We start from the raw sequence: 72,089 nt of genomic DNA on the forward strand, positions 1-72,089 counted from the left end.
CATGTTACTACTGCAGTACAGGATAGGTTGTGCTAACTCTTTGTATCTCCCTCAGGCTAACAGTGATGTTTGTGGCGGTCTTGCGTTCCACAGAGCAAAGTGTCACATTCCAGAAGGGTGAGGTTGTTAAATCAGTTCACTGGGAAAGCGAGGGTGAGGCGTGGGCATAGGGTCTCTCACAGAGTGAAACCCTGTACACAAACTCTACAGCATGGCTTCAGTACAACCATGCTTGACTGCTATGTACATTTGTACAAAACGTCCTAAACTTCCCCAAGCCAAAGACTTCCTGTAAAGTTATCAGCGTATGATTCCATGTCACCTAGAAGTGTCTAGTCTTAAACTTACCAATCAAGAAACACTTTCCTTCTCCACCCCATTACTCTTTCCCACGTAAGTTATCCAGCTGGAAAACAGCTCTGATTTTTCCTCTAAAGTGCAAAACATTGCCCCTTAGAATGCATTACATTAGCGGAATCAACCCTGCAGAATTGCATGGAAAACCAATTGGGGGAAAACCCAGCATCACATAGACATACTATTTCCCTAAAAAAATAAACTCGCATGTCTGTACATGAATCGGTGTACTCTCAAAGCAGCACCTCTTGATTGACAAGAACATGGAGTGCATTGAGTGCACAAAATATCAAGACGACTGCAGGGGCAACATTCCAGGTGAACTGTATAATTAACAATTTAAGAACTTTTTTTTACACTTACGTGTAAATGCTTTAGAGGCGGAATTAGAATTAGGTCTTAAGTTTGATTCCCAGAGGACACACAGACTGATAAAATATAGCCTTTAATGCATTATAAAGGGCTGTTTACATTGAATGCCTATTTGCATTCCACTGCTCGGCTTTTTCATTGTTTTTCCTACAGAAAACCTGCGCTAGATGGATGTTTGACCATTAATCTTACATCTTTTGCAGCCCTGCACCTGTCATGTTCTGTGTGAATCTCCCCCACAGGCCCCAAGTCATTTTCTATAAACTGAATTCCCATTCCACCAATGGTGTACGGAAACATGCACTGGTTATTGCATCGTATCTTACACTTAGTTTTAAAAGTTAAATATCGTTTAACCTTTGATACACTTTATGCTGATCAATTCTGTTGCACACTGTCTTGGGTACAAGAATGCATCTTGTAGGAATGCACCCTTAAACTCCTGCATTGGTGTCCAAACTTGGTCCTGGAGGGCCATTGCCCTGCAGAATTTAGCTCCAACCCTAATTAAACACACCTTAACTAGCTAATCAAGCTCTTACATACCAGGCCAGGGGTTGTGAACTTAGGTCCTGAAGAGCCACAGTCCTGCAGAGTTTAGCTCCAACCCTAATAAAAACTTATTAGCAGCTTCTAAGGAGAGGTCTTCACTTGGATCCGAAAACCTGAGGTCCGACCTGAGAGCCTAGCTTCTACAAGCCCCTCGGACACCCCTCAGTTCAGTATTTAGCAGCCTCGGATCTGGTAATTTAAAAAAAAAAGTGCTTTTCCTGAATGGTCCTGATAAGATCCGAATTCTTTTAAATGATCCCAGACTGACTGCGGGGCTGCAGGCTATGCACACGTCAATGCTGTTTATGTTCGGGTCCAGTGAGGGGTTAAAAATAGCCTAAATGCCGTCTGGGTCTCACTCAGGTCTAAGTTCATCGGTTCTGTCTCGGGTTGGGTTTTCTTTTAAAAAATGTATTAAAAGCATGTCCGGTTTGGGTAAGAAGTGATTCGGGTTGAGTACAGATTTTAGGACCCGAGAAGACCTCTACTTCCTAGTAACCCTTCAGAACTTAGCTTGTTCAGGTTTGTTTGATTAGGTTTGAAACAAAACTCGGCAGGGCTAAACTCTCAGAGACAGACGTTTGCAAACCCTGTACTAGGCACGCTAGAACCTCCAGGCAGGTGTGTTGAGGTAAGTTTGAGCTAAACTCTTCAGGACACCGGCACTCCAGAACTGAGTTTGGACACCCCTGCTCTTGTGCTACCAGCTAAAGTAAAAATATGCTTCGCATTTTTGCATTTTGGGTTTTCAAGCTTAAACTGCTTCCATACTATAAGAACATTTCTTTGGAATTTACATGCAGGTCATGAGGCATGATTGTTCATCTGTGTTAATTTCACATTCAATTGAAAGTGCTAGTAAATTCCTAGTCCTAGTAGATCAAGATTTATGCTTGAGTCCTTACCCAATATAGTGACTTGTGCTGGTTTCCTAATCACATGTCCTTGTGCTGAAGCACTAGGAAAATATGCCATCAAGCTAGTTTCCATCCAGCACTACCCAAGTAGACTTGGCTCCATTTACATGCTTGTGCTGTTTCGGACAAGTCCCGGGCTCTGGCGCAAGGCCCCACACCCGCATGCAAATGTGTGACGCCTTCCAGTGCTGGCAGACAGCAGATCAAACATTACCATGAGCCCAGGCATTGATCTTATTCTGTCAGCTGGCCCGGTATTAGCAGCTGGTGGTGGGGCGGGGAAGGTTGGGCGGTTAGGCGAGGTCAGGAATGCACTGACTGTAGTCACTCGATGGAAAACAATGATGCCTATTGGTCACTTACATTTACGGTGGACACGGTGACGACAAGTAATGACAGCAGTTTTGCAGTATCCAAATGAATAGCCTAGCCTTATATGCCGAAACGACTGCTTGTCAGTGACCTTATTTTTGTTTACCACCTTGTTGCCCTTTCACCAAGTTATGCTATGACGATCTCTCTAAGGCAATGCTCCCAGAAACTCCCAACTCATCATTCCAGAAAGTCAACGCTCATGCGAATGTGAGCCTTTATCAACTCGAGCTAGTATAAGCTCTTGAATGCTTCAACTTTAGGGTGACTTGAAGCAAAAAGATCCCTCGTGCACTAGGGAACACTTGAGGGTCATGATTGACTACGTAACTTATCACTGACTAGTCAATGCATCTTAGCCGTTCGACCATGGTGTTGTGTAGAATGCATTTTATCTCAGCCGTTACTGAATTCTGATAAGGTATTGCATGGGCAGAAGGTACTGGGTTCAATCCAGGACAAGCCCCCAAATAGATCACCTCCTAGAATTCACAAGGCCTCAGATTATGGGAAGCCTCTACATGTAATAAGTAGAAGGTTGCTGGTGTGGTTTTGCATCAGGATATATAAGTAAGAACACCTCATGGACAGTGTGCAGTATCACTGTACAAATCTTCTATTGAACTGTCGGCATATTGATGCACTACAAACGTAACCCAACTAATGCACCTTAAAAAGTCAAATGTAAGTCCTCAGGAACATTAGCATAACATTAACTTTTCACTGCATGTAAACACATCCTCGTGCTTAGTGCCAGATAGGTTAACAAGACTACAAAAATAGACCAAATTAACAAGAATGGCTGCACATATCAAATAATCGGAACTGCTAAATGCCGGCATGACTAAACATGGGCTCTGTTCGCCTCTTAACATTTAGTTATTAAATAAATAAAATATAGAGGTTGAGAGTTTGTTCCGTGATTCAATGGAAAGGCATGATTACTAGTGTGCCGTCCCTCCCACTAGACATTAGATACTCTGATGTTAGCTACCATTTAAGGTTTTCCTCACTATGCTTAACATCATTTCAACCTTGGGTTAAATAACGTTTCATGCTTCATTTTGAATTATTACCAAATTGTGATGTAAAGCATCACCAAGTAATGTCTGACGCAATTAGGGGGCAAGGTTTTGCTGGTTAGCATGGCCCATTACCCCCTGCTGGTAGATGCTGTAACTACACCATATGTTTGTATTGGTGGCCATTAAGATTTAGCCATGTGCAATGTAAAACTGACTATTAATTTCTCTATATCTGCTGCATTTGACAACACAACTGGATATATAGACATATATAGATATAGATATACTTTATTGTCAAACTGTAATTCTGAAATTTTTCTTGCATAACAGTATGTTTGTTGCACACTTTACAAACGCGATTCACAAACATAAACACAACAAATACAATATAAAAAAAAAAAAAAAAAAAAAAAAAAATCCTTTGTTTTCATTTTATATGGACCTTGCTCAGTTCTAGGACAGCCTGATGTACAAAGGAATGTTTTAATTTCACTCGATTAAATATTGGGACTTTAAACACCAGTAAACAGTTTGGGATTGTACAGTGTGTACATTCATCATCCAATCAGCATTGTGGTGCGTCATTTTGCTGTGGCACTAGAGTGATTAGTCACATGGCTGGCTGCAAAAACAAGAGCTCATGAGCAAAGACGCCAGATTTCGTATGCATACTTCTATGAGGCTCCACACCAGCCGAGCAGGTGCCATTGAGATGACTGGGAATGCAGACAGATAGGTTTCTCCAGGTATTATATATAAATCTCTTTGGATTTTACTGATAAATTACTTTTTTCTTATGTTATATTTAATTTCATGCTAAATATACTGTATTCTGTCAGTTTTGCATTGTTAAATTTTTGCTTCAGAAATTCTTTGCAGCTGTTTGACTGTCAACTAATGAGGAACTGAAAGGCACAGAAAAGACTTAATTTGCATGAACAAATAACATTTCCTTTGAAATCAAGCAATATACGAATGTTGACACTTAAACTTTTCCAGTATGTAAGCACTAGGTAGGATACTTTTAAAAATACATCTTGTTTTAATGCTAAACTTGACCAACTTTCGAGTCTTGAAGCGAAATAATTATCAAGCATTTTTGATATCGCGTTGACTTCTAGAGTCACTAACTATGCAACATAAGGACCGTATTGTACACTACAGCATTCTAGTTTAGGAGCAGGATTACCTTGTGTCTAGGAAACCAGCAATGTTTTAGACTTAGATTAATCCAGCTTTTTCCAAGAACACTTCATAGAGGTCATAAGCTGATTCCTTCGGCCACAATGTGGGAAGCTGTAAAAGTAAACAAGCTCATTGGCCCACATGTAAATGTTTTACCGGGAAGACACAATTGAACTCTCTGTGTTGAACTTGAACGGTACAGGGAAATAAGGAAGTAAGCAGTAAAGAACATTAGCAAGAAATGCCAGTCGCGGGGACTGCAGCTTAAAGAGTGACGGGAAATAATGGCATTCTTGTGAAATGCAGGCTTCTATTTTTAAACTCTGATTGGACGCAAGATGACCGAGCTTCCTACGTCACAGATGGAATCAGAAGGCGAGAATAACCTTCCATATCAATGATTAGATTACCGCAACCAGCCGAACGGCGGATACAGGTGAAATGTCAGTGTGCCACGCAGCCCCCGTGCATTGCTTCTCTCTAGAGGCTGTGTTCTGATTAAATTAGCCTAACGTGGGAAGTTGCTAATCCGAGCCAACCCAGGATTAAGCCTGCAGGACATCGAGAGTACATGGGAGAATGTGTGTTTGAGTGTGGGCCGCTGAGTGGGTGGTGGATAACGAGGGTTTGCGGAGAACAAATAAACCTTGTAGAACATGAGGGTAACAAAGACACTCCTGTAATTCCGTCTTGTCTTAATTCATCATGTGATGTCTTGTAGAAGATCAAATGAAATGTGTATTAATAACAAGCAATACACACTTAATTTGCTTTGGAATTTGGCTGATGTCTTGGGTGAATTCTGTTGTGCTCGCTCTCGGTTTCCATAAAGAAGTGCTTAGGTGAACTTTCTCATTTATAATGTCGTCAAGCACTAAGCGCTGCAGGTGGCTACTTATGCAAGACTATACAAATGCGATATGCCTGCAAAGCTAAGGCCTGGAACAAAAGATGCAATATTGTGGTTATATATCTAGAATGCCTGCATTAGTGGGCTCATGATTAGCTGAGGACTAACCACTTTAAATAATGAGAAAGCTGTTATTTGCATCATGTAGATCGTTTGCCCAGCGTTTGCCCCAGTGTAAAGGCAATTCAGAGAATTTCTAAACACATTATGAAGGTTAGAAATGGATTGAAGTGAACTATGTAGTACTATGTAGTTTTTCACCATTTTTGTGTTCAGGAATGTTTGGGCGGGCCGTTCGGCTAATCTTCAGTGTGTTTTACATTAAACAATACTTTTGGATAGAACTGTTTTTAGAGTATACACTGAAAAAAATTTGTTTTTTTAAGAGAAGTAACTGACTTTGTGCACTTCCCATTCATTCCTATGGTATCCGTAATAGGTGACTGAATTTTTGCACAAATCTGACTGAAATTCAGTGATGTTAAGGCTGTAATATGATTGGCTATTAAGGCACATGTGATCCAAATTGACCATTACGCTTTCTACAATAGTAGTATAATAAAGATCCTCTCATCTCCCAGTAGTAAGACAATCTTGTCCCACTGAGTATGGGCCATCCCCTAACACTATAATAATTAAAGCGCATTAGCATCAGTTGTTTGCCTGCCCAATCACAAGTTGCTGTCGTTACCGTTCGTTACTACAGCCTATAGTTTGCTAGCTATGCCTTTACAAAACAGCTTGGTCTCCTCATTTAATTTTTTTTGTATTTAGCAGTTGAGACAGTGGACAGCTTTCCCATGAGTGGGCATGGTTTCAGTGCCGAAAGCAGAAACGTCTCTAGCATGAAGCAAAAACGTTTCGATCACCCCCAGGTGGCTGGACCCAGTATAGGTCATGAACCCTGCCCTCTCCATGGAATCTAATGGGACATGAGACAAACAAAATAATTAAATTATACTTCAAATGATTTTTTCTAAAGGGTTTTTTGTCATTTAATGTAGTTTTTATCATGCTGACTTAAGTTCAAGTCTTCATTTTTTTAAATAAGTTTTAGTTATGTGTTTTAGTTAGTTATGGGATGCTATAAAAAAGGGAGTCTGATGTCACGATTGACACAATTTAATTGAAAGATTCTCTTAGCAAACTGAGGAACCAAATGACTTTTTCAGGATCTTGAGGAGACTGGAGTTGTATTTTCATTATTTTAACAAGCCCCTTGTACGGGACTCTTGTACGCTAATTAAAAAAGGGTCAGGGCGTGTGTTTGTGATTGATTCTGCGGGACTTTACACAAACTTTACAAGTATCGCTTCTTTCACTTCTTTCATGCAAACACAACTGCCGTCATCTTGCGTCTCTGTAATCAACTCTGACAGTAATGGAAAATTACCTCCGAAGATTGACTGAGGTAATAATATTACTATAATTTTGTTGTAGGCAGTGGTCGTATATAAAGGTATTTCAATTTTCTTTATGTCAATTTATTTATTTTGATTACAAGAAATGTTTCTTGAGCAGCAAATCAGCATATTACAATGATTTCTGAAGAATCATGTGACACTGAAGACTGGAGTAATGGCTGCTGAAAATTTACAATTGAAGTCAAAAGTTTACATATACCTTGCAGAATCTGCAAAATATTAATTATTTTACCAAAATAAGAGGGATTGTACTAAATGCTTGTTATTTTTTTATGAAGTACTGACCTAAATGAATCACACAAAAGACATTTACATATAGTCCACAAGAAAAAATAATAGTTGAATTTATGAAAAAACAAAAGTGTTCAGAAGTTTACATACGGTTGATTCGTAATAATGTGTTGTTAACTGAATCATCCACAGCTGTGTTTTTTTGTTTAGTAATAGTTGTTCATGAGTCTCTTGTTTGTCCTGAACAGTTAATCTGTCCACTTTTCTTCAGAAAAATGCTTCAGGTCCCAAAAATTCTTTGGTTTTTCAGCATTTTTGTGTATTTGAATGCTTTCCAACAATTACTGTATGATTTTGAAATCCATCTTTTCACAATGAGGACAACTGAGAGACTCATATGCAACTATTATAAAACATTCAAAGCTCACTGATGCTTCAGAGGGAAACACGATGCATTAAGAGCCGGGGGGTAAAAACTTTCTGATTTTGAAATCAAGGTAAATTGAACTTATTTTTTCTTCTGGGAAACATCTTCCATAGCTTCTTAAGGGCAGTACTAAATGAAAAAATATGATATTTAGGCAAAATAAGAAAAATGCAAACATCTTCATTCTGTTCAAAAGTTTTCACCCCCGGCTCGCAATGCCTCATTTTTCCCTCTTTAGCATCCGTGAGCATTTGAAGCTTCTGTAATAGTTCCATATGAGTCCCTCAGTTGTCCTCAGTGTGAAAAGATGGATCTGAAAATCAAACAGTCATTGTTGGAAAGGGTTCAAAAACACAAAAATGCTGAAAAACTAAAGAATTTGTGGGACCTGAAGGATTTTTCTGAAGAACAGCGGGCAGTTTAACTGTTCAGGACAAACGAGGGACTCATGAACAACTACCACTAAACAAAAAAGCACAGCTGTGGATCATTCAGGTAAAAACAAAGTAAGAATCAGGGTCATTTTTAATAATTCAACTGTTCATTTTTCTTCTGGGCTATATGTAAAGGTCTCTTATGTGAAATATCTGATTCCGGTTAGTATGTTATATTAAATTATACTAAAGCAGGAAACAGTCATTTTATATTATTACTGTAATATAAACTGTATAAACTGTATTATCAATCAAACAAATGCAGCATTAAAGACTTTTAAAAACACTTAATAAACTTACCCATCCCAAATTTTTGAATGGTAGTCAAAAATCGCCCACACTCTGTAGGAGTAAACACACCTGCAAAGTGTCGTCTTCTAGCTTGTCGCTTTTCACGTGAATTAGGTGGAGGTGTAAATGATTCCTGTGTAATTTCTGTATTCCCACAGTAGTTATTTATTTCCACTTCCTGTTGACAGACCTATGAGCCACGGCCCTACACGTTGACAGGCGTGTCCTAATGCTTCCCCCTATGTTTCAACAAAGGAATGGGGGTAAACAACAATCGGAAAGGGGCTGACGGATACAGACTGTTGAAAATTTCTCAAACATGAAAACGGGAACGGGAGTGACTTTGATAGTTTGGAATGCTGCTCACCCACACATGCACAGACGCCCACATATGTCCCACACATGTCTCACACATTTGAATACGCATAAAGACACTCATTGTACGTGACACTTCAAATCCTTCACATCCACCCTTTCCATTAAAAGACGTTCTTGGATGAATAAGGCTAATTGATTCAGTGAATGCTGTTTAATTGGCAAGAGCAAAAAACCTCTTCAACCTAATTCCCTTTAGGGTGGGAAAGCAGCTAAACCGTCTTACATCGTGTCAGCTTATTAGAAGCACTGTACAAAGACTTTATTATTCATCTACAATTTGTATCAGTTTCAGGTTTGCGGCCTCCACCTTCCCGCATCACCGCTTTGAAAAGGTGATGAGGGAAGGTGTTAAACTAAATGTTAATGGGAAGATATGTAGCATTTTAAGATGTTATGAATGTACTTAAAGGAAAATATAGTTGTCCTATATACTAGTTTTGCCCTAGGGTGGAGTTTACCACCTTAAACTGCTGTTTTGCTCAAAATACGTGCTTATATAACACGAATACTTCATAGCTTTAAAATATTGAAGTGTTTCGTCATTAGTTTTCATTTTAAACATCTCTGCTACTATACCGAAGTGGCGTCACAAACTTCCTGAGATTAGAATTCCACGTAAGTTTGTTGTTTACCGTCGACTTCTCTCGTATCCAAGCAATGTGTTTTCCTTGACTGGTTGCCCAGTTACTTCTGTATGACGTCAGGACATAGTTACGCCCCTCCTAAATCAAAGGCTTCTCCACGTTAACATCTTTTAAGGTGGCCCGCAACGTAAGAGTTTCGCAAAACATGCGTTTTTTTAACCAGATAAACCTTGTTTGAAATCTTGGATTTCATCTGAGTGAAACTACAGTTGGAAATGCATACGGTATTTTAAAATGTCCATCCAGAATGAAATAAAGCATGTGATTTATGCCCTCCACCTTAAATCACATGCTGACATCGCAAGAAGCGAAGTCTACACCCATTCTGTGAGCAGCTTTGTAAAGAGGTGTTATACTTCAACTCCAACGCTCGAGTGCTGTCACACGGTGTAGTTTCGGATAGCAGGAGCACTGGAATAGTCTTGGGATTTAAACCGGCGTCTGCACTGGGACGGCTGATTCATTTAAACAAGCATACCGGCTGCTGTTGCCACATCTTAGTGGACTTTTTTTGTGGACAAATCTGAACTACATTAAAATTTTCTCTATACATGCCAAAACTAGGCAACCTTGTGGAGGATTCTGAGACATTGTCGCGAAACTTTGAGGTTTTCGCCACAATAATTGGTGAGTGCTAAAATTATACTTTTAATAAGGATGGTGAACTTTTTGTGCAGCAGCTGGGCTGCTGTCTGAGTTTTGCACTAATGTGTCTGTTTTTTACTTTTTAATTTGACTTGAGTAACATTGATTTGGGACTGACTGAACTTGGAAAGGAATTTAGCTCAAAATTTAAACATTGTCATTTTATGAATCCTCATGTTTTGTGTCACTTTCTTTCCACACCTCATAAGGAAAATATTAGGAACTGACAGCCATGGTTTCCATGCAATTGCAGCTTTTTCCTTAAAACAGTGACTGAAAGTCTTAAAACAGTGTCTAGTCTCCTTTTGTTCTTTACTGAGGAAAGAAAGTCAAACAGGTTTGGAACATGAGGATGTTAAATGACAAAATATTCAGTTTTGTGTAAACTTTTCTTATAAGTAGCACAAAAAAATGTTAACCTCCTTAGCTTCCACTTGATGTTTATTTCTTGCTCATACAAAAAAAAAAAGGTTAAAACATTAATGACCTGCTCCATGTATATATGCCTCCTCATACTTGGTGTTGCCAGTACCTCCTTTGACCACTGGTTGGCGCTCAAGTATTTCGTTGTATTCACTCTACAGCGAATTACAGATTGATGGATAGATTTTTTTACACAGGTTCAAGTCAGTGATGGTTGTGCTCACGCACCACGTGAATGAGTTGTAAATTCTGGCGTAGCATTTTTTTTGCATTTCACAAAGCAGATCTGCTGTATAACCCAAAACCCAAGATTTTTTTTTATCAGCAATTTAGGTTTTATTATACAGATAAGGTGCTGTATCAGAGCTGGCCTACCATTTGCAGACGTTTGCAGACTGTAGCTTACAGCACATTTGGCACGAGATCGTGATAGTGAGTGACGTAAGTGTCAATTTGTGTATCGCCCCAAGCGATGCTTATTATACTGTATGACTGGGACGCAACGTTTCCTTAAGAGCATACTGTCTTTTATGGGGGACTATTTGAATAGAGATAATGATAACCGTAATACATGCTTTTAAACGTAAGCTGCACACGTAGAAAGATTACAGGCTCTTAGAACATGCGTGTGTAATTATAGATTTGCATATGGATGATTCTTCAATTAGGGCGACTGTTCTGTCCTCTAGCAATTGTATAACAATGCATTTTAGCTTGGAAAGATTGGGCATTATTGCTTTAAACATTTAACTGTGCCTCTTACTCATCCTAAAGAATACCAAAAGACGTTTAAATGTTACTTTTCTCAGTACTGAATTATACGTAAAGTGCTGTCAAACGATTAATCGTAATTAATAGCATCCAAAAGTTTTTTTTTTTTAACAATGTGTGTGTGTGCTGTTTATTTATTGTGTATATAAAGAGACACACATACAGTATATTTTGAAAATAGTGTGTATATGTATTATATATAAACAAATGTAACATTTAAGAAAAATGTTAGATATATATCCATGCATGTGTGCGTATATACATAATAAATATACACAGTACACACATATATATTATGTAAACAAAAACTTATATTTTGGATGGAGTTAACTGCGATTAATCGTTTGACAGCATTGAATACAATTTTAATTTATACTATGAATAACGTATAAATGTATTTATAGCAAGTATCACCATTCCCAGAAACAGTATTACTACTTTTACTACTACAACTACATAGATACGTTTAAAAGTTAACTGCTATCTAAATTGTAAGCAACGTTTGTTTCAGAAACTGAAAAAATAATGTCACAAAAATCGCTTAAACAATTTGGGTTGTGGAAGGCGACACAGTTGGCAACAATTATGCAACCTAACACACTTCTTGGTTGTTATTATTTTGTAAACACTGCGTTTAGTTGTTGCTATTTAAACATTCAAGGTTATATTGGGTGACTTTTGTTACTTTGACAGTTTGTCTCATGAATGGTGTGGAATTGGTACGAGTGGGCTGGAACTCCAGGACTGGAGCTCCTCGCCCACTCAGATTGGATTTGTCCTCAATGAGGAAAGCGATGTGGGGGAGAGAAAGGAGGCGTGGTTTGGGCTCCACGTGGGTGAGCAGCACATCCCCCTATTGGCTACACATATGACGTCTTTACATGCGCTTCTTGTGATTGGGCAGTGCTTTTGTGGGTGTAACCGTAGCAGCACAGTGGAAGCGAGATACGGTGAAACAACGGGCATTATTATGCGTGTTTCACTGGAGTTTCTCTTCGCGATGAGGGCTGCGCTTTAAAAAAAAAAAAAAAAAAAAAAAAAAAAGGTCGCGCTGGTTTTGCAGTACACTGTCAACGACAAAGGACTACAGTTACAGAATATGCATTTTAATGCGCTATCGGAAAGATAGAATTAATTACTATTAGGATCACCGCAGGATCGATCACCAAACGGGAATAATCATTGGGAATATTTTCCAAGAGCTTTCACAGATAGCTTTCCACTGAGAGATCCAGCCCTATCCGTCCGCTTCCATCGACCCTGTCTCCTCTATCGTAGGCTATCGAATGGACCAGCATCCGAGCGCCCGGAGCTGCAGCAGTCGCGGAGCTGCGCCGTCCTGCGAGAGCGTCTCCGGCGAGCCCCCCATGAATTTGTACATCCACTCCACCACCGGCACACGCTTCGAGCTCTCCCTTCCCGCAGAAGAGACCGTGGAAGGGCTAAAGCGAAGACTCTCTCAAAGACTGAAAGTACCCAAAGAAAGACTCGCTCTGCTACACAAAGAAACGTGAGTAGTAGTCTGATGTGTTACTGTTAGACTGCACGGTTAGTTATTTTTAACAACGGTTAAGAGCAGGTCAGAAGGTGGGTTCTTGGCTGGGCTTCCGAATGGAGATTTTTAGCCACCTCCGATGGCAAGCCATTTTAACATTTATTCGTTTAAACGGGTATTAGTTTTTTTCTTCTTTACTAGTACTAATACTTATTCCAGTAGTGACTTGTGTATTTCTCATTTAACTATAAGATATAATTACGATTACTTGTAATTATTCCATAATTGCAAATATCTGACAAGTAGCTATTGTTGTTACCAGTAACCAACTGCAAGTCTCATGGCTTCTGACTAGTAGTTACTATTATCTAGTCCAGTTTAACTATTCTTTAGGTAGCAGTACTGATTGTTTAGTAGTTCTGAACCATTTAAAGTCACTATTATCGGTTCCACTGTTCTGGTTACTAATATTGAGTTACTGACTATTAGCAAAACAGTAATGACTTGTATACAAGAAATGAGCAGTTGCTTATTAACTGAATAGATAGTAGTCACTACTGTAGCTAGTATTTATGACTAAAAAGGTGGTCAGTTACTAGTACAAAATGAGCTTAAAATGGCTTGCCATAGACACCTGCATCATGGAGCCCCGGTTCATGTTTTTATTGCATATCTACAATGATATTTTTGCAAGCCTCTTGAATAGAGAAGTGAAAGTGATCTATGCTGTTGACAGTGTGCTGTGGAAGTCAGTTTAATATAGGCCATGTGCAAGGTGCAGAAACCTACATCACACCTGAAACTGTACTAGTAGTTCAAAACATTATGCAAGCAGTATCAATTCAACGGCTCAACTGATGGTAGAGCGTGCATACAAATGGAATTTCCTAATCTCTTGATTAAACTGGTTGCTTTGCTTGATTAGAATATGCATGGCGTTAGTAATTGTCATTTTAAACTGGATGCTAAGGACTAAAGCATTCCTCGCACTCGCACTGCTGTGTGTTAGAGCGAACGTTAAGGGAAAAAGAGGCAATGTTAGTTTCAGTGCAGTTTGCACATTGCCTAACAATTGCACTTGGGTGGTGGAACCGGGAGGTGAGAGAGAAGCTCTTTTGTCGCTTGCAAATGACCCTAACAGTTGCATTGTTTGTGCTTTGAATTGGGCCGATTGAAAAGCCCTCACTAGTAATCACCACCAAATTACATCATCCTTTTAAAACGAAGAGAGTCGCTTAATCTCTTCTGTTTGGTTTAGCTGCCTCCAGGCCAAGTGCTCAGTCCCTTTGTTCGGCAGGAGGTGGTGACATTTAGCCTGAACACATGTGTACACATTTATGCCACTAGGACGGATATTTTTAAGAGATTTGGTGGTTAAAAATACACTTAGACTCTGTATTTGAAAGAATGGGATTTATGCGGGGGTGTTTTTCAAATAGACATGCTGATTTACATGTTGTACGACACCCTCTGTGGTTTTTAGTCTGCTGGTATAGGCTACAGATGCACATCATAACTAGATCAAAATATTATTTTATTGTGTGTAAGTAATGAGAGAGTTCACCCAAAAAGATGATTCTTTAATCTTTTACTCCCATGTCATTCCAAACCTCTAAGACTATTTCCTATGGAATGAAAAAAAGATATTTTGGAAAATGTCTCCGTGTTTTTTATCCATACAATGAAATTCAATGGGGTCCAATGTTGTTTCAGACAAAATCTGTTGCAATATTCTTCAGAAAGTAAGTCATTAACGGATCTGTTTTGGAAGTCTAATATCGCCTTGTTTTTTTCTAGACGTCTGAGTTCAGGAAAACTTCAAGATTTGGGAATAACGGATGGGAGCAAGTTAACGCTGGTTCCAACAGTTGAAGCAGGCCTAATGGTAAAAATAGCATGAGCTACATTATATGTCTTGTACTTTGCCAGCTCTTTTTGTCACACATATTTACCCCGTCATATCTTTCTCCTCAAAGTCTCAAGCATCAAGACCTGAGCAGTCAGTAATGCAGGCGCTGGAGAGCTTGACGGAAACACAGGTAAGGTTTCACTCTAATAAGGTCATCCCAGTAGATGTTTGAATTACACAGCGGCCCATTACATTGGACAGTTGCGCGTACACTTAACCTAATTGCCAGGGCAGGAGTGAACACCCGCAGTTGGCTCTTTTTTTAAAGGATCATTTGTATGTTTTGAACTCTCTACTTGGCAAGATGGTGCACTGACACACAGGGTAATGGGATACAGATGATGCCCTCCTAAGCTTTTAACTTGAAGACCTCCACACACTTACAACGCATATTTTAAGAAGCACCTTCCAGTTTCCAGGCAACATCTGTGAGCTGAGGCAAACCCCACCTAGAAGCCACTTCATTGAGACACACCACCTTTAATATGAAAGAAACTTCTCCAACTTATGCTGCTTTTTAATTTGTATTTTTATTTCCAGCTAACTAAACCTTTAGTATTATTTATTTTCACTTATTTAACTTATGGTTTACGTTGTTAAATAGCAGTTGACATTGAATCAGTTGCTGGATATTGACCAAAATATTTAGTATGTGCACAAATTTGTCCGCCACATATCTTCACTGTATCTTCTCGCTGATATTTTGGGAAATCCTGAGTTATTCTGTTTGTGTGCGAGTGATATGGGTGTGCATTTGTGTAGGAGAGGAAAGCGCCTATCTGTAATGACGACAGAGGAGTGTGGTTGTGTGCGTACGAGGGGGAAGGGTAGACAGGGGAGTGCACCGCTCTTATCGTTCAATACACCTTCTCCCGGCAGCGGCAGTGTCTCCTTTTGCTGTAGAATAGCTTTCGGCCTTTCTCATCAAAAAACCTCTTGCGGTACCGTGCAAACATTACTTGTGCTTTTTCTCTGATCTAATGTACTATTTGTAGGCAGCTAACTGTGTCATCTGGTCGCTTATGAAACGACCCCTTTTTAGAAATCAGCATTTTTAGTCATCATTGTGTCCTTTTTGTAGCTTCATGGTTACAGACATGAACTGAGTCAGTAACACTGTCAAATGTGAGACATATCGCTCTTTCAGAATTGAAGTTAGTCAACACAATCGTGCAGCCACGGTGACTGTAATAAGTGATCTCCGCTCAATGATACCTAGCCATGTAGGACTAAATTATGTTGGATTTGTAGTTACTGCAAACAACCACATATGTGACCCTGGACCATAAAAGCAGTCTTGAGTAGCATGAAGCAATAGCCAAATTTTTCTTTTATGCCAAAAAAACATTAGGATATTAAGTAAAGATCATGTTCCATGATGATATTTTGTAAAATTCCTATTGTAAATATATCAAAACTTAATTTTTGATTAGTAATATGCATTGCTAAGAACTTCATTTGGACAACTTTAAAGGCAATTCTCTCAATATTTAAATTTTTTTGCACCCTCAGATTCTAGATTTTCAAATAGTTGTATCTCAGCCAAATATTGTCATATCATAACAAACCACACATCAGTGGAAAGCCTATTCATTCGACTTTCAGATGTATGAATCTCAATTTCAAAAAATTGACCCTTATGACTGGTTTTGTGGTCCAGGGTCACATGGACATAGCAGAATTCCAAGAGCTATGGCGCTTGCTTATAGGGAAAGATCTATCTCAGACTCCTCGTAACCAGACTGTTTTATGGAAAGGGAAGGCTTGCAATTATTGGAATGGCATTTTTCCCCTTGTTACTCTGGCCTAACAGCTTTTTCTGGCCTATAATTTAAAGCTGCTGTGGTTTCGCGTGTCTCTCCATAGTCTCCAGTTTTACCCTCTCCGCCGTTAAAGAGGAAGAATGAAATGACATCAAGGAGTTTCTAAGATCCAAGGGAAAATATAGCCCAGTTTCTGCACTCCACTTGATAGATCAGCTAAACATTAAAACGCCACTTTTGCATTCAAACAGCGCTTTGTTGCTGGTAACTCTGCCCATCAAGTAGGAATAATGACTGGTGTCTGATTCTTCAGGCGACAGAGTTTGTTAATTAGCGGTTTCTGTGCTAACCCGCCTCTAAAGGCAGGTAGATTGCTCGCTTTGTCCTTGGGGGGATAACATAGCGGTTTGTTTCCACAAGCGAGTGCATTTCCCCCAGTCTCAGTGCTACACGCTAGAGATGTTTTCCTGTCATAACTCTCCACCCTCCAGACACCCACCTACCCACTTTAGAATGGGGCCGGGACGCCTGTCATTGTGTCTGGAAATGGACAGATGCAAATAATGGGATCTAACAATATAGAGCGAGTCACCTCTCAGTCACCCCCTTGTCATTTCCACCCACCCAACCCCCTTCCCAGAGGGAGCAAGGGAAGGAGAGTAACTAAATCTGAGAGATGGCCATAGTGACGTCACCCTTGACGAGGGTCTGAAGTGTATGTGATTACCAGGAAGGACAGTGATGAGTCAGATACCCAGGTATAGATTGAGGACGAAAATAGAAGCTGTGAGATCAAACGTCATGCTGAGTGGCAAGGCTCCACAGGATGCCGATGGCTTCTGTGCCACATCTACAGTGAATTTTTTTGATATGACAAATATTTGAAATAGAAAACGCGGGTGTTGGCGTGTTGTGTGAACAGCTGGCTCATGGGAGGAGAGATCGGTTTGCGCTTCCCTGATCAGCGATCAGGCCCATGCCTGTGTGTTTGCACGGAGAGCACTCCCGATCCAAGAGGGACTATGTTGACATGGGCAATCACTCGGATTCGTGACTGTTCCTGTTTCCCATCCGCCTTTGTGATTGAAGTGCTCGGTTTCGTGACTGAACTGAAAAGGAAGAAGGGAGGGGTGCTATGGAGAACTTCTCATTAGCCGATAACCAAGCCACCAGCTTTTTTTAATTAGGGTCAAACTCCTCTTCTGTACTGAGCTATTTCTTTTTTTAGCACCGTTCCTTTTACTTGTCCTTCTTAGTGTTTCTTTATTCTGTGACATTTCGCGACATGTTTTTTAAGTCATTAATTAATGCTGAGTCCCATGGTTGTAGATATTTTGAATCCTGTTGGCTGCAAGTGCGACACGTCTGTTTTGACTCAGTCTCTCGCCTACCCAGACTAATCTGTTCAGTCATCTGAGGAAAAAGGTGTTGCACTTTCACGGGGCATATCTTTGATGGTCACCCGGAGCTCAGAGAATGAGGAAAAGTGGACACGGCAGGAGCAAAAATATGCCTTATGTCCTTCTGAATCTGTATGACCTTCTTTTATTCTGTGGAAAACAAAAAAAGTTTGGACTCCATTGATCTTCATTGTATGGAAAAAAAGCTTCCTTAGTTCTCCACGGAAGAAGAAAGAAGTCATATAGGTTTGGAATTATTATTCGGTTTTAGTCAACAGTCATGACGGAAAGAGGCTCCTTACAAGTTCTGACTGATCGAATTTAGTCTTTACCCACTGAATCCTCAACATTCAATCTCTTGTAGACCTTGAGTAGGTCAAACCCCTCGAGTGAGATCTTTGAAGGTAGTCTTCTCTTCAGGGTTGGAAGAAAGATGCAAGTGATTGATTATTGTAAAGGAGCTTGTTATTGCATCCACACCCTTTTTGCCCCTTTGTGAGGACCATATTGATAGCCCCCTGGTGCGATCAAAACCCACCAGTCGATGGTGAGGGTTAATAAGCTGGTTTTGAACTTTCCGTGTTTGCTGAGGCCTTTGATAGGTGACCCCTAGTCTTTTAGTCATGCTTGGTATCAAAAGAACCTGTTTTCTTACTTGACCCCTCATAGATGGGTGTCTTCAGGCTGTGGATGAACGTCAGCCTGGTGCTGTTCCAAGCCCCTGCCCCGCATCTCCAGTGTTACAGAAGAAACCGCCTGCAAATGAGTTCCTTGAACCGCAGGGACCCCAATAAATAAAACTGTCAGCTATAGAGTTGGAAGGGAGGGAAAAAAAAACGGAAGGAGCCAGAGGCGTACTCTCACTGAATATTTCATCAGCATCTACTGGCATCCTCACACCCCTCCACCCTCTCTCTCGCTACAAGGTTTCTCCCCCAGCCCTCCTCCCCTGTCTCCCCTTATCATGTTTTCTTTCTCTCTCCTTCACTCGCTCTTCACTGCATAGCAACTGCAGCCCACTGCAGAGCAAAATGCCTCCCCAACAAATCAAAATGGACGAAGTGTAAAGATAAAGGAATAGTAGCACTAGTTGCAGGTGAACCAATGTTGGCTTTGCCAAGTATACAATTCTTCAACATGGTAACTTTGTTGCCATATATGTATCTGTTGCCCAAACAAAATCTGCAGATTTCCAGCATTTTTTGCATTGATTCTTGAGTGAAATTTGCAAATGAATAGACAGAATGGACACTTTATACCTTTATACCTCTATGCCTCTTATTGATAGCATATTATCCTAAATGTTGTATAAATAAAAAGGGATGTGTAAAATGTTGAATTATTGCTATTCCAGTTCTGCAGGAAACTTTCAGTGGCTGCACATTCCATGTGGGGCTGTTTTGTAAAGAATATGACCTTTAGTTTATTCGTTTTTCATGTAGAGAGTGAAGAAAGGGCGGATCCAGGTAGGCTTCTGGCTTCAAAAGAATTTCCAAGCCAGTGTCAAGAGCGCTCTGTTATAGAACTTGATCTGTGTGTCTTGATGAGAGAGAGAGTCAGTGGCCTTAAGAACAAAGAGACCTGTGCAAACGTACACTTTCGGTCTCTTTTGAGTACCATATCCGTTTTAGGTGATGTTGACACCTGACAGATTCTATATTGCTGTGCTAGGTGAAGTGTGGAATTTCTGGCCACAAGTCTTCTGAAACTCTTGATCATAGGCCGTTTTCTGAGGGTGACTAAATATGAGGTTTCTTCCACAAGCACCAAGACTCTCCAAAATGGTTTGTTAATATATCTTTGTTGTTCCAGTCAAGTCAAGAACTCTTAAACACCACAGAAACCTTGTACAATGTATACTTGCACACACATTCCTTAGATGCTGTGTAAGTGAAGACTGCAGATCCGTAAACCCGCTGCGTCTTTGTCTTTGTGGTCATTTGGTTATTGCAGCAGAAGAGTGTGGGCTGGCCAATGTATTGACAAAGGTCTGTGTGACTCAAATTGACGGCTGCTGTGGGGAATGTCTCTGCAGACCACGTCCTCGCCTTTCAGAGGCACTTTTACTGGTTTGTGGGGGTTCGCGCACTCTCTCATTATGTGGGATGAGTCTGGGCTTTGAGTGAGTCAGTGAGATGCTTGGTTTTGATGATGACTGATCTGCAAGGCTAATGTGGGGTCTGGCACACTTTACTTGACGATTTGCAGGCCCAAATAATTTTAATTATTAGTGCTTGGATGTTCAATGCCCTCCTTGCTTCAGATATTCAAAGCCTTTATCCTATTACAGAGTTACTCCGCTATATGCTAATGGTAGCCGAGTAATTACAGGGACCTATTGTTGGAATCTGAATTGTGCTTTAGATGCAAATCAACTTGAAAGACAGCTGTCATTCAGGGATGGGATCCACCCTCACTCTGTGGTGAGCCACCAATTTCACAGTTGACCTTTAAATAGGGGTTACCATCAATTTTGAGTATTCAGTGTATTTTTATTAACACTTAGTCATACATATCAGTTTTTTTTTTTTTAAACTCCATGAAGATAGAAAAGGGTGTCTGTGTTTGGCTCTTTAGGTCTGTCAGGTAAATGCACAGAATAGTAAAGGTCACTCAACTGCGAGAGTGGTGGCTTGATGGAAAAACAGATCAGCAAAAGAGCTAGAGGAAAAAAAAACTACGGAGGGTAGGCCCCAGCGATTCAAAAGGTTAACAACAGGTCAGCCAACACAAGCACACTCAGACGCTGAATAGATCTGCTGAGGGAATCTTCATGGCTTTCATTGCTTTTTTTTTCTGATACATTTGATTCTTCTGTGCTTGTGCATTAGAGTCACACTGCATGAAGTTAGAACATCTTCGGAATGTGGCAGATGCAACAAAGAAAGTCTCAGGGTTGAAATCGAACAAGGAAGAGGTTGTTTGGAGAGCAAAGTCAAGACAAGCATTCTGTATTTCTCGACTTGTTTTCCAGGGGTCGGAGAGCCCCTTGGCTCAACTTCCATTCTGGGTACTCTTAAAATGGGCAAGCCTTTCCGGTCCAGCCTTTCAAACAATTAGCTATTATGTGCCTGTGTGGCGAGTGGGTCTGCATCCTGTTTCTATGGCTGATTTTTCAGGCCTGGGGCCAGACAGAAGTTAGTGTTTCGTGGGTGTGCTGAATGGTAGAGTGTTTTGTGTATGTGTGCCTTTTGTATACTTCTGCTTATTCATAAAAAGGCATTCAGTCATGTTGCCAAATTTTTTTCCAGTTTAGAACAGTGCAAAGGGAATTACTAAAGCCACCCCCTCTTCATTTCCTGTTCACAGGTCAGTGACTTCCTGTCTGGCCGGTCTCCTTTAACCCTGGCTCTGCGAGTAGGCGATCATATGATGTTTGTCCAACTGCAGTTGGCAGCACAGCACTCGGGCGGCCCACAGTTACAGCATCGGCATCTCATATCACGTGGGAGTTCAGAGGGCACGACAGGACAGTCTCATGCAGCTTCAGGCTCTGCTTCTGGGATGGCAAGGGTTTCACACAACCCTCACCCACATCACCCGCACCCACATCCTCATCATCCAAACACAACGCTCCCATCTAACCCAGCGGCCTTCCCACCTTCTCCCTCTATCCCATCCGTTCCTCCCATGTACCCCACCTCAGCCTCAGGGCACTGTAGCCCACCACCGCACCCCTCTCAACTCCCTGGAAGTTTTCTTCACTCCCAACAGCCATCTTCAGCCTGTCCCACCTCTCCGAGCAGCCCTAGCCCTGCAGCTACCTGTCCAGAGGTAAGTCACTGTTTGTCCTACATTGTCTAATTCAGTAATTTTGTATGATAATGATGATAAAGTACATTTACCAATTAGATTAGTAAGATGTGCAAATTGTACTTGCAGTTGACCACTGGCCCATGTCTTGCACAAGCCAACTGCCCAGCAAAGACATCTGGCAACTGTAACACTCCCTCGCGATCCCGCAAACCAGGCGCTATCATTGAAAGTTTTGTCAATCATGCTCCTGGAGTCTTTTCTGGGACATTTTCAGGTACAACTTCTCAAAAAGTCTAATATTTGATAGGCTCAGCATACGACAGTTTTATCTATAATGGCTATCTCTAATTTCTGTATTGTTTTTTTTTTTCTTTCCTAAGGCACTTTGCATCCCAACTGTCAGGACAGCACCGGACGTCCTAGGCGAGACATAGGCACCATCCTTCAAATCTTGAATGACCTTTTAAGTGCCACCCGGCATTACCAGGGCATGCCACCGTCGCTCACGCAGCTCCGGTACCAGACCCAGTGCAACAGCCCCAGCTCGCCAACGCCGTCGCCACCGCCTTCACCTCCCCACATCCCCGGACTAAGCGGCCTGCCTACCACAGTGCCCTCTGAGACCCAGCCCACCCTCCACCCACTGGTGCAGTGCCAGAGCCAGATCCGCATGTGCAAGCCTCCTGGTAAGTTTCATTGCATTTGCCAGAAATTATACAGGGATGCATTTCCTAGAGCGTCTACTGTAACCAGTAGTATCTAAGACCTAGCCAAGAGTTTCAAGATTCATTTTCGAGGCAGTGTTTTTAGAAGGCTTCAGAAGGTCCAAGACAAGGGTTCAAGGATAAGAAAAGTGAAGATGTTAGAGAGGGGGAGGAAGAACTAGGCTTGTTCTTTCAGGCCCTGGTAGTCATGCTCCAGCAGCCACAGCATGTCTGGCTTTGTCTCTGTGCTGACGGTGTCCTCTTTCCTCTGAGAAGCAAAGAATGGGGGTGGACTACTCTGTTACCAAGAGGAAAGAGGCAGAGAGCCAGAGCGAGAGAGATAACGAAGCGAGATAGCACTCACAGACGTGTGGCAGGTACCCCGCTCTGTCTGGTAAAAACTGATTATCTGGGGCAGCTCGCTTCAGCGCTGAGGAGGAAATTGAACTGCTCTGTCATGAAACACCACTGTTGGAGAGTACAGAGATAATGAAGAAATATCATCCTAGCACTGTTCAAAGCACAGGCCTGTTATCAATCTAGACTAGATTAAAAGCATACCAAGCTAACGCCGCACAATATGAAAACGTATCATCAACTACTGGGGTGGAATAACTTCGGTCACTCGATTTTCACAAAGGGTAGGGAATCCTACGCGTTTTTGAGGCGATACATTCTTTTCCTGTGCGATAACCCCGCTTCCGCTTGCATAATGCTCCATCATTAGTCTTTATACTTCTCCCACATTGAAAGTAAATGGGCCATCCTACTGGTTCCACTCCTGCTCATCTGCAAAAACCATCCCAGAAGTCAGGGCCAGGGCTCGTCAATGGACACTTGTTTTCCTAGCAGCCTTTAAATAGAGATTTACGCAAGAAATATGAGCTCCAAGAGAATGCTCATTGTGTTTGAAAGTCAGCAAGAGGAGGCGGAGGGAAAATACCAAGAGTCCATTCATAAAATTGTTGTTTATATCCGGCCAGCGACTGCCCACTGATTAATTGGCGCTTCCTCTTGGACAAAATGGAAAAAAGGGAAGGGCGCTGTGGCTATTTTCTGAACAAAACCACCTTGCTTGTCAACAGGTTTGTGAACCCTTGGTGTAGGGCAGGATTTAGCTGTGAGATCGAAAGATAGTTGTCTTGAGCTCTTTAAGACCTATATGCTTTGGCACCTGGTGACCAACTACATGGGACGGACACCTTTCATGACCCCTTTGAAATGTCACATACTTTTAGCAGCTGTCTACTTGATGTGATTGCAGACCAAACAAACCTGATATCCCCACCACACTTGTTTAGACATCCATCTATGCACACTGTTCTTAGATTATTCTGGACATTTGGCTTTGACAGACTGTAGTCAGTATTTGCGGAGAAGTTGGGGAGGAGACCGGGGATGGAAAGCTGGGGGTACGCCGTTCTTGAGTCAAATTCTTGTGCTCGCCAGGGTCTCTTAGCCCCCTTTGCCCACTGCAGGCAACTTCTTTGTTTGCTATAGTGTGCTCTAATGCTGCAGTAGTACACCAGCCTTGCCTTTTGTAGATGGAGTGAAAGAATTAAAGCCTGTAGGGTAAAACTTAGGAATGGCCTTTAGATTTGGTATTGCCTGGCCACTGCACAAATGGAGGGAGGGAAGGGCGGCGAAACGGGTCTTAAACTGGGAGGGGGAGGATAGTACAGGAATGCTTTCACCCCTCAACATTCTGCACTATCTGTCAGCTCAGGTTAGTTTAGTTTGGGCTGTGCAAGAGCGTCAGGGTGGAGCTGTATTTTAACAGAGTGAGAAAGAAAGGACAAGGAAGGGTGCTCAAATTCCTCCCCTCGATCATTTAATCCGACCGAAAGCAAACGCTCCCGGCTGCTGTGTACATACTGCGGCAACGTGAAATGTCAAGATCTCGGTCCTCTTTGTCCAGGCCTCCCTAGTGCTTAAACACTGCCAAGTTCTTTTCCTAACCCAAAAGAGACAGTTTTGCTTCTGTGCAGATTGCTTGATCAAGTGCCCCAGGGCTCTCACCATGTCACTACGGTGCTCAAACCTGCCCAGCTCGACCAGGGGTTAAATAATTCATTCCCCCTCCTTGCTCACTGCCAACAAGCATGTAAGAAACCCCCCAGGCCGACTATCCTTAGCTGCTCATCAGGCGGGAGCCGAGGCAAGCCATATCCGATGCCTTTTATTGCTCCTAGTATGCAAATTGTGGTCATTTGAGACCACAGCTCCCTGCAGGGTCATTGATGCCATCGTATCAGAAAAGCAATGGAGATGTCAGGCTTTGACCGCTCCCCTGGTTTAGTTCTTGCTAGGGGTGCAGATGGCTGAACACAATGCCTGTCCTGTGCTGTGCACCCATTCCGAGCTCCTCCCAACCCAGAGGCAACACTGGCGCCTATCCCAGCTCTTTGGGAGTTAGCTACAGCTGGCTTATAGAACAGGAGCACTTACTGATCACAGAGTACATCTAAACAGGAGAACTGTAGAGGCTCGAACTATAAAAGTGTGTTTTGCTGGGGAGCAAAGCTAGTCACTAAAGCTAATTAGAAGATCCTGAGGGGTTTTGGTTCAACAGAGCAAATGCTATAAATAGCTATAGATGGGTCAATGACCTATATTAGTGCCCACAATGAAGAACATTTATCTATCTGTCTAACTATCGTATATATAGTTTCTAGTGGTTTTAAAAAAAAACTTTCATGCAATCTTTAGTTAAAGTTTCAATTAAATGACAGTTTACTGTTGTATTTGTTTTTGAATTGCATTTTAGATGTATTTTTGGTAAATTAATCGATCTGGATGAAAAATAAGTATTAGATGCTAGAGTATGTCTGACACTCTGTGACATACTTTTGTGTGACTTCCTCCTCCACTGCCAAGACATCTCCTCTTGATGCAGAGTGATTTCAGCACCCAGACTCGAAAAGATCACAGGACTTATCAAGGCAAACAAACAAACAAGTCAAAGACAAGTGTTAATTAAGCTGATCTTTAATGGATCAATGGCAAAAGGGAAGCTTGCAGAGACTGCCTGATCACTGTAGTGTGGGCTGACACATTGGGTTGGGCTTAATGTTTACCCAAAACCCTGCTCAACTGACCTAATACCAGCAGACAGGCCAACAGCCTCATCGATTGGGTAAAAATCCTCCCTCCATTGCACTCTCTCTCTCTCTCCTCATTCTTAATCCTCCTCCTTTCCATTTTCCCCCTCACGTGGCCATCAGCACTAGATGTGAATCTTTCTCCCTCTATGCGGGGATCAATACATTCTCATACATCAGCTCGTTCCTCTCAAAAAGCATGAGGCGAGTGCAACATCTCAGCTTTTGTTCGCCAGCACGCTGCTACTTTTTAGATTCCAGAGGGATTTTTGTGTAATCTCTTCCACCCTCTGTGGCTTGTTCTCATTTGCCTTTTTCTCTATTTTTCTGTGCTCCTCTGAGGCCTCCGTCACGAGGCCGTATTGAGAAGGAGGGGCGTGGGTGGATGTGGGTGCTGGGGGAGGGGGTTAGAAAGGAAGGCCAGGTGTATATCTCATGTGCGGGCCCGAACAGCTGTGCGGCAGGAGGCGGGGCTGGAGTTGTTTTGTCCTTTCCTCCCCCCCGCTCCTTTCCCCTGAGGCTCGGGCAGCTCGTCACAAGCCTTTTTTGCCCCAACCCCCCTAATTTGAGCCGCAGGCCTGAGAATGTCGAGTGCGCGGTGAGGACACTGCAGCACACACGGCTCGCTCTGAGACAATGCATCATTGGCGTAGGGGCGAAGGAGGATGAGGGGAGGAAGGGAAGGATAGAGAGGGCGAATGCAGGGGGGAGGGGCTTTTTCTGTCCATGATGTTCACTTGCAATCGTCGCTGGCAGCAAAATAACTCTCTGTTCTTGTCCACCCACCCCCCGTATGTGTCCAAACCTTAGCGCAGGGAGGGGTCTTGAAAGCAAGGGACAGAGAAGGGAGAGCTTTTGCACTGCTTCTTCTGCCTTTGTTCCTGGTGTATCCCAGCCCCCCACCACAGCCGTTCACTCTTTTTGCACTCACGACAACCCAGGCGGATCTGTTGGGATGGCTTTAGGCCGGCCAGCCACGCCATAGCCTAATAATAACCCTCTAAACGGGCGCATTGAGTCTCCCCCTCAGGCAGCCACGTTTATCCTGATAATGATGCGGGGGTTCAGGTTAAGTTCGGTTTTCCTTGCAGCACAGCCCGCAAGATGTGCCAAACTAGCAGTGATGTGTTTTTACAGTGTCTGTGGATCTGTTTGGAAAGGGCGACCGTGTGGGAAAGGACATTGGCAGGGGCCACAGATTCTCACAAAGAACAAAAAGAGACTTGGCTTAGTAGCCAAGGGTCTGCCTTAATGTCTTTGAGACCATTGTGAGCTTCATACAATACCTTGACAGTGGCACGCCGTGCCCAGTGCCGTTAATGAGCTCCTCTGCTCTTTTTCTCCCAGATTTCTGTAGTTCGGTCCCTTGGGGCACCGCAGCCTCATGTAGTGCGGCTTCTTTTTTTTCCACCAACTCCAGTTGGTATGCACAGAAGAGCTGACAGGCTGCAAGGTGAGGTGGCTGCCCTACTTTTGAGGCCTAGAGTTGCAGGAAAAACTCTTTGAGAGGGCAGATGAAGGAGAAAAGCATCTGAATGGTGTATCTATTGAGCTTGTGCAGTCGAACAAAGACCTTCATAACCCGTAAAGTCCTATTAGACCAGAACCTCTCTAATCATGCTAAAATGCCAGAGCAACCCCCAAATCTCATTTGTCTAACCAGGTTAGGAAGGAACTGTTTGGCAGATCTCTGCTGTTGATGTTTGTACAGCCTGTTCTTTCTCTAGGAATATCCGAATGATTAAAACTACCTCTTACATTTATAGCGCAAATCCTTCCTAGACGGCTCAAACCCGCCCACCATGGAAAGGTATTAAGTAAAGGGGGAAATTGAGCCCACACGAAATCCCGATTTCATTTTGATATGGAGAGGTGGATGAAATTGATTAGTGAATGAGAATATGCATCTGGTCTCTTTTTCTGTTGCATTCTGGGTGGAATTCCAGAGCATTTCTTTTTCTCTCTCTCTCTCTACCTCCTTGTCTGTCTTTCTCTCCAGAGGCATTGGGGAGGGGTAAACCGTGTGTGCGTATGGGGGTGGGGGTCTTGGTATTGGGGGGTTGGGTGGGTGATTACTCGTTCAATGAGCTCAGGCCAGGAAAAGAAAGGGGAAAAAAGGGCCCGACTTACTTCGCTTACAATTTCCATTCGCTTGCATTTTCTATTGAAAGCCAATAGCAGTGTCCTCGCCTGGAGATGGATTGCTGCGCTAGAGCTAAGGTTTAATCAATAGGTCTTTTTAATTTGCCATCGATCCATGTTAAAAGCTACTGCTGCTGTTGCTGTGTGTGTATGTGTGGCAGAGCACACGCGATGAAAGATAGTCTATGCTCAGGATTATTGACATTCTAGCTGGCTATTTCATTATTTAATTCTGGGATAGTTCCTAATGGAGCTGGCTAATAGATTGTGGTTTCTTTTTCTCCTCCATTCTCTTGAATATATTTATAAATGAAAGATTTAGGGTTGAGCCGTAGAGTGGAAAACCCCCTCGTGTTTTTTCCCCTTAATTGGCGCATTAGCTGCTAAAACCCAAGCATTGTTTGTGAGATTAGAAAGTTCAAGGTATTTGCTTCCTGTTAAAGAAACGGCGAAGTCAAGATCGTATCGCTTGGGAATGTGTGTGCGCATGCACGCGTGGGCGTCGGTCTCCTCACGGGAGTGTGGGTTCCTTTGTGAGAATGCACTTCTCTCTTTTGCGTATCTCAAGGGCACGCCTGCCAGGACATTTTGAACCGTTTCTGATAAGGGAAGAGAGGACTTGTTGCCACATACTGGGATGTTCTCTTCTGAAATGAGACAGCAGTGCTTATTTCTGTACCGATTTAAAGAGAGAGAGCAGTGGGGCGGGGGTAATCTCAGCATGCCTTTTTAAGAACATCAGCGTCACCACTCAGACTTGAGTTTATTTATCCAGCGCCCAGCCTTTGATAACATTCAGCAGGATCAGCAGTCAGGATCCAAAGCACTGAGTCATTCTGTCCTAGACCAAATATGTGTATTGCACCAGCATTTCCCCTGCTGAAAAGACTAGCATAGATAGTCACCACCTTATGTTGTGTTTTGGATGCTAGTCATTAGCATGGGATGCTTAAATTGCAGATTGTGTCCACATGAGACATCTTAACCTTCAAGTCTTTCTTGGTCAACCAGCTTTGCCAGAAAGCTTTGGTGTGCCAGCTAGGGATGAGTCAATGGTCATTGACTCAATTTCCCCCAAGTTCTCTAGCAGTGCTATTACAGCCATATGAATTCAGATAAACATCTTGTTTTTTGGAGTTCCAAAAGTTGCAGTTTTAAGATGGTATAAGAAGGCTTGACTCTAACCGCTGTTTCTTTTTCGTCTTGCTTCTTCAGGTGACCGACTGCGTCAGACAGAGAACCGAGCCACGCGCTGCAAAGTGGAGCGTCTGCAGCTGCTCATGCAGCAGAAGCGTCTGCGCAGGAAGGCCCGGCGAGACTCCCGCGCCCCGTACCACTGGCTCCCCAACCGCAAGGCTGGACGCAGCAACAGTAACAGCAGTATGTCCAGCGAAGGCTCCCTGGACCTGGACTTTGAGGACTCTGTGTGGAAGCCCGATGTCAAAGCTGATATGAAATCAGAATTCATCATGGCCTGAAGCAGCAACGGCTGCGCCATCTTCATCGAGGAAGACTGGGGTTTACACTTTAGAGAGGAGCATTTCCGAAGACTGTGTCCGAAGACGCACATTCAGAATCTCGTAGGCTTCACTCCTCGTCTATCCTGTGACCACAAAGACTTTACACAAAGGAAGATTCACAGACTTTTACTTACCTTACGTCCTTGATAGACTATGATCTTGGAATAGACTCGATTTTCAAATGACGATGTTTGGATATGGATTGGACTGACAAATAGACAGATTTTGGACTCGGAAAGTCCAAGAAGTAAACACAATGAGCATAGCAGACGTCATCGGTGTTGGGATTTGTTTTTCTCTTTACTTTTTTTGTTTTTTTTCACCCCGGGGGAAGATCCATCCAGGCCAAATACAGGCACGACGAACTAACAAAAATCAGATACTGATCCTGCTTCCTCCTTTTTTCATTACAAATGGGCATTCACAGTTCAAGAATCATCTTATGGGGGTTATCTTCTGTTTTTAAGTCCTGTTTTTCTTGAATCATGATTTATGAAACAAAATATGTAGCATTACCCACAAAGCATTCAGGTTTTTTATCTTGTAGACGAGGAGGGTTCATTTGCACACACACCTGTGATTTGAAATAGACAATATCATAACATAAACAAAAGATGGCACAGTGCATGTTTAGTATATAAATATATTAAAAAATACAAAAAACACTTTCTCAACAACAGCTCAGTGTAGAGTCAGAAGTTCAAGTAGGAAACTAAAACATGAAACAAAATGAAAATATGCCGACGTGATTGAAGAAACAAGGCTTGTGAAGTCTGAATATATAAAGAGCGACTTTTCCTTTTTTACCTCTGCGAAAACAAACAAACCAACCAAACGTAAAACAGCAATTGCTCAGCAAGGCTCGAGTCAAGCTGTGAAATGAATCTGATGTTATATAATCGTTTAAATACACACTGTATCTCTCCTCTTACTGTCTAAATGTGTATAATAGAGAGAGTGGTGGGGTGCCAGAGGAATAGTTTACAATTGTGCATTATAATGGCTCTGCCAAAGTGGAATCTCTCATTTATGCATTCGACTTAACCGCCGTTCAAGGGTTTTATCCCAGCAAACACTTACAGCTGTGGTACAATTTTAACAAGACTACCGATATTTATTTGTCCAGACTTATTCCCACATAAACATTCACACCGGAGCATACCCCCCCCCTCCCCCACTTTTACACTTTCGATAGTGCCTCATATGTAGACGCAGTGACATATTCTATCAGGCGTTCCACAGACAGGCGGTTCTGCTGCTATATGGGACTTCTCTTTGCATGCAAAAGTGTGAATTATCCTGATCCTTTTTATAGAAAATAAAAATAATAATAACAACAATACTGAGAAACTGGTGCTGAAAAGATACACAAGCATGAATTTGTGAAAATGAAAATCAAAAAACAATTGCTCCAGCTACTTGGGACTTTCAAATTAGGAACGTGATGTTACATATCAGTCGCAAACCAAAACGGGACTGGAATTCTACTGTACATGGATCATTCCTGGACTAATTAAGGAACAATGGAACATTTTCTACTCCTAACATCCAAGGGATCCTCAGAGCAAACCCCGACACTCCCGTCGACCTTGTCCAGATGCGGACTAACAGGGATGTTAGCAACCAACGTTTGCCCCTAATGACTACTTGGAAATAAACGTGAAAATGTCCTGAACCACATCGATGTTGCACTCACTGAGTTTGCAATGAGATTACCTACCTGAAGGGGAACATTGTCTTTTCCTTTTTTTCTGTTCAAGTGGCCTTAACGTTCATTATCGAAACACTTGCAGAGTGGTGGACAACGTAGGGATGTTTTTGTTGTATTTGTCCTGTGTTTTTGTTAAAGCATCAATTTTTCCGGGGGCAATTTTTGTGTTTAGGAGGTGGAGGCTCTATTATGTCAAGGCTTCAGTGCCTTAAAGTTTTGCCCCTTCGGTGTGTACGAAAAAAAAAATCTGAACAAATTATTCGCATTTATGCAGGTTTTTATCAATTTATAGGAGCTCTGGTAAAATATTGTCTGTTTTATGGTTTGTTACAAGTCACTAACCTGGAGTTCAAACAGGTTCCGTCAGTGTGTTCCGTTGTTTGTTTGATTACGTCCCTTGAACCCTGCTGTCCTACAAAGAAGCAACAAATTTACAAATTTAATTGAAAAAAAAAGTTTCAACTGCAGTGCTATAGCAACAAAGTGCCCTAACTCTCAATTGAGATGTCCTTTAAGGACATGTTGACAACATGCACTTCCCTTCTTCTCAGATAAACGACTTCAATGGACGATTTCTCCCTCTCCCCCCCAAGAAAATCATTATTTAATTTTTATATATGTATGAAATATACTCTGTGTGTGCCTCACCTATATGTAAAACGGTTAAAAAAAAAAAAGTGAAAACTGAAAAAAAGCATAGGAGATGATCTGAGTTTTAGGATAGGGTAATTGAATGAGGGTGGAGGGAGGGAACGGGGGGCATTTTCAATAGTTTGTTGGAGTTCTGATCACATCATTTAAGTTGCCTGTTCTTTCTTGTAGCCAATGAAAACTGATTACAAGAGTCGAGAAAAAAAAAAAACAATTTACAATGTTCTAGCTATAGACCGGTGTAGCACATGTGTGACTGTATTAATTTATGAAACCAAAATGGTAACTGTGAATTATGTATTTCTTTGTGCTTTTTTTAAAGTGGACGGAAGGCGGAAAAAGGGCGTTGCTGTGCCCTGTTTTGTTTTTGTGGAATATAATGGAAATAATCAAGTTAAAAAAAAAGGAAAATATCTAAATATATTTTTTTCTTAAGCAATACATTTCAGTGTGACTTGTGATAGGACATTTTCTTTTTTTAGGTAATAAATTGAAAGAAAAAATTATATTTTTGTGTTCGTGTGACTCATTTACTTTATCTCATGTGCAGTTTGCATGTCATATACAGTATAAATATAAATATATATATATATATATTCAGAGCTGGGTAGTAACTGATTACATGTAATCTGGATTATATAATCAGATTCCTAAAATTAAATACTTATAATTAGATTAAATTACATTCTAAAATACTCGTAATCAGACTACAGGTACTATTTTTATAATTGCATAATTATGTGCCAAATCACCTCATCGAATGCCAAAATGCCAATCCTCATTTTCATCTTTTAAATTTCCATTCAAAAACAGGCTATGGTTTCTATATATTCAGAAAGTCTTCAAGTTTTGTGAATATTCACACAAAGACCAGAATCTGACCGATGGATTTACAAAAATAATTTCAGGTTTTAAGAAATGTTTCAGTATTGCATAAACTACTGATAAACATATTGATTTTTATTTGAATAATCACATTAAAATGCACAAATTAAAAAAAAAAATGTTTGGTCATCTGATCCACTTTCACTGAATATATTTACTTGAAGTACCCTTGAGATTTTAAAATAAATATTTTAATAATTAAGTATCACATTTGCATGTTCATGGTTCTCTGGCGTTTGCTATGTTCACATGACATGCAGGTAAACAAATAAAATCTCTTTTTTTAGTAAGTTTTTAAAATTTGGATTTATTTTAAGGTCATTCATTTGAACATTTTGTATGATTTATTTAATTATGTTTTTCATTAAACTCATAAACCCCCTGCAGTTCCTTGACATAATATATTTAATTCACTCCATGTTGTTAATTACACCGAATAAAAAATATTTTCTTACTCTTTGTACTTTTATGTCAATGTGGTACAATAGTATCCTATTTAAATTAATGTGATAAACAAATTAGGTCAAAAGTCATCTAAAAGTAATCTAAAAAGTAGTCTGATTATATTACCTAAAATGTGTAATGTAATGAATTACGTAACTAACTACAATTTTTGTCGTGGATTTGTGGATCGTGGACTAATTTGGAATCAGTAACGGATTACAATTCGTAAGTAATATTCCTAGCTCTGTATATATTTTACTATAAAGATATCATAAAAAAAGAGATTTGGGATGCCATACACTGTAAAAAATAAAAAACACAATTTGTTGAGTCAACTTAAAATAATTTGTTAACCTGCTGCCTTAAAATTTTAAGTTCAGTCAACTAAAATAAGTTTAGTCAACTTGAAATGTTAAGTTGTACTAAGTAACAACTTAGATATTTGTGTTTGCTAAACTTAACAGACGGGTAAGTAACCCAGCTGCCTTAACATTTTAAGTTGATTCAACTCAAATATCTAAGTTGTCACTTAGTAATTTAACATTTCAAGTTGAATAAAATTTTTTTGAGTTGACTGAACTTAAAATTTTTAAGCAGCCAGGTTACAAATTATTTTAAGTTGACTCAACAAATTGTTTTTTACAGTGTAGCCTATATAAGCAGCTACTCTAGGTCTCATGAAAAAATATCATATTTTGACATTAGCATGTTGTTATATGTATACAGTTAGTTTTCAGTAACTTTATCAATATATTTTTCAGCACTGAATGAAATGTAAGTTTATGTATAATCAATAGTAGGCTACTTATGCATTGTCTGGCATTTTGGATTAATCTTTTCACTGAGCTTGACATAATGTTGTCTGAAGGGCATATGCTAATTTGGCCAAATGAGGCCGAATAGCTAAAATACGTAACTTTTGGAACAAAATCTGTTTCGAGAACACACTTATAAAGCATTAAAATGCTAATAGTATCACACTAGGTTTAGGAACAAAGCAATTATGTTTGTAGCTTGTGTAGTGACACCTCACTACACATTTCCTGTCTTTGACTATTACCAGTCCCTTTTAGTTTAAAGTCAGAGTGGTGTATATCTACATACTGTATGGTGGAGTCTCAGAGCGGCTGCGCAGTTTGGTGATAAAAGCTAGCTTTAAAGCTTACAGATTTATACGTGTCTGCTGCTCGCTCAACCGCAGGGGTGCCAGATCAGAGCCGGATCGGGCGAAGTGACGGCGACTGAGACTCCAACACTCCCCCCATCTGTCAGGCAGTCCGTCCTCCTCCCAAGAGCTGAGACGAGATGACAGATTGAGGGTGAACGCAGGACTGGCTGGTACAGTAGGCAAGTGGTGCACAGACACATGCTGTTTTAAGGAAAAGTCTTCAGCTCAAAGCTCCCACTCTCTACTGAAGAACTGAGAATAAAATATCTCGGAACATAAGACGAAGCCATCTGCAGAAAAATAAAAGCAACAGACAAGAACATTGGAGTTCAAATTGGTTTTCAAACGAGGAAGATTACCAGCACACACCACGCACGCTAATTCCGACTACTCTATTTAAAATCCCTGCCAGTGAGTGGGGTCATCTCGGAAATAGTATGTGGGTGACTTCCCTCTGGGTCTCGTCAATCTGCAATGCCAAACACAATTATAAAACAAATTTTTTTTTTTTTTGATATCTCATCGTGTTTTTAGCTCTGCTTTTATTGCTACAAGTAAACTGAAAAATACACATGGATCATTTATATTTACAGTCACGTACACAAGTCTGAAACCAAATTAAAATTGTGGGACTCAAAATCTAATTAAAACTTTGAATAAACATAATTTTAAGATTTATGGCATGAAAGGTAAAATAAATAAGAAATACTTTGCACTTTTTGTAGGTCAAGGCAAATTTTTCAAGATTTGTTATTTAAATTATGTATTATGAATACATTACAAAAAAATATGTTGATGTGTAAGTAAGTGGGCTTTGACGATCACCATTTTAAATCAGATTTAGGTCATAAGTTCACTCATAGTCGACGAATTAAGTATAAACATTAAATTTTGTGTCTAAAGTAAAGTTTGTGCGGCCCATGTGACCCTGGTCCACAAAACTAGTCGTAAGTAGCAGAGGCATATTTGTAGCAATAGCCAACAGGGTCAAAATGATTCTTTTATGCCAAAAATCATTCGATATTCAGTAAAGATCACCGTAAATGTATCAAAACTTAATTTTTTGACCAGTAATATGCATTGCTAAGTACTTCATCTGGACAACTTTAAAGGCGATTTTCTTTTATTTTTGAGTTTATTTTATTTTTTGCACCCTCAGATTTCAGATTTTCAAATTGTATCTCGGCCAAATATTGCCTTATTCTAACAAACCATACATCAATGGAAAGCTTATTTATTCAGAAATTTCAAAAAATTGATCCTTACGACTGTTTTTGTGGTCCAGGGTCTCATATAAGCTACGAATACCCTGCATACCTGAGCCATTCGATAGAGTACTTATTAATGTTAACATAAATATACATTTCTCTGTCACCTGAGGTGCATAAAGCTTTACATAAAACTTATTTAAAGAATAAAATGTTGGAAATACGTCGTTGTTACCTCAATGCCAAACAGTATTTTTTGGAAATCTATTCCTACGAGCGCATCCACAATGTTTCTTAGCGCCTATAAACGCTCTGTTGCTATGATTCGTCATTATTGTTCCGCGTTCTCATTGGTTGGTTGTCGTGTGGGCGAATTCATGCGGTAGAAAAGTTGCACCTGAATTACTCGCTTGAACGAAAAAAATAACCTAAATACCGTTTAGCTCAACTAAATCAGACTACGACAACAACAAAACATAACTATATTGTCACGTTTTGTGAAACGTTTAGTGTAAATCCATAGACAACATTCCCCCACATTTTTGACGTAGACTAAATAAAGTTATCTGTAAACATGGGTTAAACGTAGCCAACGTAATAGTTACGAAAAAAGGATTGGAGATATGAACTTCATCTACAAAAAAGAAGGTAGGAAAATGGGTATATATTTAAATTTATACATGCCATGGTGTTCCTTATTGTTTGTCTCTGATTTTAGTCTGTGACTCTTAAGATAGATAGATAGATAGATAGATAGACAGATGATTGATAGATAGATAGATGTCATTCTGCAAGATACACTGCTCAAAATGTCAACAACCCATCTGCTAAATGAATATGTATCTATCTATTTATCTTTTTTCCTGCTATTTATGATAGTTGAATTATGACTGTTTATCTGTGCTATGCCAGAAGCAGCTTGTGTAGTTTTTGTTGGCAAAAGAGCGAAACCCACCAATTCCCCTAGTTCTTTATGGTCTTCCCTCAGTAATGATATTTACAGGTAGGCTAGGTATCATATGTAGCATTAGCGCACATTGACCCCATCTATGGAATAATTTGAATCTTAAAGCATTTGATAGTTTCTACCCTTTTGCCAGTAGCAACTAGCTAACATTTCCACTTCACTGCTTCATTCAGAGCTACCTTGAACTTGATTCATTTCCTCATTCAGCATCAACTCTAATGATTCATCTACTCTGAAAACACTTTCCATGTAATTCAAAATAATAATAAAAAAGAGAAACTGACAAAAAAGGAACTCAGGATGAATACTTAAATTAGCTGTGCCATCAAAAAGCGATTAGCCATCCGCTCACATAGGTCCGTGGTCTTGTTCCACTTTTGTGCATGCAGTTCATATACATTTTCCACATATGCAACTCATATGTAAAATAGTCACTGGCAATTAATATGCAGAGACAAAACTTGAATCCAAGTGCGAGCAAGCACAAGAACAATACGTTCTACTGCTATCATAGTAAGAACTGCTGCCCAAGCAAAGCTGGAAGGCTAACCTTTTAAGTTTCCAGTAACGCTAAAACTCTTCTGTCAGATGAGTTTCCCAGAAGCAGACAACCCTTTTATGCATTGCCTTAGCTTTGCATCTGCCTCCACACCCAGCTGGTGAGAAGAAAACTGCAGTTAGCGATGCGCATTGAAAATGAAACTTAGCTATGGGGAACAGAGATGAGTCTGTGGCCACGGACTTACACCACAAACTGCAGATCTTGAGGTTGAGTTATGAACACTTTTCCACGGTTCGACTGGGCACAGCTGAGACAGGTCATGTGACGTTGACATTTCTATGTTTAGCAGTAGCTGATCAATACAGAAATGGTGATTGGCATACATTTAGATGCATTTCAAAGCTTTTTGGGACATAATCATTGTATTTTGTATTTATTTTCTGATGAAAGGAAAAAGGGTTACCCAGTTGTAGTATTATATTTGTACCCATTTTTGCTTAACACATACTTACCATGCTGAAGGTTTTTTATTATTCAGTAATGTGTGCAAGAAGACTGAAATGCATGATGGGAGTTTTGCAGTATGTTTACAGAACGGTTGCTTTGTGAGTACACAAAGTGAAAACCCTCATGTGATTTCTTGACAAGCAATTTGTTGCTCTCCATCCACGTCTGTTAGTTTCCTGAGTAGCTGCAAGAGAAGAATGGTGATCTGTTTAAAATTTCATCTTATTTATGCAGCTGTTGAGGCTGAATGGACCTTTAATACCATCAGAGTTTTTCCTTTCTGTCCTTCTCTACTTCTTTTGGACTACACCAAGCTGTTCTGGATGGTTCTCATGCTTTTCCAGCTGTCCAGTCACAACATCAGGGTTAACCTTTGACCCTGGTCCACTACCATGGTGAATTAACAGTGAGATGGAACCAGACATGCATAAACCACCTTGTGGTGTGATAATGGAGATTTCAGATGGCATTTATTCATCAGTGACCGTGCATGAACATCCCATGTGCTTTGTTCTTGTTACCCCAGTTCCCATGACATTAAATTAACAGTATGTGGTTTGTTTAATTAGTGCTGGGAGATTTTTTGGTGTCACACCTATGTGGGACGCAGTAAGTGTGGTCTGTCCTCGTCTTTCTAGTACAGCGCTGTTCGAGCCCCCTCACATGCGACCTTTAACAGGCGTGATGACATGACACATGCTTCAGCAGGCCAAAACCGCCTCGCTTCAGCGTGCACGCTGAACACCACAAACATTACCCTAGAAATTATTAATCGCTGCCTCTCATTTACCGGTTGTGACCTAACCTGCTCCTCGACTATAGGCAGAACCTCGCCAAATGATCTGTAGTCTAATTACAGGCTTTCGAAGCTAATTGTGTTACATGTTGCTGCTCAAGGCCTCTGAAGGCCTGCTCCACAAATGACATGATTTATTGCGCCACGCTTCGAGAAAGGCCAAGGCATCCTTGCAGTCCCAAACAGGTGGGAAGATGACCAATCTGCATCTTCTGAAGGGTCTCCAGACTGCAGGCTCCAAGAATTTTCTATGGTTAAATGTCAGCTCTGGGAAGTTGGTCTCAGATCATCAGTTAGGAGCGACTTTTACAGGCATGTAACTTACAGGATATCATTACTTTTTGAAGAGCAGCTGGCGTCCTTGTTAGATTGCACATGTGCCATTTAAAGACACTTGGCATTTAAAGTTTGGCACAGAGCCCTTCCTGACACCTCGGGAACACCCCTGCAAAAGACTTTCAAACAGCACCCTACTGTGCAAGATCCAAGAGACCTTGTGCAACTGCCTTAACCCTGTGGTTGTAGTCTCGTGCCTCACGGTGAGACTTCAACATCCTTGAGGTTTGACTGAGTGGAAAATACAGCCAACCCACGCATACCCGAAACAGACGCGTCTACTCCGCTTGCAAGGAGAAGTGCAAGCCCAGAAAGACGGGTGTTGTAACGTAAACCCTTTATCTGTGCAGCTGGATCCCATGGCCTTAGGAGAAGAAGCTACTAATGCGACACATGCAGGTGTTGATTAAGGAACCGCTGAAGGCTCTCGTAAAGTGCATCTCCCTTCGGCGGTTTCTTCATCTGCATAATAGATATCATGGGTGACCTGTATTGTGCAAAAGGTGCCGTCCCTTGTACTGTGCTTGAAGGGTACAAGTGTTTGAGAAGTGCTAGAAGTATCACGTTTAATGAGAGTGGGCTGCAGGTCGCACAAAAAAACGCCAGTTATTAGTGGTGCTTGTGGACATGATTGATACCTCAAATTGTGAGGCTTGTTGAGGAGAGGTGAGGTACTTTTCTAACCTGACTCGTTAGAAAAGTTGAACTGCTTTTAACTTAGGCGAATTTTAGGATTGGCGTGAGATGCTGCAAAAGAGGATATTTGTGAATAATTTCATTGACTCTTGAGCAGCCACCTAGAAGACCCTAGCAACCACTCAGAACACCTTAGCAACCGCATAACAAAGCTCTGGCAACCACCCATGGCTCTCTAGCATTGTGGTGGCAGCTTTTGCACAGTCAGAGCCACTCTAAAAATATAGTTTTTATTTCAATCCATGCCAAGGAACAGCATGGCCGGTATCTGACTTCCAGATTCCATTGAGCCAGGATCCTTCGACTTAATGCACCAAGGTCCTTTTATGGTACTGTAAACAGAGCGCTTTAAATCCAGCTGAGGCCTTCGAAAAAAAAAAGAAAGAGAGAGAAAAGAAATGAATGAACACAGGAAACCTCACTCTGGCAGGAAGTGGGAACGGCTGCTATGGTAACAAACTGAAAGAAGGAGCCCTGGTGGAGCTCTCGCGAATCGCTGTCTTTTGACGTCATTTCGCGCACAGAGAGAGCGAGTGAGAACAGCTGCCGAAGACATAAAATAAACAAAGGAGGGGATGAACTTTAGAGTGCTCGCTCAGAAATGCTACACGAGAGCCATGGCCCGATGTTTGGAAAGGCACTGTCTTCTCAGAAAATCTTTTTTCAGGATGGGCATTTAAATACAAGGGATTTTTTTGTCTCTCTGGCATAACCTCCTCGACAAGTTAAAAAGCAGATGGTGTTTTTTTTTTAACAGCACTCTTTGATTAATGACATAGTGATCTTTGAAATATTAATTCTGGTTACTTTCTTGCAGCAAAACTAGGGTTTTTTCTGACCAAAATGTAAAAAGTTAAAAGTTAAAAATTTACATACACCTTGCCGAAACTGCAAAATGTTAATTATTTTACCAAAATAAGAGGGATCATACAAAATGCATGTTATTTTTTTTGTTTAGTACTTACCTGAATAAGATATTTCACATAAAAGATGTTTACACATAGCACACAAGAAAAAATAATAGCTGAATTTATAAAAATGATCCCGTTCAAAAGTTTACATAAACTTGATTCTTATTACTGTGTTGTTACCTGAATGATCCACAGCTCTGTTTTTTGTTTAGTGATAGTTGTTCATAAGTCCCTTGTTTGTCCTGAACAGTTAAATTGCCCGCTGTTCTTCAGAAAAGTCCTTCAGGTCCCACAGATTCTTTCGTTTTTCAGCATTTTTATGTATTTAAACCCTTTCTAAGAATGACTGTATGATTTTGAGATCCATCTTTTCACACTAAGGACAACTGAGGGACTCATATGCAACTATTACAGAAGCTTCAAATGCTCACTGATGCTTCAGAAAGAAAAACGATGCATTAAAACTTTTGAACCGAATGTGTACATTTTTCTTATTTTACCTAAATATCATATATATATTTTTTTCATTTAATACTGCCTTTCAAAAGCTACAGAAGATATTCCCCAGAAGACAAAATAAGTTAAGTGGACCCTGATCGGCTCTTAATGCATAATTTTTCCTGTATTTAGAGATTTATGTAATGCAGAATGCATTTTTAAGATATATTTTGGAAAATACAAACATATTTATAAGAAATGTATTAAACCATTTATGTAAATCTAAATTAGAATTTTATAACATTTAAGTATATTTAAAATATATCTGAAAATCTGAAAAAGGTTTGTTTTCCTAAGCTGTCTATTACTATGCAATTACCGGACCATAAACAAAAATTGGCTGTAAATGTCATCTTAACCAGTGATTTTGAATGTTTGCTTGTTAATTGTACTGTGCTAGTGTCATAGAGAGCTGAAAGCTATTTATGGTCCCGATCAATGAGAAGAACCTGAGTGAAGCCTGCTCCCAGTGACCTTCCTTTGACCTTTACCGTCTCATCTTCTCACAATAATCAACTGGCTCGATAAACAGCGCTGCAATCACGAGTCCTCTGGAAATTTACGCTCTAGATTCTTGTAGACAATGCTTGATTTGAATGAATAATATGAGTCAGTGGTTTCCTTTCAAGCTGCAATCAAAGAAATGTCATCTGGGCAAAGTCTTCTGGGTACTGAAATGAGGTGTGATTTGTTGTGTTGCGTGTTTGCCGACGACTGAAAGAGAAGCTGAGGGATAGAGAGGGAACCAAAACACTGTCATCCACACCATGAGGCCCCTCTGTCTATATCAGTGAGTATGCATGTCTGGATTTCAGCTGATGTTTATGTGTCAGCCACACAACCCCCCTTCATCGTTATCCGCCCCCACCACCCCAACCCGGTTAGTCCTCTTCTGTGATAATCGTACGGGCAGCTTGGTTTCCCATACGGCCCTGTCTTAACACCCACCCACCCACTTCGGCTCACAGAAATACACTGATGAGGGACTAAGGACAGGTGCTGCATGTGTATATGTGTGTGTGTAAAGGTTTTGGGGGTTGTGTGACATACTAAAGCATTCTGGCTTGATGTGTGAAGAAACAGCACCCACCTCCCACTGGGTAAACACAAAAAATACTTAGCACCTAACATAAAGTCACTTATTTGAATGGTAATGGTTAGGTTTGGCTGGTTTACTTGTATTCTAAGTTTAAGGCAGATATTAAATTTAGTTGCAAACCATTTTATGAAGGTTATTTCCACCACAAAATGAAAAAAAATTGTGACTTTTTACTCACAATTCAGACTTTTTTTTGTTATTCTGAGGAGGAAAAATAACTGTGAAATGTAAAATCAGAATTGTGAGATATAAACATTCTGAGAAGAAAATACATAAACTTAAAGAGTTTATAATAAAAATGAAAATTAACCCATGATTTACACATTCTCAAGCCATCCTATGTGTATATGACTTACTTCTTTCAGACGAATGCAATCGGAGTTATATTTAAAAAGTCCTAACTCTTCCAAGCTTTAAAATGGCCGTGAATGTGGATTTTGAAGTCCATCATAAAAACTAAGCAAATCGATGCATTTTTGTAAGAAAACTATCCATATTTAAAACTTTAGAAACCATAATCTCTAGATTCCACTAACTGGGGTACCCGCATATACGAAAGAGTGGCATTCCAGCAGATGACGCAGGATGTAGGCGGATATAGGGGAACACGGTGATGAACTCAGAGGAGAGAGCAAAACAAAAAAATTGTCTTAAATTAGAATTACAAAATGAGGATTTTACAGAAAAATGTTGGAGGATTTTGATATAAGCCAAGAGGAGACTGGTTTTCCTTTGCTGTAAACAACAAAGCTTACTTTCACTGGAGCTTAGGCTACGCCTACATCCTATGTCATCCATTGGAACACCACTCTCTTGTGAATCATACGACAATTAGTGGAGGCTAGAGATTATGTTTTAGAAAGTTTTACAGATATTTTTCTTTAAAAACGCATTGATTTGGTTCAGAAGGCCTTTATTAACCTCCTGGAGCCATGTGGAGCACTATTTATGATAGATGCACTTTTATTGGACTTCAAAATCACTGCCATTATAAAGCTGAAAGAGCCAGAACATTTTTTAATGTAACTCCAACTGTATTTGTCTGAAAGAAGAAAGTCATTTACACAGAGGATGGTTTGAGGGTCATTTTTATTTTTGAGTGAGTGGGGTCATTTTTATTTTTGGGTGAACTATCACTTTAAAATGTTTTATTTCATGGCAGAAACAAAGCGAAAATATAGCTGCAAGCAGCGAATATCGGAGTTGAAAAATGCGATTTCTTTACAATTTTTCTCAGACCTTTGGGGCTGAGAGTCGAACAAGTCCACCTAGTTTCAGTATGATTGGTCTCGGTTAGCCTTCTCTAACAGGTGCTCAAACTCTGTTGGCCAATGGCAGCCATGTTTTTTGAGATATGCAAATGTCCTTACAAATACTTGTGGTACTTTGGACTAAGACTGTGCACACCAATTTGTATGTTGAAAGGACAAATGGTTGTGAAGTTATAGCCATTTTTATGTTTTTTTCCCCCTCTAATAGTGCCACCAAGTTTGGCGAGGATATTTTATTCTGTTCTGGAGTTACAGCCATTTTAGTCAAAGCGGCCCTGTCCCTTTCGAACGTTTTGGTGTCCCTTTGCGACAGTGAGTCAAAAACTTTTTTTGATAATTATTGATATTCACTCTCCAGAGAATCTTTCTGCACTGGTTTGGTTCCGATCGTGCGAAAAACCTAGGTTTTTCAAAAAACACAATTACCACACAATTTTGTCAGGTCCATGATTGAATCTGAGGCATGCGTTTTGTCTGCCATGAACCAAGGATTCCACTGACATAAGACACTTGAGCCTGTGACTTATGGTTTAGGAGTTAAGAGCGATTTCATACTTTTGTTCACACCCCTTTTTAGGCAAATTGAGGTGAGCCTTGGTCATGTTGTAGGTGGTATGAGTAATACCATCCCTCCAAGTTTTAAGTCTCTACGACTTACGGTTTGGTCTGCACAATCGGTTTTATGTGGAGATCGCTAATCCGTGACCACTGTAACAATTACAATAGGGTTTCAGTGCTACACACTTCTCAGAATTCTGAAAAAAAAAATTACAATTGTGAGATGTAAAGTTGTAGTTGCAAGACATAAACTTGCAGTTCTGAGGAAAAAGTCAGATTTGTGAGATAATCTGTGACGAAAATAAGCTTTAATAGGCAAAATTGTTTTAAGAAATTGTTCATTACATTAAAAAACAAAACAATAAGAATTAATGAAATAACGTTTTTTTGGGGTCCAGATGGTGTGGTTGTGACATATTCCAGCATGGTAGACATCTAACCAGCTCATGCTAACTGGCCAAACTTTGACCCATTGATCAGGAATTGATTGGATCATAAAAATGGGTGTTACCTTCCAGAATGAAGCCAGGTGGTTGGAGGGGAGGGGTTGAAAAGAAGAACTGGTGATGCCAGCTGAAAAATAAAAAAAAGTTGTTTCAGAGGATGATGAATGATTACATATGATTGTTTCTTTGAAATACCATCCAACAAATTGTATACCATAAAACCTGGAATGTGTATTCAGGATTTTGAGCTGTCTTGTTGAAATCGCCCTGCCGTTTATGAGGACTCTGCGTACCTAATAAAACACATCAGGTGTTGAATAGAACGTTGGCCTATTCAGCTGTCAAATATTTTCACACCTTTAAACTGTCAGTAAACCCCAAAACATTGGGTGTGTTTACTCATTGAAATCTTGTGCAATACATATATCTCTTCCAACTGTGTGCATTTTATATATTCATATCCTTAAGTATGCAGTGTATCCACCTTTTCAAGAACCCTTCAAAGTTCATATTTGTTTGTTGCATCAGCCTCTTCCGCACATAATATATGACTGGAAGACGTTTTTTTTGTCGCTACATCATTTTGATGACCTACTTTCAGACACGTCACCATCAGAGACTTAATATCCACCATATTCAATCCCTCTGGGCAACAAGAAAGGCCTCTAGCATCTGAGGAACATTCACCAGGTTTCAAAATAAACACTTCTCAGTTGGAATTAATTGTTCATGGAGGGATCATTCAAGAACCCCGGAGTGCTGTCTTCGCCTTTTCTATGGAAAGGGGGGAGGTTCAATCAATAGGGATTTTGTTAAGCAGGCCGGTGCAGAATGTGGAGAAGGTCTTTCAGACATCGGCGATCGTGTGACCGATGGGGTGGCGGACACCGTGCTCCAAGACTCATGGGAGTAGGTGTGTTGCTTGGCCAAGAGCCTCTCTGTTCAATCGATCGCAAGACGTCAATTGGATAGACTCAAATGAATGTGCCTTTAACCTTGGCGAGCATATGCAGAAACAGCCCGCACGCCAACGCCGACACAAGAGCCCATTTGTTTTAATGCGACGCAAAGATTGCAAGCATTGCGACAATTATCGTAGTCGCGCTTTAACCCTGAGAAATGCATCATGCGGTTATTTATGAAATGACTCTTTGTGGTTTCTGTAACAACAAAAAGAGTTGTACTAGAAATAAGTGTGCATGCACCTTCGGTGTTTCAAATCATGTCCGACAGATTTTTTTAAGATTTTTGAAATGGTTTCTGGTAAGTAGCTTCAGAGAAACAGTCATCTCACCCGAAGAGCTCAACAGGCGCGTCGCTGGAACCCAGCTAGTTTCACATTTACACACACACTGACACGCACCCTTGAATAAATGCACGTATGTACGCACATATAGGTACAGACGGGGACACAATGCGTTTATTCAGTTGACCTTGTTGCAGCAGCTTTACCCCTCATTTGGTTTCATAACAGTGTCTTTAAATCTTTGGCATTAAAACTGACTGAAACCACATATGCATTGAGCGCACCATGAATAACCTATAGAACGTAGAGGAATTTACACAATTTGCTCATAGAATTCTGCCTTTATTTAAAAAAGGGATACATGTGAAGGCTAGTTTAAAACTGTGACAACAAAAACAGCTCATTCAGATGATTTGGACGATTATTTAATATAGCGTTAACAAAACAGTTCACCCAAAAATGGCAGTTCTGACATCATTTTTTACCTTCATGTCGTTCCAAACCTGTATGACTAATATCTACTTGTGTTAAACACAAAATAGGAAATTACAAAGACTGAAGATAAAACATGTTGTGAGAGGGGGGAAAAAACTGCAAAATTCTCATTCGGTCAAAAGTTTACATACACCTTGCAGAATCTGCAAAATGTTAATTATTTTACCAAAATAAGAAGGATCAGTTAAACTGCCTGTTGTTCTTCAGAAAAATCGTTCAGTTCCCCCAAATTCTTTGGCTTTTCAGCATTTTCGTGTATTTGAACCCTTTCCAACAATGACTGTATGATTTTGAGATCCATCTTTTCACACAAAGGACAACTGAGGGACTCATATGCAACTATTACAGAAGGCTCAAACACTCACTGATGCTCTAAAAGGAAAAACGATGCATTAACAGCCGGGGGGTGAAAACATTTGAAACGAATGGATGTGTACATTTTTCTTATTTTGCCTAAATAACATATTTTTTCATTTAGTACTGCTCTTCAGAATCTACAGAAGATGCTTACAAGACAAAATAAGTAAAATTTATTTTTTATTAAGAGTATGATTTTGTATGATCCCTCTTATTTTTATCAAATAATTAAGATTTTGCAGAGTCTGCAAGGTGTATGTAACCTTTTGACCTCAACTGTAGGTCAAAAGCTCTTTACAAAAAAAGGTAAAACTACGATGTCGGATGATTTTAAAGTTGGAGAAGAAAATAATATGGAGTTTTTCTTTCCAACATTATTACATACACGCATTGCAAAGCTAGTCCTAGACGAGCATTTGTGGTTAAAAAGTGTATACATTTAATTTTTTTTTTTTTTTAGAAAATGACTGATTGTTTCGCTAGATAAGACCCTTATTCCTCAGCTGGGATCTTGTAGAGCCTTTTGAAGCTGCATTGAAACTGCAATTTGGACCTTCAGCCCAGAATCCTGGAATGTTTTCACCTTTGGGTCAATGGTTTCTACAGTCTGCTTAAGTTTACAACGTTTTGAGAAACGCAGCCCAGATGAGTCTGATTTATAAAAGTAACATTTAGATCTTTTTCTGTGAACCAGATCAAGTGATTCACTGAAAAAAATATAATTGGTTCATGAATCAGACATTGCTTTTTTCTCATGAATGCACCAAGAAAAGATAGCACTGATGTCAAGACTTTCAGTGAGAAAAATTAGGAACATGTGAAGAAAAATTTCCAGACATGACTTTGCATTGGATTTAAGTTTGTTGAACTGTGAACATGCAAAATTAACCACGTCAACTTATATAAAGCAACTTGGGTTGGAAAAAACAGACTGAAATGTACACTATACACTAATGGGACTTTATGTGCAAATTTTTGCAGAAGTTTTGTTAATGTGACTGCGCCTTAACTTAAGTTACACAAACAAAGCCGTCCTATGGCTTCAAAAGACTTGGAATATTTGCATGTGAACCATTTTTATAATACAGTTATCATGCTTTTTTGTTAGTTTTTGGAACAACATGAGTAAATGATAAGTGAGTTCGCATTTTTAGATGAACTACTAGCCCATTAACCCTGCTAGTATTTGTTGAAGCAATGTAGACTAGTTTTAAAACAGGCATGTTTATGGTGGTAAAAGAGGAAGTCAGAAACAGGAACTCTTAAACACAGCAGTGCAGCTTATATGCTATGTGAATAATCAAGAGTATTTGTGAATACGTGCATTTGATGCCGTACTTCCCTCTTTGTTTCCATTACTCACACTGTCCATATGACACAAACCTATTTATACACCACAAAACGCATACACGCACATATGCACTCAATCCGTGCTGATCATTAGGATTTTGAAGCTGTCTACAAATCGCAGAGCAAAGCTCCCGCCTCTTTGGGTCGATCCAGGTCGAATTCAATTTGTAAGATATTATGTATTGATCTGTGCACATTGGCTTGAGAAGGGAGAGGGACAGATGATCCTTTGACCCGCTCTGGCTATTCTCTTAATCATCACTCCCGTCCCCTCAGTGCGAACTGCAATTCGGTAACTATAGAATTGTTTTCCCAAATGCCCTTAAAAAATTATCAGCTATATGAAGTACGGCAAATATAGCATTTAAGGCTGTGTTTCTGCCTATGTAGGCAGTATTTTAAGACACTATATGCTGTTCCCAATAGGCAGTTAGCATAATAACTTTTAACATAATTCTTTTGGCCAGATTCAATATACTTTGCAGTGAATGCAGTCGGAAACTGTAAATGCAATACATTCAATACTGAATAGTTTAATCAATTTATTTTCCCCTATGAAAGTGTAATATGCGTATTTTTATGCTTATTAAAACATTGTTAGCTTAGCAACATGCTAGGACCAAACTCTATTAAAATCAATTTTCCAGTGCTCCAAATTGGTCATTTCATTTTAGTTAGGTTGCTTAAAAGCCAGCTGCCTACTGCTCACTAGGTTTTGGAACGGAGCCTAAAACTGTACGGTCCTTTTGTGTGCATTTATTGAATAGCAAATGACTATACCGCCATAGCCATTTAGCTGCCTGTGTTTAGCTAAATAACCAGAGCAGGTTTTCACACCCATACCTTATTACATACTGATTGATTGATGCTTTTTTTTTTACGATGGACTCCGAGATGGCCAGACCTCCCACACTCGCATCAGCACGGCAGAGAATTGCATTTAGCCGAGCAGCAGGTCCTAAATCAGTCCAATCAATACCCTTCTGCTGGGCTCTCCATCACGTGCCTGAGTAAATAATTCAAATGAGATAGTTAGATGCTTTGAAATGTAAAAAGGAGAAAGAAAATCTCACAGCGCGCTCGGCCTGCTCTTTACATCGACGCCGTTTATCCTTGCCTCCAGGAAAGGAGAATGTTTCTATAAATCCTGAAATTAAATCAATGACGGCTTGACAGGGTAAATTGAGATTTGGGTCTGGTTTGTTACACCAAGCCATTACATTAACATTAAATATTCAAAAGAGCTGAATCAATTCACAAAGGATTTAGATCTGGATCTTTCAGGTCTTGTAGCAGCACCAGCTGATTCTTTTGACATGTTTGAAAAGGCCGCTAAATCATAATAGGCCGCCATTCTAATAAGCTGCAAAGATTCTGTTGCCGAGGGGTATAAATAGAGCTTTAAAAAGCTTTGCGATTTAATTTAGTGCTGCTTTACTTTATGTATGAGTTCTTTTGTTAAAGCTGAAGTGAGCAATTTCTCTGGCACTTGTGCCATTTTTAAAGTTTTCCTCAACATTTCTCCTGTCTTCCATTTGTGGGTCAAACAAATAGCCCCGCCCCAATCTCACGCCATTGGTAAAGCCATTGTTGATGTGTTGGGCTGGTTGTGATGCTAAAACAAAAGAAAGCAAAAACAATGCATTTAACATAAAAAATACACTCTTTGAAGTCACAGTAAAATAGAAGTATTTTCTTTCTATGTGTCTAAGTAGTGTTGTCAAAACAACTGATGGATAAAACTAAGTATATGCCTAATATTTTTCTCCTTTTTTTCCGATAATTCATTCTACCTGGATGTAGTGTTGTCAAAAGTAGAGAGAAAAGGTTATTAAGAACTAGAATCTAAAATCATATTGTGATATCTTTAATACTTCTTGAGTTATAGGCATGCAAATGTTGGAAAAAGATTATTTATGGCACTCAGACAGGCATTTTCAATGCAGCTGTCTTTAAAAGGAAACAAGATACATTTCTACTTTTCAACATTATTTGTTTTTCAAACCTTCCTCTTTAAAAGAAAAGAAGTATCACATTTATCACAAGTGATCCACATTTAGTTTTTGATCACTGAAAATGTGTACATTTTTAATATTTACTCCTGGAACCATATTAAAAATTCCAATATCTCTGGAACTGAACCGTACAGGGTCTTAAAAATGAAGATACCAAAAGGAAAGTTTGTTAAGACCAACAAACTTTGGAGAAAAACTTTAAAAGTGCTGTTTCCCCATTTTTGAATGATCACCATTGACACACAATGCAACAAAGATTGCTGAAGTCAATAGATTTCACTAACAGACCTACCAATCTCTGTGTACAAATAACATTTATGATTCTGCCATCTATCCGAAATCATTTTTAACCCCCTCTACTTTGCCTCAGGTGAAAAAAAATTTTTTTTTGACCCCCCTCTACAAATTAGTGGATTACTCTATAAATACTCATCTATGACATTTATTCTTTTGGCTTTCATCACTAAACACGTCTAACTTTGTTCAGGAAAAATAGCAAATTCTAAAATTTTGAGCTGGGGAAGTTCATGCAGACTTTAGTATCTTCAGTAATCTCTTATAAGCAACTACATCCCCATTTACTTAAGCAGACGCAGTATGTTTTTGTGTCAGACTGTCTATAAAAACAAACACCAGAATTTCCTGTGCATCGTGACTCTCGTCAGCTCATGCGTGCACCAAATTTAACAAGCAGAATCTCCCACCAGGCAGGCAGTCAAACCCAAAAGATATTTGAACAGGCGAGGCAAGCGTCTGGGAGAGAACAGGAGGCCGGAATCCCCTAACGGCAGCCATTGTGAAATTTCCATTCTTATCTCAATGACAACGGCTGCGCTGCCGAGGTGGGAATCCCTCTATTTACACTCTACTTCCTCTCTCAGCAGGGAACTGTGGGTACTCATTACCCTCACAGGAAACCCTGTGCATTAGTGCACTCCCTCTGACTTCTGCCTCACAAACTGTATTTCTCTTCTCACCCTGCTAGTGACCGGTAGCTAAGTTTGTGTCATTCAGAGTCACACGCAAGAAGTTTACGATCAGTCGCAGCGTATTTTCCTTTCGCACACTTTTGAACTGAGTAGTGACTCAGAGTTTTGGCTTTGCAAGTCTTTGAAGTTCTATGTAGCTAACATGGCTAACAAGCTAACACAAAACAGATGCTACTGCAAAGGGGGGAGGGGAGCAGACAAGGCTGAAACCAGGTTGTCTTGTTCCTGGTGTCGGGAGCTCCCCGGCCTGACCCAGACTCTTATTGTTTCATGAAGGCAACTTATCCATGCAAGAAGATGGATGGACTATTGAGCAAATTAGCCTTCTTAGGTCTATACCAGACCCTGTTTTTGCTCTGTCTGTGATTCAAATTAGTTTTCAGATTATTCAAGACGAATGAGGGTTTGTATTCATATAAAAAAAAGAGAGAGGGAGAGGAAGTTGGGGGATTTTTTTTGCGTTTACCTCTAGTTTTTAAATAAGTACACCATCACTAGTTTGACAAAACACTGCAAAAATGATTTTCTTACTCTTACTTTTTTTGTCATCTAAGTATTCTTAAAGCAAGTTACGTTTACTTGAAAATATTAAGTCCTTTAAAAAGATTTATCAAAATAAGTTTTTGCTTAAAACAAGAAAGGATATCTGCTAATGGGAAAAGAAATATAATCTCATGTTACATTCAAATTAGGTTTATTTTTCAAACCCTATTGGAAGATATATTTTCTTGTCTTAGGTGTAAGCTCACCTAACTGTGATACATTTTTCAGAAAACAAAACGTAATATCTTAAGTAATTTAGCTTCTCAATGTATCTTGGTTTAAAAATATTACATATTTTCATTTGAAAACAAGACAAAAAATACTGAGAAAATCATGCTTTGCAATAAAAACTCAGATTTTCAAAACGTATGTCTCTACAAACCCACTGGCGCTGTTGACATCTCATGCCCCCTATTGAAATGCACAGGTAGTGACATCAATGCCTCTTGCTCACATCCTCTCGATTTCGTATCACTCGCTTGAACTCACCTTTCCCCCCAGCCCCCCTCCTCAAGTCAGACGCCGGCTATTGATTCACCGGATTGATCCTGGACTCTGTCCATCTGCTCTCGGCCTGCGTCTACAAGTCCGCCGGCCTCCTGGAGAGCAGGGCCATCGTGCCTGAGACAGCTGGTCCTGATAACCAATCTGTCTTTTGCAGGCTTTTTGTAAAACAAGATACCGGGCAACCAGATACCTTGAATTAATATGTGAACCGATTGCAGCTTTGCTAACCTTCCTTCATGGAGTAAGGGGTGTTGGGGGCATGCGCAAAGAAACAGTTGGCTCTTTCAGGCCTTGTACAAAGCATTCTTTCAAGGGCAACAAAAGCCAACGAAGGTCTCCAATACAGGTCTTCTTTCAATGGAGCTAGTGGCGGTAATGTGTATTAAGAGATACTAGCCCTGTTTTAAGTATCGCATAAGAAACGAGTGATGGAAATGGCAAATCTCAAAAGTACATCCCTTAATTCACAAAACCATTTTTACGCTCGTTTGAGATGGTTTTTGACTTGTGCGAAAAAAAGTTAATGCGAATAAAGGGATTAAATACCTCAAATACCTCAATTATGATTAAAGGAGAAGTCCACTTCAAGAATAACAATTCACAAATAATGTACTCACCCCCTTGTCATCCAAGATGTTCATGTCTTTCTGTCTTCAGTTGTGAAGAAATTATGGTTTTTGAGGAAAGCATTTTAGGATTTTGCTCCATATAATGGACCTCATTGGTGCCCTGATTTTGAACTTCCAAAATGTAGTTTAAATGCAGCTTCAAAATGATCTAAATGATCCCAGCCGAGGAAGAAGGGTCTTATCTAGTAAAACAATCAGTAATTTTTTTCAGAAAATAATTTTTTTTTATATTTTTTAAGCACAAAAGCTTGTGTAGCACAGGATCTGGGATGCACGTTCACAACGCTACGTACTATTGAATGACATTGAAAGGTCACGTAGAATGTAGGCAGAACTACAGAGCTAGTGTTTACAAAGCGAATGCGCAAAGACTAAGAAAGTGCAAGTAAGTCAAACGCTGTTTACAAACAAAAAGGTACAACGATGTCCTCCTCTCAAGTTGTAGGAAAAAATAAGATGGTGTTTTTCGCCATACTCAGTACACAGACGATGCACTTACACGTGATTCGTAATAGTGATGGGAAGTTCGGATCATTTTACCGACTCGGACCTTTGAGTCTCATTAAGCAAAATGAACGAACCTTTTTTCGAGTCATTTCGTTCATTTTAGCGAAATATAATTAAAATGTTACGTGTTACTTCTCTAACACATCTACTGCTTACACAAACATTGATCACACTACAAACAAGACAAAACTATAATGTGATAAGAAACAGAAAAGATGAATTCATTGTTTACCTGGGTCTTTAGTCTATGATTAGCTCACCTCACCTCTTATCTGACAAGTTTTCGGGTTTGAGTCGTTCGTTCATCACGTGACAGCTCCAAGATGAACAAATGACTCGAAAAACCCAAAGACTCGAAACAGGTGAACTAATTCCAGTACAGAACCTAATAGGATGTGCGACTGAACGAATAACTCCCCGAGACGACTTGTTCTTCCCGAGTCACATTAAAGATTCGATCAAAATGAAAGAATCATTCAAGAATGACCCATTACTAATTCATAGCATCGTGGACGTGCATCCCAGAGCCTGTGCTACACAAGCTTTTACGCTAAAAAAGTACTTAAAAATGTTTATTTTTCGAAAAAAAAATAACAGATCGTTTCACTAGATAAGACCCTTCTTCCTCGGCTGGGATCATTTAGAGCCCTTTGAAGCTGCAAAAGTTATAATCGCTGTTACATGTGATCTTCCTCTCAGCGATCTTGTCCTGTCACTCCAGGTTCTTTCTGGTGTCCATTCACACAGAACACGTCGTTGCATCTAAAACGCAGGAATAGTTTTAAAAATAAGCACAGTGCAAAATGCCTACTCCGCCATGGTGCTGTCGACCATGCCAACCTGCTACTGAAAACGAAACCTTGCAACGCTTGCCCCTCCTCCGTGGTCTTCTGATTGGTCCACCGTTTCAAAACTGACATTGGCGAGCGGTGCTGCGTATGTTATCTTGCTGATTACATTTTTCATAGCGCAGAAAAGCAACAACCTCTCATGACGAAAACATACCTGTGGCAACTTTTTTGCAAGATGCGAAATACATACCGCCATGTACGTTTTGCAACATATTTGATGTGAAATATCCACTGAGTGGCGCTAAAAGAATGTTTGTTTGTTTTTCCCCCCAAACAGATGAAAGTTCGGTACGTTAATATGGTACGTTTTATGTGACATTAGGTTTTGTACGTGTCACCGCATTTCTGATATGAAATGTCCATTGAGTGGCGTTATAACTCTAATGCTCCATGACGTTTTAAAATAACGTATCATCTGCACTACACCTAAACCTGCCTGACAGTATGAACAAAAGTGAATGTGACGTAAAAACGCAATCGTAAGCATGCCGTTTAACTTGTTTTTCGATCACTCATCTTTCAGCTCTTTTTTATTGTTAGTCATGTTTTTCACGGGATTCGTACTGTGTATGAAAAACGATTACAAGTGGTCGATGTTTTACCACCTATAGTGTACATTTATGTTAAATGTACACTAAATGTACACGTTTATGGTAGAAAAACGCAACATTACAGCCAAAGACATCCATATGAAAATGTATGGCTGTACTGCTAGATCTCTACAACAGGTTGAAGAATTTCTAAGATTTTTACATGCGAAACTACAATATATTAGAAGAAAAAATCTGGATACACTGTTAGATCTCATTAATCGACTGGTTGGTTGTTGGACAAACAATCGACTAGTCCATTGTGACCCATCCCAAATATTGATTCCATCATCCCCTTCCAGTTTTGTCACCAAGTACATTTTCGGTTTGAGGATCAATAGGATTCATTTCTCAGCAACACCCCGAGGTCTTACATGTTTGACCAAACATTTGCTTACGTAAAAAATCCCACCCCACCCCTAAGGACACCTGCGGTAGCAGATCAGGGAGGTTACAGTGTACTGCAGCGTCACAGCATTCAGGAAGTGCTGTCAGGCCTGATCTATAGCCCGGCAGATGCTGTGTGCATGAGGTTTAGATGGGTCAGGCAGCCAGACAACAAGAACAAGCATTTTAGCAATGCACTGACTCTCAGCAAAGAACACACAGATGACTGTTTGTTCTTGTCTGGCCTCCAAAACAGGTGTGCTCTCAGGGTGTGGAGAACATTGGAAGAAAGAAGAACAGGCAGAGCTGATGGTAAATAAGATAGCTGTTGGGGTTACAGTGTCGGGAGGGTGCTTCCTTGGGTCAAGCAACCTGAGATCGATAGCAGCCGTTGAGATCAATGAGTGTCCCTGACACTGTAAAAGCCAAAACATAGGTCAGCTAAACCTTTTGCCCTCATTTCACCCTCTAAGTTGGCAAAGACGTCACCTGTTCCTAAATTTGTCCTTCTCAACTGCTATATGGCTATGTACATACAGCTAACTACATTTGTTGCTCCTTTTCTGAGTGCTTAATCATTGTACACACAAAGGTTGGTTATGGGAGTGACAACCACAATTGAATTGATTCCCGAAAAATCTAGGTAGCGCAGCTGGAGTTTCATTAAATATGTAGTAGTTTCAAATGAAACTGAATCATGCCACAAGAAAATAACAGAAAGAGAAGTGTGTTTCCCAAAACTGAAAAATGAACTGCTTTTACAGTACTGCTGAGCCGTTTTCATTAGCTGTGTTTGTTAAAGCATGCACCACTGGTCTTTTATCTAAAACTCCAAAACTTTTGACCTGAATGATTCAACAAGTTTGCAAAGTAGAGGTGCTACTTATATAAGGAATGAGACTACAATTCCTTAAGCTTCAGACTAGGGCTGGGCGATAAAATTGAAAAAATGGGTGAAAAAATTATCCTGATCATTTTTTTCATATCATTGGATATCGATAATTATCACGATAAATGTCAAATCTTTATTTCTTTCAAGTTTAAAGTCAGATTTTTGCTCCAAAGTGAAAGTTGTAGAAACCAGACCATTATTTTTCCTTAACAAAATAAATATCTAAATAGAACAAATGTAATTATATAATATAGTTTTATTGTTTCAAATTAAGAAACAAGTTTGGGTTGTCTGATAATAGTAATGATAATAATAATAATTTTGTCTCTTAGAAATGCACATTTGATAGTAGCTTGAGGATGCAAAGTAAATTTTTGTTTACTGATTATCAATCAGTAACATCTGTAAAAATTGTAGCAACCTCAGTTTTATATAATTAAATTTATTCCAACCCAGTTTTTTTTTTAATCAAGCATTTGTCTCCCATACACTGTAAAAAATAATTAAAAAATGTGTTGAGTTACCCTGCTGCCTTAAAAATTTCAGTTCAGTCAACTAAAATAAGTTTAGTCAACTTGAAATGTTAAGTTGTACTAAGTAACAGCTTAGATATTTGTGTTTGCTAAACTTAACAGATGCCAGCTGCCTTAAAATTGTAAGTTGATTCAACTCAAATATCTAAGTTGTCACTTAGTATAATTTAACATTTCAAGTTGAATAAACTTTTTTTTTGAGTTGACTGAACTTAAAATTTCAAGGCAGCCAGGTTACAAATTATATCAACAAATAGTTTTTTACAGTGTAGTAGCAAGCATACATTTTAAATCATGATGATAAACAGTTAAAACCACACATAATATTTGATGATATTTTATTTTGATAAATTGAAAATTTATGTTTTTTCTATGTATAAACTGTTTATGTAATAAAATATGTTTTCGTACTTTGTGTTGTCCCTTATCAGTGCAAAATTATGACAAATTAAAAAGGATTCATGCCAATATTGTCCAAAACCCCACTTTTATAAGGGTTTCCAAACTTTTGGAGTGCAGTGTAGTTAGTCGATTTGTATGAAAAACGATAGTCTAAAAACATTTAGTATAAATGTACAAATGCTATAGCTTAATCACAGATACATACATACTATAATTATATACCATTACTCCTGTAATAAAATTCATTGTGAATATCCCACATTGCTGCCACAGTACCATGGTGCTGTGAGTGTTACTACAGTAAATCCATGGTAAATGATGGCGATGTGTAGATTGAAAAGCCTTCTGACTGTCTCATTGCACACAGCTTTAAATTAGTTTGAATCACAGAGTCATTTGTGTTCATCGCTGAATTCAAGTGTTTCACACTGGATCTCACAGCTGTTAGGGCTCGTGTGACGGAGCCGTTCATGTATTGCATATTTTGCCTGCTCAAGTTCGTTATTTCAAATGTAGACGTGCACCAGCTGCGCTCATAACGAAAGCGACGCGGTCGTTTTTCCAGGCGCATCGAGATTCCATAGTGCACCTTCCCTAGTGAGCTTGCACAGCGCGGCAGTTTGAACTTTGGTCCGAGCAGATAAACGGTCCGTGTGGCATGATCCAAATGAGTCGCGCTGTTTCGTTCCGCTTTTGGCACATAAACATTACATTGAACATTTTTCTAACTCTTCATATCGTTTTATTGAGGAAAATTATATTGCGATAATTATCGTTATCGAATTATCGCCCAGCCCTACTTCAGACCTTAGAAACCACCACAATTTTTTTCCAACGCTATCTCACAACCAGTTTGTGCGTATTTTACGTTTTGTAATTTGTACAAATTCGTACAACATCATAGGTTTAGGGGTAGGTCATTCATACAAATTCATACAAATCAGGGAACTCGTAAAATACATACGCTTTAGCAAATATCGTATAAATGAGGTCGTATGAATGCATACGAATTAGCCACTTCGTAAAATATATATACGAATTGCCATGGCATCGGGTTGCTTTTTCCCATGACTAAAACAAGACGATGACAAGACGACAATGGACCTTTCTCACATTTCCAGGTATGTTTTGATGCTGGTTTAAGATGGTTCTTTGCTGGTCCTTAGCTGGTTTATGCTGATCCTTTGCTGGTTTATGCTGGACCAGCAAAAACCAGCAAAGGACCAGCATAAACCAGCTAAGGACCAGCATAAACCAGCATCAAAACATACCTACCAGCATATGCTGGTTTTTTCACCAGGGAGCGAACGGGAGAGTACCACAAATATATTTTTTGCTTTCCCATTTGCTCAAATAGCAAAAGAAACTACACGATGGTGTTTTCACATCTTTCAATCAAAGGAAAAAAATTGAGCTAGACTGATATCAGCAGTCAGAAGAGAGAACAATGTCATGTTTACCGTCCCTCCCATAGACGCGACATTAGAAACACCCTTGCATAGCGTTAACTAGATTTTTGTAACTTGATGAAAAGGTGATATAATACGAAGTATAGTGTTATAAATGTACATACATATTTTTAAAAATCAAAATATAGAAAACTTTAAAGGATTTATGATGATGATGAACATTGAAACGCATCATCACAGACTTGTGAAAAGGGCCCATAAGGTCAATAAATGATAATTGTGATTATATCAATCTGCAATAACTTTGATATTAAAAGGCAACACTAAAATGTATTTTAAAAAAATAAAACTATACAAAAATCTCTTTTTATTTTTATTGAAAAAAAGATGACAAAATATCATTGCGGACTACTGTACGTGCCTCTGCTACGCAAGCTTCCATGTGTGCGGTTGCCAGATATCAAGAGTTTAAATCCCCAAATCAGAGCTTCTCTGTTAAAAGGATACATTTTGCTTAATTTGTGAATTATTGGCATTACTATTAGGAATTTTACTGTTCTAATATTTTTTGTTTGTTTCTACCAGTTTTCATAATGTAGACGGAGACAGTGCATATCTAAGTCTTTGATATTTATTTAGATATAAAATAGTCTCCATATGAGGTAAAATAATTAATGTGTATGAGTTCATATTCTGTTGGTGGATGCTTATTGGTGAAAGTGCAATACCTGAAATGTAAAAATAAATGTCTTAAAGGACAACAATATATTTTTATCAGTTTAACCATTATACAACATGACACTGACAAAAACTAGACTAAAATGCTCAGACATTTAGTCAATTAAAACTCGAATAAACAAAAACAGGACACAGCTGGCCAAATATAATAATAACAACAAAAAATTTACATTTGACACAGGACAATAACTAAGACTGATTAAAAAGAGACTAAGGCTAAATTAAAAAAGGCTGACAAAATTAACTACCCTGGCAACTACTTTGTTGCAATTTTTTTTATGTGTTACACTACCAGTCAAAAGTTTTTGAACTGTAATATTTTAATGTTTTTAAAATAAATTTCTTCCGCTGACCAAGCCTGCCTTCATTTGATCCAAAGTACAGCAAAAACAGTATATTTTTGAAATATTTGTACTATTTTAAACTGTTTTCTGTTTAAATATATTTTAAAATGTAATTTATTCCTGTGATTTCAAAGCTGAATTTTTAGCATCATTACCAAAAAATATATCTAAAATATAATTTGTAACATTATAAATGTCTTTATCATCACTTTTGATCAATTTAAAGCATCCTTGCTAAATAAAAAAAATTAATTTCTATAATACCCCCCCCCCCACCCCTTTGATCACAGGGGAAAAAATTGTATTTTAAAATATATTCAAATACAAAACAGTTATTTTAAATAGTGAAAATATTTCAAAATTTTACAATTTTTGTTGTACTTTGGATGAAGTAAATGCAGGCTTGGTGAGCAGAATATACTTGGTAGTATATTTTAGTATTTCTCTGTTAATTTGCTTTTAAAATACCCTTGAAACAAGATTAATTTGCATTAAATTTGGCTTTTTTACTAGAAAAAAAAGCTGAAAAAACGCCAACTCAGAAGATGTTTTGCAGTGTTGCATCATGTTGGAAACTTAGTCACTACTTGTTAAGAAAATGTGAAACATACTTTAAAGAAATGTTGTTCTTGTTATGAAGTTTACACATTATGATAACATACTGGAAGTAAAACGCATGCAATCAGCTAAATGTCATGGGTTAAAGGGTGCTTTTCGGCTAAAGCTGTGTAGCTGTTTGGCCTTTTGAGTTAAGTTCAAAAATAAATTCTATTTTAATCAAGTATATGGACAGGCAGCTGGGTCTCAATGTGCTCTACGAGTTAAATAACTTAAGACTAAAATCAACTGATGTGCTGACACTACTGGAACACACCCTGCTGCAAATAATTATGCTAGTCAAGCTATCTTAGCATTTAGATTTGCAGATAAACATGGATAAAGCTCAAAAAACGCAATGTGAATTTGGCTGCTGTGATATTTTCAGCTTCACGGGGCCATGCTGGGATACAGATCGATAGCAACAGAGGGCTAGCAAATTCCAAATGAAAACAGCAAATTCGCTTTGATTTCAAGGAAATGTCATTAAACCTGTGTTAGCGTGTGCGTCCGCACCTGTGAATGTGGGTGTGCAGTTGTGACGCTGATGAATGGCTCTTCGAAGGCACTGTAAAAGCACAATTAAGATTCCATCAGGATAAAGGTAATGGTAAATTATGTACATTAACAAGGGTCTGGGCTCATCCAAACACGCCAGCACAAATAACAGAAAGGCCACTCCTCTAAACGAGGGCCGCGCCGAGGAGGTATGCAGCGCAGAATTGATTAGGTAAGTGTTGGTGTGCGTTGTTTTTGCATGTGTGAACGAATGCATGCATGCGAATAAGAGAACACTTTGTCCTCATTATTTTGCTTGTCACTTGCTCTATGTATTTTGCCAGAGGCTGTGAGTTTACTTCATAAAGCACGCTTCGTATTACAGTACCTCACGGAGCTCTATGGGACCAGTTGTCCATGCGGTAATTATGAAATTGACAGCTATTCAATCTTCTTCAAGACATGCAAGGTTTATTTATTTGTAACATACTCTGTGAAGAACTAGACAAATATATTACAAACAAATATATAGGTTTGAACTTATCGGAAACGTGGTCTGGAGTTTGACAGCCTACACTTGTTAGTCAAAATGAATAACAAACAACTGTCCTAACCTCTTACCCTTACGGTCTGGTTTGTTTAAAAGAATGCACAAACATTTACATGCGTCATCATGCTTCTTGGGTAGGGTGTTCGTTTTAGCTTTGCTTCGTGAGGCACTTGAATGTTTTTAGCAACATGTTTCCCTGAGGGTACATTCCCCTGCTTGTATTAAGAAAAACTGTAAGGAAGAACAGGGTGTGGAGTAAAAGCAAAGCAAGAAATCCCTTAACAGATGTATCCTTGTACATCTTAGATGTTTTCATATTTCCAGTTATGCACAGTTATGTTTATTCTGTCATGTGCCCAGCGTTGCGTAATTTTGCATAACATTGCATAATATTTGTGAGACCTGTTCTTTGTTTGTTTACACTGCACATTTCAACTACACATTGAGGACAAAAATACTTAATTTAAGACCTTATTAAAGAAAATCATTTTGAGAAACCCTCAAATGACCATCTAAAAAGACCATCTTAGTGTGAATTTCCATGTCAGTCCAGACTTGTTTATGCTGGTCATTTTAGCCAAAAAATTCTTTGAGTAATTTCAAAATGTTCTTAAAAAATAATTATCTCTAGTTATCTCTTGGACCAGCATCAGTTTCTAATCTGGTCCAGACTGGTTTATGCTGGTCTACCAGCATAGCAACAACAAAGCTATGCTGGCCAACCAGCATATTGCTTTTCTACTGAAGCTTCTTGACCTTCAAAAGCTTAGTAGAGAAACTAGCATGCCAAACATTACATATACTGTCTTTTCAGTAGAATTCACGATTGACCTACACTCTTAAAGGGTTACTCCACCCCAAAATGATTTTTTTTTTTTTGTTCCAAACCTGTAAAAGCTTTGTTCGTCTTCAGATTTTTTTGATGCATGCTGCCAATGTGACATCAGGGGTTCAACCTTGTACACCTTGTACGCATTTTGCACGCAAAAAAAATAAAATTAACAACTTTATTCAACAATCCGTCATCACCCTAGCACCATTTTTGAGGGTATCCAAAATATTCGAGAATATCTTTTAAATCAAAGCATAAATAAACGTAGAAAATGTATCCACGTGGCGCAGATGACACAAAACAGCATACGCTGTTTCCGTTCAGTGGATACTCTCAAAAATGGCAAATTGTTGAATAAAGTTGTTATTTTTTTTTAAATAACATTGAACCCCTGATGTCACATGGATTATTTTACCAATCTCCTTGCTATGTTTCTGGACTTTGCTGTCTATGTGAGGGCCAGAGAGTTGTCAGAATGCATCAAAAATATCTTAATTTGCGTTCCGAAAGACGAACGAGGCATTTACGGGTTTGGAACGACATGGGGGTAAGAGATTAATGACAAAATTTTCATTTTGGGGTGGAGTAACCTTTAAAAATAAAGGTTTCAAAAGGGTGTTTTTGCATTAAAGAACCATGTTTGGTTCCCCAAAGAACCTGTGAACAGTTCCTAAAAGAACCATTTCGAAGAACATTTGAAAAATCTAAAGAACCTTTTCTGCACTTGAAAGGTTCCATGGATGTTCAAGCCATTGAACCATTGATGCCAATAAAGAACCTTTATTTTTAAGAGTGTATGTGCGGATTGTTTCAAGAGCGCTGAGCAGCTCAAGTATGGTGGCAACCTCTTCATCTCCTGCCACGTGAGTGATGCCCTTGCATTGCTCAAATCAATTGCGTGGAGAACTAGGACACTTCTGCTGTGTCAGTGTGTGGGGGTGCACAAGAAAGACGTATTGACATGCTCTCTCGATAGTTCATACATAATCCCACCTGCCGTCAGAAGTGCTGATCACTGTGACATCTGATGGGTGGGGCTGGCACGACTACTTGACCCTTGTCATTTGTCATTAGCATGGGTTGCAGGGAGTGGTTGCTAGGCAGAGTTTCTGGGCAGCTTATTAGCTGTTGTTGGGCAACAAAGACAAGACAGTTCCCCATTATTATCATCTGTTTGGAGTAGCTCCTATTCACTATTGATGAGGTATAGCTCATCCAAAAATGAAAATTTCGTCTTTAATTACTCACCCTCATGTTGTTCGAAATCTGTAAGACCTTTGTTCATCTTCGAAACACACATTAAGATATTTGTGCTGAAATCTAAGAGCTTCAGAAATGCTACTATGTTTAAGGCAAGGACATCATTAAAATAGTCCATGTGTCATCGGTGGTTCAAACTTAATGTCACAACGCTACGAGAATATTTTTTGTGCCAAGAAAACAAAAATAATGACTTTATTTAACAATCTCTTCTCTTCTGTGTCATTATTCCACATGCATTTACAAGATTCATGCATCGTTGTACTCTCGTGAATGCGCTTCAAAGACTGACACTGAAGAGAATAAATTGTTGAATAAAGTCGTTATTTTTGTTCTCTTTGCACAAAAAGTATTCTCGTAGCTTCATAAAATTAATGTTGAACCAATGATGTCACATGGACTATTTTAACGATGTACTTACTACCTTTCTGGGCCTTCAAAGTGGTAGTTGCGTTGCTGTCTATGCAGGGTCAGAAAGCTCATCAAAAATATCTTAATTTACGTTGGAGGATGACCAAAGGTCTTACGGGTTTAGAACGACATGAGGGTGAGTAATTAATAGGGTTTCCCTCTACTAAAGATTTTTTTTTTCATTTTAAGCATTAGTCGACAATAAGTCGCATGTTTATTAATAAAACATATAAATCAAAATAATGAGCCTTTAATTGCCTACATACCCTAATAAGCACTTAAGCTCAAACAAAAAGAAAACACACAATGCACCAGCAGATATAATAATTATGAATGTGTCTAGGAAAACAGCAAGGAGAGTGCATTAACATTTTAATAACTTATTGATGAACTGGCGCTTTCTTTGTTTTCGGCTTAAGAGATGAAATCGGCACTGACTCGTCATCTCGGCAGTAGTGATGCCTGTATGCATATTTCATATGGATTATAATCTGAGAATATTTGTTTTCTATTTGAATTGGTTCATTTAAAAAGTAGACATTTCACTTTCTATAGATATATTTTTCATGTTTGTAATGCAAGTATACACAGAGTTTCGAAGTCTCGCGCTCAAGTTCACAGAAACTGAGATGACAGAAAGTGCATCCTGTTTGCTTTAACCATTTTACAAAAGTGCAACATTTTGTTGTTATTGTGAGTGCACAATCATATTTTTCTCGGTTAACATTATATTTAGCGGCCATGTAAAGTTGCTACTACATACATCTTTTAGATGAAAAGCCATATTTGAGGTCAGTTAATGATATGTGAGCATTTGGATGTTCTTCCCGATGTACTGTATTACCACATAGACCAGCTGTTAATGATCTGTCGGTCACGGACCGGGTGACTTCACCACTTCCTGTGGAATTTTTTTTTCTGCGACTAATAAAATTTCTGTTGACCAAGCCGCTTCTCGGCCTAGTAATTAATGGAAAATCTTCATTTTTGGGTGAACTACCCCTTTAAATTATTTAAATATGCTAATTCCATATGTAAATATGCTAATCCTATCCTCTGAATCATCACATCGGTCCATTGTTTGTTTAAAAGTGAGCTTTTGCACTGACTTTCAAATTCTGAACTCATTTTAACTTGACACAGCATTTTAAAAAATGTTACACTCATGGCGTAAGGTGCTAAAACAACCCCAGCAAAAAGTAACATCATCAGCTGCGTTTCCATTACCTTTCAAATTGTGCAAACTGAAAATACTCACAATGAAAACACGTCAATTTCACGTAAACTCCCATATATCGCAAAAAAAAACGTTTTTACGTTTGCATGGCAATTCGAAAAAGGGATATTTCGCAAGTCTGCAATGAAAACTGGAAAAGTTGTAAACAAAACAGATTATTAAAGTATTTTCACAAGAAAATGCTATTTCAGCCTTTTTTTTAATGTGTTACTTGCTGTTTCTTTGTAATTAATTGGGAAACTAGCAATTTCTAAGTAAATAATTTCTATACCAAATTTTACCAGTGTATAGCAACAGCCTCTCACAACATCTTGTAGTTTCTGGACAGGATTTCGGGGTGGTCCATTGGGCACTGCGGCTTCTCATGAGTACCATTGTCTGCGCTTGCGGTCTCATGGGTACTGATATTTCTAGCTGTTAAAGTTTCTGTGGACCATGACCGTGTCTGTGGCTTTTCAGATTCCCCGTTCTGTGGCTGGAGTGAAACCCAAGAGAAATACTCTTCTTACGGTGCAGCGCTGCAGTCTAAAATAATATGGAGAGAATAGCATGCAATCAGCTTTCAGATCAGGCAACTATAAATATATATAATGCATTAAACGTCCTGTTAACAAGATCAGGTTAATATTTTTAGCTCAAGGAAACACTCTGTCGTCATTGCGTGCCTTTGAGCAAGAATCTTTACTCAAATTGATCCGAGGGGACTGCCCGTGCAATTAGCATAATATGAGTCGCTTAGGATATAAAGCGTCTGTTAAATGACAAGTAAGCACCTAAGGGTTATTACTGGTATAACAAGAAGCGATGAGTGCACTCATGGAACTCTGTGCACAGTTCATACAGAGAAAATTACCCAGGCTGAATGTTTTTTCATACATGTCACTGTCTTATACAGTTAATGACAAACTAGCTTGCCGTTGTTTGCTAATATAGGGCTGTGGATGTAAACACACCAGTTACATGTCAGATACAAAATTAGCTCGTATATATAAGATGGTTACAGTGAAAACTTTTATCTCATGCATTTATTATAATAGAGCTAATAGCTTTTAGCAGCTAACCTGGCATGTTAACGTATTAGCATGCTAAGGCAATAGGGATAGATGATATCTTATTGTTCGCGATATACCGGTAAAAATTTTCCAGCGATGATAACGATAAAGTCTACAGTAGCACGTGTGCGATGCAGTTTTTCATGTGTATGAGCCTGTTTACAAACCTGTTGTCCAACAAAGATATCATTTATTGACATGCTTTTTCTCCAAATTAACTTAAAAACACAGTCGAGTGTTTGAAATAACCTTTTGCAATCAGACGTGGTTTCAAATCACATAATGAGGTAGAGATCATACTATTATAAAAGCTATGTCGATTAGCATTGCATTATAAATATACTTTATCCTTATAAAAACACCCAAGAATGCTTGAAGAACACAGACAAACCATATATTTCTCTGTCTGGGTTTTATTCAGCTACAGCGATAACCTGGAGCGCTATAAAACACATGTGGAGTTTCCGTGCAAGGGTGCCCTCCAGCTTCAAATATGAATTAAACAGTCATTATTGTACATGTGTACTCAGTTACGTCTATTTTAAAAAGAAAAATAAGAATAATACTTTTTTTCTAAAGAAACAGGATTCCCTTAATTATCCTCATTGATATCGTTATTGTAAAAATACCATAAGCCCATATCCCCCAGCCCTATAAGGCAAACATGTTTGTTAGTTGTATGACTTTTAAAATCTAAACTCCTTTTAACTCGAAACAGCATTTACAGCAATGTTACACTCATGGTGTAAGATGCTAAAACAACCCCAGCAAAAAGTGACACCATTAACTGCTTTTTTATTACCCTTGAAATTGCGCAAATTGAAAATACACCCAATGGGAACATGCCAATTTTGCAAAAAATGAGATGAGATTTATGCTCGTATTAGATGGTTTTTCAGGCAATTCGAAAAAAAGAATGTTTCTTTTTTTTTCGCATTTACGGCTCACTTGACGTATGTAAAAGTCACCTGCAGTGAAAACTGATCTCCTGCTTTCATGCTTTCATTATAACAGCGCTAATAGCCTTTAGCAGCTAACCTGGCACATTAACATATTAACATGCTAAGGCAAACATGTTCGTTAGGCTAATATCACTCATACAAATAGTTACCCTGCTAAAAAAACAGCTAAGACCAGCCAACCAGCTCAGGTTTAAGCTCCCAGCCTGGCTAGGCTGGTCAGGCTGTTTTTACCCTGATAGCACACGTACATCTCGGAAACGTCTATTTGACGTCTGTATTTACATCTGCAAGACATCTGCAAGATGTAGTTTGCTCATCTGCAATACATCTAGGGGACGTTTCCTATCAGATGTGAAATAGACGTCTATTAGATGTCTTTAAGATGTTTATGATTTAGAATGTATGTAAAACTGACATCTTACAGACGTCTGCCAGACGTTTGTACACAGCAGATGCTTTCCAGATCAAGAGATCTTTAACAGACATCTTGCAGATGTACGTGTGCTATCTAGGTAGCTGGTTGTTCCAGCTGGTCTCCCAGACTGACCAGCTAAGACCAGCCTGCCCAGCCAAGGTAGTGGCCAAAACCCCTCTAAAACTAGCCTGCTGACCAGCTAAGACCTGGCTGGATGACCAGCTAAAACCAGCTTAGCTTAGGCTGGTTTTAGCTGTTTTTTTTCTTCAGCAGGGTAGGGATTTGAAAAATGAAAAAATGCTAGTATTAAACCCCCTAACACTAACTTTTATGAAGTTTTTGATTAAGTGATTAGCTAGCAACATGCTATCTAAATAGCTTGGCTTGCTAAGGAGAAATGTGCTTAGTTTTCTAAGCGGCGCCCACTACCTTTAATATTACATTTTGTTTGAGCAGTTGCGAATTTTAAATGTCAAGAGAAAATAAATATATTTTGCAACCTGTATTGTTAGCATCCTGTGTTACCAGTTGAGCTAGAGCAGCTAGGTGAAGATTTCTTGTTTCTACAGCTTTAAAGCTGAACATCCATTCGGATGCCATGCACATATCTAATTACTACAATGATTAGGATGTCAAGATGCGATGTTTTATTCATCAGGTATAGCTCTGATACAGGCAGCTATACAGACGTCTTCATGGGCCAACTAGCATAAATGTGCAGAAGTGGGTCAACCCCGCTGTGTCTGGAGAGAGAGATCTAGCGCTTGCACGCACACTTAACAGAAACCTTTTCAAAGTAACTGTCCAACTTTTGAGAAAGTTGCAGGAGTGCACTTTTGTGGCATTATGAGGTTCTTTGAACAATGTTTATCTGTTCGTTTTCCTCCCCACACGTAATGAAATTTCCCGTCTGAGTTTAAGCCCCCTCGGGACAAGCACATGCGACAGATCCCACATTGTTCGTTGTTGTTGTGCTCTTCTTATTGTATTTAAAGAAAAAACTTTGAAAACAAGAAACTTCACCATGGTGTGGGCTGCAGAGAGAGGGAATGACAAAGATCGCATGCTGGCAGCCTTTGATCTCCTGTCTTGGGAGACTTTTTTTAAGGGGGTGGCACCGCTGTTTTTGGAGACTCGGGAGAGAGAGAGACGTGTGGATATGTGCGACCATCCTTAAGGACCTTACCGAGCCTTGTACACACGAGAAGTGTGGGTTGTTTATTTGCTGTGTCTGCTGCCCACCTCGCAGGCCTCTGGGGAAAAGTTCCCATCCTTTCCTTCTGCCCCGAGGCCACTTGTGGTTCTGTGGGCTGCCGCACGGTTAAGCTGCAGAGGAGAGGAACTTGGATATCCCAGAGGCACTTTCTCTCACTGTCTTTTCCTTCTCAAAACCAAGCCGAGCCTCTCCCTCCACAAACAAACATTCTCTTAATGTCGGAGATGTGCTTTTAAAATCATAGGCCAGCCAGACAAAATACTAACTGTTTGTTCGCTGGTTATACACCCCTGCCTTTCTTTGGATTTCGCTGCTTATTTAACCTCGGCACAACCTTTTCTCAACATTCGAGGGGAGACGCAGCAGTAGGGTTGTCATGAACTGTTATTGAGCATACTGCTTTGTTTAGAAAAGCTCGATATAAATATTCAGTAAAAACAGTGCCGTGCTTCCTTTGAATATTTTTAATTTAATTTAATTATCGATTTAAGTTCCAATTATTTCAAGTAAACAGTTAGTAATAAAATGAACAAGGAAACAAATTACAAGCAACAGAATGAATCAAACCAATGTAACAAAATAATAACAAAAAAGAGTTTTTCAGGGAAATAGCAGCAAATACAGAGAATTTGAAAACTAGATAAATAATCAGCATTTTCACAACATGATTAATACATCAGCATAATACTAATGCTGGATTAAAATTGTATTTTCTTGTCCGATTGTTAAGTATAGAAGCCCATTTCATCACTTAATAAAAAATGTAAAAACATTATTGTGAGTTTTTATCTCTCAATAAATCCATAATCCATCCCTCATTGTGACTTTTTTTTCACAATTGCGAGTTTACATTTGTAATTCTGACTTTTTTTCTCAGAATTGTCAGATATAAACTCGCAATCGTGAGTTACAAAGTCAGAATTTACAGATATAAACTTGCAATTCTGAGAAAAAAAGTTACAAGGAAGGAAAAAATCCAGAATTGTGGATTGTTTCTTGCAATTGCAAGTTTACATCTCAAAATTTTTTTTTTTTTTTGCAATTGGAAGTTCACATCTTGCAATTCTGACTTTTTTCTTTAACCTGCTTAATACAAACTTGCAATTCTGAAATTCAGCAATTCAGTGAAAATAGTCAGATTTGTTAGTTTATATCTCGCAATTCTGACTTTTCTCGCAATTGTGAGTTTATATCTTGCAGTTTTGACTTTTTTTCACAATTGCAAGTGTACATCTCACAATTCAGATGTTTTCTCGCAACTGCAAGTTCACATCTCAGAATTGTGAGGTAAACAGGATTTAGTTTATATTTCACAATTCTGACTTATTTCCTTCAAGTGCGTAATACAAACTCACAATTGTGACTTTTTTTTCATAATTGTGAAAAATACACTTGCAATTCAGTGAAAAAAGTCAGGATTGTTAGTTTGTATATCACAATTTTAACTTTTTTTCTCACAATTGTGAGTTTATATCTCACAATTTTGACCTTTTCTTGCAATTGCAAGTTTACATCTCACAATTCTGACTTTTTACTTTAAACTGCATAATGCAAACTTGCAATTCTTTTTTTTTTTTTTTTTTAAAAGATTTACTTTTGGCGTTTTTATGCCTTTATTCAGATAGGACAGTGTACGTAAGACAAGAAGTGAAGTGGGAGAGAGAGAAGGAGGTGGGATATCCAACGAGCCAGGATTCGAACTCGGGACGCCGCAGCACAACAGCGCTATATGTTGGCACGCTAACCACAAGGCTATAGGTGCTGACACAAACTTGCAATTCTGACTTTTTTCTCATAATTGTGAAATATACTCTTGCAATTCAGTAAAAAAAAAAGCCACGGTTGTTAGTTTGTATCTCACAATTCTGACTTTTTTCTCGCAATTGTGAGTTTATATCTCACAATTTTGACCTTTTCTTGCAATTGCAAGTTTACATCTCACAATTCTGACTTTTTACTTTAAACTGCGTAACATAGATTCCCAATTTTGACTTTATTTTCCTCAGAATTGTGAGATGCAGACTTGCAATTCAGTGAAAAAAAGTTGTTTATATCTTGCAATTCTGACTTTATAACTCGTATTTGCAAGTAATTTTAAAAGAATTTACCTTTATTTACTTTTTATTTATTCTTTTTTAATGACCTATTTGGTTTTTTTTTATTTAAAATTAGTATTTTTGTCTTGTTTTCAGTTAAATCATTTAAACATTTCTAAACCCAGATACATTTACTAATGAAGCAAAATTAACTTATGATTAAATCCTAAAAAAATTAATAATTGCCACTGTTTCCACTAGCCAGTTAGCTCTGAAGCTAATACTATACACTCCCAAAACTTGAAAAGCATTGGCGAAAGAGAAAAAACTATTGATGACTCATCCTGCACTTAGGGGTGTGTCTAACTTTTTGTCCAATCCGATGCTCTTGATAAATAGATTTTGCTTAATACTAGAAATGGATCCTGACTGATACTACCTAAAGGCTTTTGGCTATTCAAAAAAACATCTCTATGATATGTCACTCCCAAACTTCCTGATTCAACAGCAAGTACATCAACAACAAAATAAAACTACACTCTTTAGGTGACATCATGAGCATTTTAATTCCTGTACTAAGAATAGCAAGTGCTATTTACAGAGCGTGCACACTCAAACACACATGAACATTTGGAAGCAGCCGCCTGAACTTAGATGACCATGAGGAAGAAGAGTAGGGAATGTGACGAGGTGTTAGGTAGAGGAGGATTGAGGAGGTGGTGTGGCCCTTCAAGACGCAGACGTGGAGGCGGGTTGTCGCTTTGGCATCTGCGGGGGTGAGATAGGGACTTGGCCGCACCGCAGGGGGTGAAGCTGGCCAAATCTGCACTTCTCAAATGCGAACGCACACACAAACCGTGACAGCCTTTTACCTCTAGTCTTTATAATTTGATGCCCTTTCCTAGTGCCTTCCAACTGCATCTGATAACTATAAAGGACTCGACTGATAAATGACTGAGGCTAAATACAGCAATCAATCTTCACACTCCATACTATCTCTTGGACAAACCTCTGACCCTCTGGTCCGCTCGGGCCCTTAGCATAATCCATCCCTCATGTTTACGAGCCACTCTCCTGCAGTCTAGTTTACTACAGCCCCTGGTTTTGCTCAAGCGGGCCTGTTTCCCATTTCTTATGAGATATCCTGTCTGTTATTAACTCCTGGAAACAGTCCAGCAGCCTGAGAGACTGGACATGATAACGCACTGCTTTCTGAAATGTATGAACTAAATTACTAAATCATGGTTATACTATGTAGACTCCAAAATTTGTTTGAATTTCCCAGTTATTGGTACTTAAAAAGAGTACCACAGAAATAGACTTTCACAGAGATATGGTCAAGACCATACAGCAAAACACTGGCCGCACTGCAGGGGGCGAAGCCTGATCTCATAGCGAAAACATACTTGTATGAACTTTCTCGCAAAACGTGAAATACGTACTGCCATGTACGTTTCGTGACATATTCAATGTGAAATGGCACCAAAAGAGTGTTTTTTTTTTCAGATAAACATACATATGCTACGTTTCATCTGACGTTGGTTCTGTATGTCTCACTGCAGTTCTGACTTGAAATGTCCATTGAGTGACGCTATAACTCTAATGCTCTTTGACATTTTCAAATGACTAACCATCTGCACTACACCTAAACCCACCAGATCTCTCATCTTTCAGCTCTTCCATCATGAGTCATGTTTTTCACAGGATTCGTACCCAAGGATTCTGCATCCTAAGTCCATTTCTGTACTGACTGAGCTACAGAGCAAGCTTGTTATGTCCGGAAAGCGAAACATATGTGGGAGCTTTTTGCAAGACGCAAAATACGTACCGCCATGTACATTTTGTGACATATTTGATGTGAAATGTCCACTGGGTGGTGCTAAAAGAGTGTTCATTTTTCCCCCAGGACAGATGAACGTACAAATGGTACGTTTTGTGTGACGTTGGTTTTGTATGTGTCACCGCAGTTCTGACTTGAAATGTCTGTTGAGTGACGCTATAACTCTAATGCTCCATTTTAAAATAACGTACCATCTGCACTACCCCTAAACTTATCTGATAGTATGAACAAAAGGGAATGTGACGTAAAAACGCAATCACAAACATGCCGTTTTAGCTAGATTTTCGATCTCTCATCTATTTCACTGTGAGTCATGTTTTTCACGGGATTCGTACCCAAGGATTCCGCATCCTAAATCCAATTCCATGCTGGCTGAGCTACCGGGCAAGCTTGTTACGTGCGCCATGTACGACTTGTGACATATTCAATGTGAAATGTGCACAGATGAACGTACATATGGTACATTTTATGTGTTGTTGGTTTTGTATGTCTTTTGACTTGAAATGTCCATTAAGTGACGCTATAACTCTAATGCTCTTTGACGTTTTAAATATAACGTGCTGTCGGCACTACACCTAAACCTACTCGACAGTATGA

The 72,089-nt window shown here is 39.3% G+C and overlaps 1 protein-coding gene across 2 annotated transcripts; it reads left to right on the top strand.

The window, feature by feature from the left end:
- The first annotated feature begins 4,234 nt into the window (after positions 1-4,234).
- midn (midnolin) lies at positions 4,235-31,728 on the top strand. Of its 2 annotated transcripts, none has more exons than XM_051095284.1 (8): positions 4,235-4,341; positions 12,637-12,868; positions 14,651-14,738; positions 14,830-14,892; positions 21,235-21,699; positions 21,808-21,955; positions 22,062-22,367; positions 28,844-31,728. In XM_051095284.1, exons 2-8 carry the CDS (start codon positions 12,645-12,647, stop codon positions 29,104-29,106), a joined length of 1,557 nt encoding a protein of 518 aa, XP_050951241.1. In that variant the 5' UTR covers positions 4,235-4,341; positions 12,637-12,644; the 3' UTR covers positions 29,107-31,728. The 2 variants fall into 2 exon arrangements, with proteins under 2 accessions (XP_050951241.1, XP_050951240.1); XM_051095283.1 differs by lacking the exon at positions 4,235-4,341 and adding an exon at positions 9,868-10,146.
- The last annotated feature ends 40,361 nt before the right edge of the window (positions 31,729-72,089 follow it).

Source organism: Labeo rohita, chromosome 22 (assembly GCF_022985175.1).
Source record: "Labeo rohita strain BAU-BD-2019 chromosome 22, IGBB_LRoh.1.0, whole genome shotgun sequence".
NCBI classification, from domain to species: Eukaryota; Metazoa; Chordata; class Actinopteri; order Cypriniformes; family Cyprinidae; genus Labeo; species Labeo rohita.

What these genes read in the sequence shown, in the direction of transcription:
- midn (XM_051095283.1), top strand. Translation starts at nt 10,071, where the DNA reads ATGCCAAAACTAGGCAACCTTGTGGAGGATTCTGAGACATTGTCGCGA. An exon ending in GCTCTGCTACACAAAGAAAC is followed by an intron (nt 12,869 to 14,650) that starts GTGAGTAGTAGT and finishes GTTTTTTTCTAG; the next exon opens with ACGTCTGAGTTCAGGAAAAC. An exon ending in AGAGCTTGACGGAAACACAG is followed by an intron (nt 14,893 to 21,234) that starts GTAAGGTTTCAC and finishes TCCTGTTCACAG; the next exon opens with GTCAGTGACTTCCTGTCTGG.